The sequence below is a fragment of the Eutrema salsugineum genome, unplaced genomic scaffold (genome assembly GCF_000478725.1).
Source record: "Eutrema salsugineum unplaced genomic scaffold, Eutsalg1_0 scaffold_9, whole genome shotgun sequence".
Classification (NCBI taxonomy): Eukaryota; Viridiplantae; Streptophyta; class Magnoliopsida; order Brassicales; family Brassicaceae; genus Eutrema; species Eutrema salsugineum.
The window spans coordinates 6,739,320-6,809,216 of NW_006256342.1; the positions used below are offsets into that span (position 1 = coordinate 6,739,320).

Below are 69,897 nucleotides of genomic sequence, written 5' to 3' on the forward strand. Positions count from 1 at the left end.
ATAAACAGTATGCTTGTGTGCATTAAAAAGTTTACACTTTAGGAGAATATTTAAGAAATTGTAGTCGTAAGAGGTTAAATTGACTACCTAGCTAGCTGTCATTGTAAAAATTTGGCATTGTTCTTGTAGTCCATGACATCATGGTTGAATTAACTTGATATTCCAAAATTTAACCGAAATGTACTCAATGACTAAGCCGTAATAAATCTCTCTCTAGATCTTAGTTAGCATTAAAACCAAAAAAAAGTTTACCTCAACATACTATGACTTAACCACTGAAATTTCAAAAAAAAAAAAACAAATTCCAAAACCCCCAAAAACCAAAGCAACTTGTATACAGGTTTTATATGGATTTAGTTTTCATATATGACGAAACATTGTAAATTAAAGAAACCAAACCATACCAAACCGAATTACTGTTTATATGGTGTAAGCTAATATAAAACAGAAAATAAATAAAAAACAAAAAAAAATCGAACCAAAACCAAACATAAACCAAATGTCTAGAAAAACAAGAATATCTACACTATTAAAATAGAAACACTTTTTTGTGTCCAGATATTTAATATTTAAAATAATTCTTCAATTATCTTTTCTATTAAACTTGTTAACAAATATGTCAAAAATCACTGAAAATATAAAATCTCTTCTACAAAAATGTATAATGATAAAAACTTAATTGTTTTTTATCTTTATATATAAAGAAAGCTTTTCACTTTTTTGGTGCTTCCACGGCAGCTGCCACATGATAGATTTTTACTGACAGAACTAGAAAAGAGAAAAAAATTTCTTTATATTTAAAAAGCAACAAAATATTATCTTAAAATTGAATTTTAATTAAATCTTATAACCTTCTGATAATGAGAGGTAGCAACCAAAAAAGAGAAAAATGTTCATAAAATTAATATTTATTTCATTAAATTTTGCCTACACAAATTATATTCAAATTTTTAACTACGACTTCAATAATAACAAAATGTTAAAAAATAAACAAAAATTGATTTCATTACAAATTCAAAATTTGTTTTACAACATAATAAAATCAGTAACTCATAATTTTCATAGCAAAAATAACATAAAATTAATTAAATAAAAAATAACCAATATTACAATAAACTAAACAAAAAACAAATAATAAAAAACATATAAAACAAATAATTTACATACAATTAAATTTTATAAATATAATCCACGCGTAGCGTCAGTCAAATTCTAGTTATGTTATAAAAATTCACCTGCCCTCAAAAAAATTTGTATGCTATAAAAATACATTAAGTTTTTTTTTAAATTTAGTTATCATATTGTACACATTCTAAGAGCACGTCCAGTGGTGACTCCCAGAGAGGAGTTTATCCGATTAAAAAACCATTTTTTTGGGTTTGTATAGTGTGGGAAGAACCTCGTATAAAATTCGGGTTCCAGTAGTGAACCCCAAAATAGGGTTCATCCCGATTAAAATAATAATTTTTTTTAATTAAAAAAAAACATTTATTATAATAGAAAAAACAATTTATTACGCATAATCTTAAAACATACAATAATTTATTACACCTAATCTTAAAAACATACAATATTTGAAATATTAAAAAACTTAACCAAATTTATTCCAGATATTTTCGATTAAATCCTCTTTCAAGCGTTCATGTATTTCTTGGTCACGGACTTCGTTTTGTTTTGCCATCATCAAATTTAAGACATTTGTAGGCATACGTGTAGAATACGCTCTATCGACATGGGAATTTCTGCTTCCTTCTTCTTGTTTGAATTCTTCTAAATTGTATCGAATGTAGTCATGTCGTTCGTTTTCTACTATCATATTGTGTAATATGATAGAGGCTCGCATAATCTTGCCAATTTTTTCTTTATCCCAAAAAAGAGCTGGATTTTTTATTATTGCGAATCTAGATTGCAGAACGCCAAAAGCCCGCTCTACATCTTTTCGGACGGATTCTTGAGTTTTTGCAAATAACCTATGTTTCTCTCCTTGAGGAAGAGGAATTGATTGTATAAATGTAGCCCATTTCGGATAGATACCGTCAGTGAGATAATATGACAAACGGTACTTGTTACCGTTTACCCAATATCTTACTTTTGGAGCTTTTCCTTGCAAGATGTCATCAAAAACTGGTGAACAATCAAGAACGTTAATATCATTTAATGTACCTGGTGGACCAAAAAATGTGTGTCATATCCAAAGATCTTGCGATGCTACCGCCTCTAAAATGATTGTCGGTTTTCCTGACCTCCGTGTATATTTTCCTCTCCATGCGGTCGGACAATTCTTCCACTCCCAATGCATACAATCAATACTTCCTATCATCCCGTGAAAGCCCCGATCCTCTCCAATGTTTAGTAGCCGTTGAAGGTCATCAGCTGTGGGTCTTCTCAGATACTCATCTCCGAACAAGGATATTATGCCCTCAGTGAAATTCTCTAAGCATAATAATGTTGTACTAGCCCCGAGCCGGAGATATTCGTCAACTGCATCAGCTGCCGTACCATACGCCATTATACGAGTAGCTGCCGTACATTTTTGTAGAGCGGATAGACCTAATCTTCCGATAGCATTTCTTCTTTGTTGAAAGTACGGAACTTCATTGGAGAGGCGGTCAACAATACGCAGGAACAAGTCCTTGTTCATTCTAAAACGGCGTCGGAATATTTGTGACGGATAAATTGCATCATCGCTAAAATAATCGTTCCATAACTGCTTGTGACCTTCTTCTCGCTCTCTTTCAATAAATAGTTTCTTTTTTTTTTCAGCTTGCTGCTTAACCATAGAGTTGAACATGGCTTCAAACTTCTGATCGAACATCTCATCGAATTGATCATCAATTGCATCATCAAATGCATCATCTTGTGAATCATCTAATGAATCATCATATCCATTGCTTGAAGATGCTGCCATTTTTTGGTGTTTTTAAAAAAGTTTTTTTGGTGTTTTTAAAAAAGTTTTTTTGGTGTTTTTAAAAAAGTGGTAAGGAATGAAGAGATTGGAGACAAACACGTTGCCGGTATGAAAGTGAGAAAGAAGAAACGCTTTGATAGCAAGATGAGAAAGAACAAAGTCTGGAAATCTGAATGAACATATAATTGAGAACATATGTCATATAAATACACGGCAGAAAGTTAAAATATGTGGCTAAAATGATAATTGAGAACATATGGTCTACATTACAACATAAAATAAGCGGTTACAATAGAATGCAGACAAAAGCTTCATGGCCCCTCTAAAATTGGTGAATGTGGTCACGGATCAAAATCCAAGTTGTACTGGCCAAGTTGCAGTGACAGTACCTGACAAGAAAAACGTCGAGAGAATTAGACATATGTGGCTGTGATAAAACAACAAAGCAACACATAGTCGACACTTTGATATATCAAAGATGACAAGAGTTTAAATACACAACTTCGTTATCTAAAAATCATACAACCCAAACCAGTAAATGCAACAAGTCTAAGACCCATAGCAAATCAAAATTTATTATCTAAATAGCATACAAACCTGATGAAGCAATAACATAGAAACTAGATCTAAAACAAAGTGAATAACATAGTTCATACCCTAAAGATCATACATAACACAAATTAGCAAATGTATTTCAGTGTAGTAAACCGCAAATGAAACCCAAAAATAAAGGCACACAAAATTTTCCCCAAATTTCAGAAAACCCTAATTTCATCGCATACAAATCCATCACATATATCATCAAGCATGCAATCCAATCCGAAATAGAGCTAAACCGAAACAAAAACCATGTTTTCTACCCAAACTGCAACCCCGAAAGAAAAGCCCCAAATTTTTTCCTAATCTCAAAAAACCCTAATTTCGTCGATTTGAATTTCACGTAAATCAGTCAAATACCATACGGAAAATCGATTACGGATATCAAATAAGAGGCAACCATCCGTAATCCACCCAAAATCCCCAAAAAAAAACACCGATTTTGGATTTCCAGTTTTTCCCCAAAAATACGAAATCCTAATCCTACGAATTCGTTAAAAATAGATTGAGAACTGAAGACCAAAGGATTACCTTGACGATGAGACGGAAGCGCGATGCTACGATTACCAATCCACCGGAAAAATTTGCCGGTTTGAACGGAATCGACGGAATCTCGAAAAATCGCCGGAGAAGGGAACGAGAGAAAGAAAAAAATATCGGAGAAAGAGAAATGAATATTGGGCCGATAACTTTTTTTTCCTCCCCTAAAATTACCCCGATTTTCTTCCAATTCCCTCAAGACACGTGGATAAAAGACGGGTTCATCAGGTTCAACCGGATGAACTGATCCGTCGAATATGGGCTTTTCCTTTTTTTAATTGCGTTTTATATATGATTTCGAGCCCAAATAAGGGGATGAACCCCCACTGGACATGCTCTAAGAAATCAAGTGTATATAAGTTCTTCACAAACATTTTAGCTGATGACCTTTGGAGCTAAAACGACATAGTCAAAGTCGGATGATTTTTGAAAAGAAATTTTTTTTTTTTCAAATTACAGGAAATGTGAAGGAACGTTGGTTCAGAGAACTTCCAAGAATGGTGGAACCTACGTAATAATGATAGCTAGAGCCTAGAGGGCTGTGTTTCACATATTTTCCAAGACAAGTTATTTCCAATAAGATTAATTTCTCTCTTTCTAAGTCAATGGAGTCGACGTTTTCAGTCTAGATAAACAAAGCCTCTGCGTAAATCCTTTACTCTATCTCTCTTAAAAGCTCTTGTGATCTTAAAACCTTGTCTCTAAGATCGTACTAGCTAGTGATGGATTTCAAACTTTTCCTTGTGAATGTTGCTGCTGCAATCTTCACGCTTTTGGGTACTAAAATGTTTTATATGGTTTATGGGAAGTTCAAAGTGCAAAAAAACAAAAGAATTGCTTATGCTTTTTCATCTCTTCCATCTCCCCATATTGAGAACTCTGGTTCTACAGATCAACCAGACATTGGGCCAGCGACAAATGATGAGGCCCAGACTTTGCCTCGTAATTATTTACACGATGTCTTCCCAAGCTTTCACGGAGCAGATGTGCGTAGATCCTTTCTCAGTCACATTATGAAGGAGTTCAGAAGCAAAGGAATCAGCCCATTCGTTGATAACGAGATCAAGAGAGGAGAATTTATCGGCCCTGAGCTCAAAACAGCTATTCAAGGATCGAGGATTGCGCTTGTCTTGCTCTCGAAAAACTACGCTTCTTCCTCGTGGTGTCTTGATGAGTTGGTAGAGATTATGAAATGTAAGGAAGATTTGGGTCAAACAGTAAAACCCATTTTCTATGAAGTGGATCCAACTGATATAAAGAAGCAGACTCGTGATTTTGGGAAAGTCTTCAACAAAACTTGTGAAGGTAAAACAAATGAGGTCATTGGGAAATGGAGTCAAGCTTTGGAAATAGTGGCAACAATCGCCGGTTACCATTCAAACAAGTGGTTCGTCTCTTGATATCCACATGCCCTTAATCTTTCTGAACATACTATATTATAAAATTTAATTATCGAACAAAAACAAAAGTTTTAAACTGTAATTATTTTTTTGTAGAATCTAAATAATATATAGCCAAGAGAAAGTCAAATCATTTAAAATGTGTATGTGTGTTTTAATTTATTATTTATATACCAGATGTATAAATATATCTCCCTCTTTTTTTCAGGCGTGATGAAGCAACCATGATCGAAGACATAGCCACTGATATTTCGAACCTGTTGAATATTGTTATACCATCAAGTCATTTTAAAGGTTTGATTGGGATGGAAGATCATATGAGAAAGATGGAACCGTTGTTACGCCTAGATTTGGAGGAAGTGAGGATGATTGGGATTTGGGGTCCTCCTGGGATTGGTAAAAGCACCATCGCAAGATGCCTATTTAACCAATACTCTGAAGAATTCCAATCGAGAGCACTCATGGTGAATATTAAAGGAGATTATCCAAGACCTTGTCTTGATGAAGGCAGTGCACAACTACAACTACAGAGCCAAATGTTGTCTAAGATGCTCAACCACAAAGATATCATCGTTATTTCACATTTAGGAGTCGCACAAGAAAGGTTGAAATACAAGAAAGTACTTCTTGTTCTTGATGATGTGGATCGGTTAGCACAACTAGATGCCTTGGCGGAAAAAACTAGTTGGTTTGGTCGTGGAAGTCGGATTATCATCACAACAGAAGATCTAAGAGTTTTGAAGCAACATAGGATCAAAGATATCTACAAAGTGGATTATCCAACAGATGATCAGGCGTTTCAAATGTTCTGCATGTATGCTTTTGGTCAGAAGTACCCTGAAGAAGGTTTCGAGGATCTTGCTCGGCAAGTTACATACCTGGCCGGTAATCTTCCTCTAGGGCTTCAGGTTATGGGCTCCCACTTTCGAAATATGTACAAGGAGGAGTGGGAAAGGGAAATACAAAAATTATGGAGAAGCCTTGACGGAAAAATTGAAAGCATTTTACAGTTCAGTTATGATGCCTTATGGGACGAGGATCAATACCTATTTCTTCATATAGCCTGCTTTTTCAAAGGTTATCTGATTAAGGAAGTGGTAGAGCATCTTAAAAAGACATTTCCGGATGTGAAGCAAAGGCTTGACGTCTTAATTGAGAAATCTCTCATATATATGTTTTATAGTAATATAGAAATGAATAGCCTGCTAGAAAAAATGGGTAGAGATATTGTTCGTAAACAGTCTCATGATCCTGGGCAGCGCCAGTTTTTGGTCAATGATGGAGAGATTTGTGACGTATTGATGGGCGATGAAACAGTAAGTTTTGCCATTAGTACTGTTTATTGCATTGCTCATTACAAATTTAGTCTATTTGATAACTAATCATCTCTATCTATTTTTCTTGGCTGTATTATTTTTCCAGGGTAGTAGAAGTGTTATTGGCATAAACTTTATATGTTATGAAGACGAACAAATTATAAGTGAGAGAGCTTTTGAAAAAATGTCTAATCTCCAATTCTTAAACTTAAGAAGAGGTTGTTGTCAAAAAGGTAACGAGACGACAACATGGCATCTACCACATGGTCTAAGCTATCTCTCTCCACAACTTCGATTACTAGATTGGTGGTATTTTCCGATGACATGTTTTCCTGCCAATGTCAACCTGAAATTCCTCGTGGAATTAAACATGCGTTACAGCAAGCTTGAGAAGCTGTGGGATGGAATCAAAGTAAGTTATATATACTATATTCAATGTCGTTTTTCAATTTTATTTAAGTGATATTTTATTTAATATCGATTTCAATTTTGTTTCGAATCTATGATATGTTTTCTTTTGTAGAGTTATCATTATTATTATCGGTCAGATTTGTATAGTTATTCTACTTGAAAGAAAAATAGTCTGATCTTGCCACACTGTTTCTTTTATTTGATTAAATACTAATAGCTTGTTGTTCAAAAAAAAAAAAAGTACTAATAGCCGGGGCATGTCATCTTGCCACTCCCTAATTTTTTTAATGTGTTATATTGCTAAGTGTATAAATGTGTTTTTGTTATTTGTCTGTACAGCTGCTTAGAAATCTCAAGTGGATGGATTTGTGTTGTTCGAAAAACTTGAAGGAGCTTCCTAATCTCTCAACTGCCACTAATCTCTAAGACATATATCTCAATTATTGCTCAAGTCTGGTGAAGCTTCCTTCCTCTATTGGGAATGCAACTAATCTCCAAACTTTGAATCTTAGAGAATGTTCAAGTCTGGTGGAGCTTCCTTCCTCTATAGGAAACCTTCACAAAGTAAGCTACTTGAATCTGAATGAATGCCCCGAACTGAAGGTTCTTCCCGTCAACGTAAACTTGAAATCGCTTGATAGACTTGATCTTAGGAACTGCTCGTCGTTAAAAAGTTTTCCTGAGATCTCCACAAACGTCAGCTTTCTCGATCTCCGTGGAACTGCAATAGAAGGAGTGCCTGAATCGGTCAAGGGATGGTCTCGTCTACTTCATCTTATATTGAGGGGATGCAAAGAGCTCTTGTCGCTCCCACAGCTTCCGGATTCCTTAACACGGCTAGACGCAAAAGGTTGTGAGTCTCTAGAGAAACTAGATCTCTCCTTTCGTTATTTACGTGCTCGTCTAAAGTTTGGTAACTGCTTCAAGCTGAATAAAGAAGCGAGAGATCTCCTCCTCCAGAGATCGACTAGAAAAATTACGGTCTTACCAGGTAAAGAAATCCCAACCTGCTTCACTCATCGAGCTAACGGAGGTTCCCTAAAAGTGGAGTTGAGCGAGAGGCATTTCCCTTCGTCTTTGATATTTAAAGCTTGCATTTTGCTGGTTGAGAGGGAGGAGTATTATGAAACCCGTAGTACACCAACTGGGTTGTATTATAAAGTCTATAGTGATGAGGGGACAGTTATGCGGGATTTCCACAAGTTATTCTGCACTATAACAGAGCATTTGTACATCTTTGAATTTCAAATAGAAGATGTGACTTCGAACAAGCTTTTCTTTGAATTTGTGATCGAAAATTTTTTAAGGAAGTGGGTGATAAAAGAATGTGGGGTGCATATCGTTAACATGCACCAGAAAAAAGAATGCAAAGCAGAAGAAGAATGAAAGGTGACAGTGTAGACGAAGAAGAGGAAAATGAAGGTGAGAGAGTGTAGACGAAGAAGAGGAAAATGGTGAGGCATTTCCCTCTACACTTGAATTCCTATTTAACTATATGTTTAACAATAATAATGTGTGATTCAATGATTTTTCAGGAATCAGGACCAAGACCAAATGCAGATACTGTACATCGGTGATTATTCATACTATCTCCAAGTACACAGTTGAGTTGCTAATATTCTGATCTCGTATGTTGTTTTGCAGTTTTCACGCTTCTGTCATGATGGTCATCGACCTAGCAAACCATCACAAAGAGACCTCAATGACCATAGACAAACCAGACGGCCCATCTGAAGCCGAGAGATACCTTATAGAAGCTGAACCGGAGAAAACAATGGAGCATAAAGGCGAGCCGAACAGAAGCAGGGATGAAAACTTGGAGTTTCACCAACCAAATGCCATCAATGAAGGATATATGATCGAGCCAAAACACTTTTGGGTCGACCCATAAATGAAGATTCTCAAGAATCAACTCAAACTCTTGGCCAAAGCATGTTCAAGCCACCCAAGAAGACCCATGCACCTTATTCAGCACTGATGAAGTCCGAGATCAAGTGGTCCAGCTCGGCCAACACTTGTATTACATTTCTATCTCACCCAGTGAACGCCTCGAAGTTGAATCAGTCCGATTGGAGTTCAGACATAAGAGTAATTCAATTTACAAATCGGGTGATCTCCAACATACCCGATTTAGACATATGCGCATTAATCAAAGGATTCCGGAAAAACCAGGACGAATCAAGCTATGAACCGGCTTGTTATGGATTCCTTATTCATCACAGAATCCAAGAGAATTGGAATCAGACCGAGATCGATTTTGGTTTAGGAGATATCCAATTTCTAAATCGATGGATCCTCCACTTGCCTAATTTGCAACTTACGGGTTTATGAGACTTCAAACATATCAGTGGCACCCAGGAGACTCTGAGTTACTTCTAGAAGCTTTCCAAAAAAATCATAAGGTGCACCAACACGCATTGGATCAGGCGGATCCAACTGAATTCTCAATTAAGCCAATCGCAGCTGTTTATGGAAAGTATGACAACCGACCGGTTCAATCTCTTACAAACCCGAGTTTGGCGACCAGGGGAGTTCCTTAGACATTTGGAGGAGTCTAAAAACTTCTTACCATGCTCTAGAAACCACAGGATCAGGCGGATCCTCATGTTTGTGCACTTTCCTTTTCCGGATGCATTCACACTTGGAGGAATAACTCTCCAACGGCTCCTTCTTCTAAGATGCTGCGTTTTGGAGCTTCATTCACTGAATCTGGACGTCCCAAGACACAACTCCTACGCACCCAAGTTGTCAAGACTCAAGCACAGCTCCACTTACCTTACTTGGCCGAGATTTAGTCATAACGGCTAGTTTTTCATTTAGTTTTTGATTTCTTTCTTGCTTTAGCTTTTAGAACGTTGGTTAAGACTTGTGTAGAACATTATATAAGCTCATTCTGTCTTCATTGAAAAGGGCCCCTTCAATCAAATTAATATAGAAGTTTCTTATTTTCTTTCAAAGTGTGTTCTTTGGATAATTGTCTTTTCTTTTGAATAAAAGTGTGAGATTCACTTCTATTCTCTAGAAGCCACAAATTTAGTTGTTTGTGTGACTTAAATAACTTGTTTGTTCATCGATTGAGAGAGTCAATCATCCCATAATCACTCCATCTCTACCATCTATTCCACTTTCCGCCAACAAAGCTTGTTGTCTTTGACAACCTTGTGAATTATAAAACCTGGTGTGACTCCAATCTTATATCATGTCATCACAGTTTCTGATATTTTTTTATCTTTTATTTCTCTTTCCTCTTATACGTTTTTGTATAGAGTAACTCTGAAGCTGGGTTTTCCAATTCCAAGGCTATTGATCATTTCCTTGAGATGGGGTTTGATAAAGAAAATGTTATCAAAGTCATATATGAATATGGTAATTGCGAATCTCTCTGAAAAGTAGTAAAGCTTTATCAACTTTCTGTCATTTTATTTTACCAAAAAAAAAAAAAAACTTTCTGTCATTTTTTTTTTAATTTGTTTTGCTTTATAACTTGCAGGAGAAGGAAATATGGAACAAAAAATATATAGCAAATGCACTCCTCTCTGCTGACATAAGTGAGATCAGAATCAATGGAGATAGTGAAGCAGAGAAGAAAGAAATGGAGATGACAGTGCATAGACAAAGCAGAGGAAAAAACCAAGTCCCTTCATGTACATGGACCCGAAAGAACTTCATAGGTTGGGAACAATGGAGACTGTAGCCGAAGAAGAAGTAAATGGAGATGATAGTGCAGAGACAAAAACTACAGAGTATCTTTTGAACCATGGATATTGTTGCTTTGTAATTGGTTTGACAAAATCGAACTCATTGAAAAAATACATGTTTAGGGAACAATGGTAGAAAACCAATTTAGTGGATTCATTAGAAATTTGCTACCTTATCAATGAGTATCAATAAAATTAAGAAAACAAAGTAGATAAATGAAAGGAATTGGATAAATCTAGGTTTTGATATATTTGTGGACTTTTAGTCTTTATAGACTATAAATGAGTGTAACTCTGAGTTGGATATAAATCATTAGTTTCCAACTGGATTGGCCAATATATTAAGCAAACTCTGACATAGCTACCGATTAGCTACTACTAAAATATTTTAAAATGGTGATGAAATACATGAAAATGTGAGAAGTGCAGATAGAAAAACACCAAAAACAATGGCTTAGAACCACTTAAATCCACACTTATCAACTCCTCGGGAAACATGAAGTTGGCGGCTCTAGCTCTACTTCCCACATTCCCGACCAATCATTCCAAGGTGAAACATCCTTACCATTGTACATGCCGCTTTTAATTTTCCTTTGCATGTTTACTACCTCTCTCTTGGATTTACTTCACACCGAGACGGTTTGATTCATACTTTAGAAAGTAATCTTGATTTCTCTCTCTTATTTTCTCTTACATTGAACTCTGATGTAAGAATTTCAAATCTAAAGTAATTTAAAATCCCTAAATTAACCAAGTGAAATTGAAATTTGTTGTAGCAGTTTAGGTGTCAATCCTCAAGAAATTAATAACTCACTAAGAATGCAAGAATTAAAAAACGTGCTCGTGTTTGACTTTTAGTCTTACTTTTTCCTTCTAGTTCTTTTGTTTGGGTTAATTGCTTGCTTGCTCTTTGCTTTGTTTATACTTTAATCTCTTCTGCACCTTTTAGTTTTTTGTTTCCTTTATTTTCTTTCAGTTCTTGCACTTAGGATTCATTTAAAAAAACCATAACACTTGCTTGATCTAGCTTTTAATTCATTTCTTGCATCCCTAGTGAATTAGACTATAGTTCCTTGAGGATTCGCCATCTAGATTACTGTAACACACACTTGCACTTGGGCGATTTAGAAATACAAAATTTTAAACTTGTGTTCTGAATTGAATCAATTGCTTTGCCTCTCCCATTGTCTAGAATAGCAAGATAGAGGATAAAACTGAACAAGTTGATTCTAGAGCATGGTATTTTGTCAAGTGTAATGCTGTTCCATGAAATGTGTAGGATATTCTAATTGAGCTAAACTAATCATCACCGATTTATCCTCGAGTCAGGGAGTTTAGTAGAAGTCGGAGCATGATTCTTAATGATCTTTGATGTTAGTATATAACGGGAATACTTGCATTTTGATTCTCGTTCATCTACACCATTTTATTCAAAATCATAAATACCAAAACACTGAACTAGATGTCCCGTTTCAAGAACGGGTTATTCTCTAATATTTTAAAAAAAAAAAACAAAAAAGGAGAAAATAAAAGTCTTTGTTAGAAGAAGTAAGTAGAAAGAAAGCTAGTGTAGGCAATAACATCGGACCATCCAGGGAAAAGCCTTTTCAAATGTAAAGTTTCTTCATCAAGACGTTGATCAAGAACAGCTACATCTACTCTAATTTCCTTTTCGCTACTTGCCTGCCATAATCAACTTGGAATTAGTCAGTTTCGACAAAGAAAAAAACTAGTTAAAGGGCATGTTAAAACATATCAAAAGCCTTGGTGTTACCTCTAACCAGAAGATCCACTTCTCGCTGCTGTTGCCACTTAGTCTCAATATGTAAGATGGAGGACCACCCCGTGGGAGTTCAGGCGCTGCAACAATAAGCCATTTTCGTTTTAAAAGTTTTAGTAAATGTCTCAAAGAGAAGGGAAACGAAGTGCTAGTTTTGTGTGACCTGGAGGTTTGCCATCTGCGAAAGACCATCCTGATAATGGCCCGGTTATGTTCAGAACCGTGACCCAGATCTCCTCCAACGAGCTGCAAATGGAATATAGCAATAGTTAACAGCCAACTTACAGGGAATTTAATAGCAAAACAAAAGCGAATAGAAGAAATTTTTCTTGGAGTCTTTACAGGGAATTTAATCCAACTTACCCTAGAGAGAGTTCTAGATGAACTCTGCGAGTTCCATTTTCAAAAGTTGTTGTCGGTTTATGAGTTTTCAAGTGTGGGAATTGGCTATATCGTTCCAAAATCTTGTTGGCTTTAGCAGGGAACCTCCCGTTTGTTGTTACTACACAGGAAATAGGGAAAAGTGCCTACAGAAAACCACAAAACTCTTTATTCCAAAAAACTGATAACACTTACTATCTTGTCAGCAGCATGCAAAGAGGAGCGAATCTAAGTAACGTACGTACCAACCAAGCTTCTTGAGGAGACATTTCAGCGTTTCCCAATGAAAAAGAAGGGCCAGCATGAAGTTCCTCTGCCACCTCCGGAGCATGCTTAAAAATGAACTCCATAGAATTTGAATCAATGACAGCTAAATCGTAACTAGAGCCTGCGATTTCATTTCCACCTGCAGAGGCAAATTTGAATATTTAAGTCATTTCAGCAAAAGAAGGTTACTCTGAAAAAGCAAAAAAAAAAAAAAAAACAATAACAGTTCAAATATCGGGTGACCAAAGGCTACCCGTAGTGATGAATGTGTGTTGGAGTACAACTCTCTTTGGTGCATCTTTGCTATAAGGAAAGAACTGAGATGATACGGCCAACATAACCACACTGAAATGCAGCAAGAATTTCAAGATCGAAGATTTGGCTAGCCAACGATCACAAATTGGTATTATTGGACCCACACACAGGCCGGTGACAATTCCAATGACTGCAGCTACAGCTACATCTGCGAGGTAAAATCCTGCAAAGAAAAATCTTGTACAATAAATATCTTACGCAATGACTCACAATCGCAACAAGCATTTTAATGTTTAATGGTAAAATTCTTAAATGCCGTGAATCGGTTAGCTGAACCAGAGAAAACTAACCATAAGGTGGTGGAACTGCTCCCATCATTCCTGTCTTCTCAATCAAAAGTAGGGTAAGAATACCACTAAAATAGACAGAATACAGAAGGCATGGAACAAGAGGTATCACATAAAACATGGGCGACCTGGATGAGATGAACTTTTATCACACAACTGATTAAAAAATTGTCATAAAAAACATAAAACTAGAAGAACTATAAGAGGTGGAAATCTAAACTACTGTCTAAAGCAAGCATCTAAATCAAATTTATGAACAGGGATCTTTATTGGCTAAAGATTTGTTGTCGTATGTCCAAGAAGAATTTGAAATTAAATTAATCCTCAAAGTCACAAAAGCATTGATAGTTCAGTGAAAGACTAGAAGCCTTACTTGATCGAATCATAGCCATAGGACTTGACAGATAAACAGAAAGAAATCCACCCCAATATCATAGAAATGCAGATGACAAATGTCAAGAATCCTCCATTTAATCCAGCGAAAAAATATGCCTGAAAACGTTTCTCAAGTTAGTCATAGATCAGCCAAACAAATAACAAAATTTGAGGTTAAGGTTTTAACTAAACTGATTAAACAAAAGTGCATACCGAAGTTACAAAAGCATAGAACCCAAATGCTCCCCAAAACCTTGCTTCATCGGATGTTTCCTACAAGATCATTGTTAAAAGACAGGTTCTAGTAATAGACAGGGATGCAACTGAGGCAAGTGGAAGAATAAGGACTTTACAACTTTCATAATCTTCTTAGATGAAACACCTTGACAATGTGACACACGATCAGAGATGGTTCTTGGAAGTAAAAGACCAAAAAATGAGCAGGGGATGAACATCAAGAAAGCTAAGTATGAGTGAGCAAACCTGCATTTCCACAATAATTCTCGTGAGTCTCCCCCCACCAAAAAAAATCTCAATAGTTTCAACAGCTTTATTTAGCATTAAATTTTAAATAAAATGTGGAACAACGTAACGGGGTATATAAAACCAACCAGCTCATGGGATAAGCAAAGTACAATCCGATGACTGAAAAGAGAACAGGGAATATGACACCAAGTAAAATCCCAGCGGTATGGTGTATAACTCCTAATCAGCCAACGATTTAAGAAGTTAAATCTCCGAAACATCGTTTAAGGAGGAAAAGAGTACAAAATAACAAAAAAGATTGCATATTTTTACCGTTCAAGAAAGCCCAGAAGATTGACAACCAAGGGTGCATCCCAGGGTCCCGCATATACAAAAAGAAAGGAGCAAAAAGGAACAAAGCAGCTGGAATGTTGTGAAGTACCATGGCCACTCTTCTTGGATAGAACACCTGATAGATTTCATGATTTCAGCTTGCCAAGAGAGTGCAAATAAGCTACGAAAAAAGATGATGATAGAGTCAAAAGTACCCACCATGAATAGGGTTAAGTAATCAAAGAAAACAGCTCTTTCAACCATGTCACTGTTAGTATCCATGTCAAGCGAGTTTCTCTCACTAGCAGCCTTTAGCTTAGAAGAACTTGTGAAGGCTTTAAGTACGCTGATTAAGTTTTCTCCACGTGCTTGCATGCTTCCAGGTCTGGTTAAAATATATTCTGTGAAACGAGGGTTGTGCTAAATAATGAAAAATAGCAAGGAAAAGTTTAACCATAATCTATACCAAAATGATGCATACAATATTTTGTCAACTGTGTCAAAGGAAGTATGGTAGTAGTAACCACCCAGAAGAAAGATAATGTCTAGCCCGGGAATGTCGCCATAATCTTCTGCAAACATTCTGTAATCGGTGTCTCCAGGAATTACAGGGAAAACATCCTGGGGAATATCACAGGACAACTTATAGTCAGTGACATGGCAAAAACAGAGAAGACGTGTGTGGATGTGTGAATGACCATCTCTTATAGAGCAAACGAGCAGGAGAGATGGAGAGAGAGAGACCTGTGCAGAACTCTGCGCCATTGGATACACTGCAGCTTGAGAGTAGACAGTGGACGGCCAAGAGCCAGGCCCTGATTGGCAGACCAGATCTGCCAGCCATTAACATCAAGTCAAATCAATACTCATTTACAAGCAAAGACTTAATACTGTCGCCTAATACACATTCTGCGGTAGTGCCTAAACGATACTGTATGTGTATGCATGGATTTCTAGAGACAGGATGTAGCAAGAGAAGTTCTTTAGATGACTACAGGCAATGGTCTAGACAGATCTTTAAAGATAAGCTTTTTTGTTTCAATCATCATAATAGATAAGAGAAGATCCAAGATCAAAGTTAAGAACATCATTGTCACTTAGAGGAAAAAATTGGCGGGGAAAGGACCTAGTCATAAGTAAAAAGGGTTTATTCATTATTATTTTCACCCCAGTAGAACGTTTATTAGGGAATACAAGAATAAAACATAGGTCAAATCTTACCAACACCGCCAGTCCCAGAAGCTTCTACGTTTATAAAAGCTCCAATGGTGTCTTTCAACTTATGCTGCGTCATGAAGCCGTGTGAGCCCTGAAACACATGACAAATAATGTAGGAGCTTATTTTCATCACCTTAACTATAATATAAACCTCATCCTAGTTACCAATCACAAAATATAGTAAGAGCAAGAAGATAGATTTCATGAAACAATATTCCATGCGAAAGAGGACTAAGCACCGTTAATGTGTTACCAGCATAAAAAGCTCTTCGGCACCATTGAAGAGAAAAATTATAGGCCGAGGCGGGGTCCAGCCAGAATCCACTACCAGTCTTGCTAATTCAAGCAGTGATGCTGCAAACGGAGATACAAAAGGCCATGATTTTATGATTTCGAAGGAGAATCTAAAGAGAAGTACCAAATTACGCACCTACACATGACCCACAGTCACCAGCTCCAGGGGAGTTGACAGGACTGTCATAATGTGCATTCATCAATACTGATGCATCGGTGTCAAGAGATTGCATTGACGAGATACTGCCAAAATGTCAAACCTTTAGCATTAATAACTGGGGACACTATGAGTCAATGTTACAGACTATTGATGACAGAATAATAACACAAACAAGGTAAAACTGAAAAAGGATGGTCAATCCAAAAAAGAATGACAAACACAAACTGCAAAGTCTCCTAGAATAACAAATTCATACCAGATATCTTTAACACAAAAGACCTAAGATTTTCACGTTCTAATCCAAACTATCTCCAGTGACCACACAAAAAAGAATTCAATGTAAAGAAGAATACTGTTAATTAAGCAAACATTACCGCATAAGTATATTGGTATGGTTTCTGTATCCCAGTGAGATGCTGTGGCCAAGAAACATCATGCTAAAGGAGCCATCCACCTGAGTCTCCTCCACCTCAACTCTATACAATCAAGCAATCATTTTTTCAGCTCAGAGTTAAAGAAGGTGGAACATACTTGTGAAAGCTTGGTGGAATCAATTTATATATTTACTGAGTGCATAAATGTGGTTGGAGTGATGAATCTCAGCATTTATTAATACCACTTTCCTTTGATTTGGTCAAAAAGTTTATATATTCAAATGTCCGTATCACAAATCCAAAAAGCGAAACCTTAAATTAGGTCCTGCTCTCTCCTTCACCATCTCCAACTGAGTTTTAATGTATGTTGCAGCTTCTCTAAGCCCAGTTCGTCCCTCCTACAAAACCATAGGATCAGAGAAAAGCAATGAGAGAGAGGGAGACGAAAAACGACGCCGAATTACCTGACGACCATCGATCTCCTCCGCCAAGACGCGGATGTGCTCGACGGCTCTGGCTTCGGAGAACCGATCCAGGGGCGCGTCGGCGGGAAGCGGCGAGATAAATTTCATGTGGAGGATGCAGTAAGCAATCGCTAACATTAAAGCGTAGAGGAAGGCGATTGAGAAGAGGAATTTGAAACCAGTGGCTTCTCCAGAGCTCAACCTCCAAAACGCCATTATTGATTCAAAATCGAGGAAATCTCGTACTTGAAGAAGACAACGATGGATCAAAGTTTTGTATATATATTTTCGGTGAAACGGAACGGGAACGTGAAGGCCGTCGTTGAGTGTCAGAGAGAAAGTGAGAAAGAGACTGTTTTGGTGAAAGTGGGTCCAAAAGTTGCTAATAAGTCCTCACGATTCTGATCATTTTCGAAAAATGTCCGTTTCTCTAATCTTTTTTATTTGTAGATAACTAGATATGTCAGTACTAAAAATTGTTATTCAATTCGTAGAGATTCAGATTTGGTGTCATTTATTTGAAATCATTGAATTTGGATATCTTTGGACTATTAAGATTTAAGAAGATGAGATCGTAAATTGAAGGATTGCATGTGTAATCGACAGATGTCAAATCAAAATGACATTGTTGTGTTTTTCTGACTTTGAATATACAATGCAGCCAAAAAGCAGATTGTATCAATCCTTAGAGCAGGTTCAAGAGGGGGGGGGGCGGCGCATGAGGAGGGGTTTCTACTTAGTGTTTTAAATTAAAAAAAAAAATGTATAATCAGTTTTTAGCTGTCTCTAAATTTAGTGCATTTAAAGACTCATTAGATCTCCCACATAATAATTGGTGTAGTGTTCTTATTTATTTTTAATTCAAACCTTTCTGTGTTGGACAGGGTTTTCTCATAAAAGGTTTTTTTTTACTCAGCATCCCTGTTCGATTTCTCCGAAATTTGACTTGGTGAAATCTCTCTCTCGAAGAGAGGTAATTATTCTCCGATAAAAACTCCGGCGGCAAGTCCTATTTGGTCATTCATACATTCATAGCCCTCGTCATCTCATCCTCTCCAATTTTCCCCTACTGCGGCGTCTCTTCTACAAATCGGTGGCATCTCTTCTACAAAGCAGCGGCATCTCTTCTAAAAAAAATCAGCTTTGAAATCTATGGAAAATAACATCGACCATATATGGCTGATGGATTTGGTCAATGTAAAGAACCATTTAACTATCGACCATATACTGGCATTCTTTGGCCAAAAATTAAAAACTCGGCCAAACATCAATTTCTTATGATCATAAGCAAACATTCAAGCATTTGAAACACCAACACATATAAAACATGAACTGATTCAAGCAAGAGAAACAAGAGAAAGCAAGAACTTTTACAAAACTCAATCAAGAACTTGAACTGGTTTTTGTTATCTTGTATATCAGTTATAGTTTTTGAATATTGCTTTTGATATTGGTTATGATTATCAAAATGTGTTTTATGATGTATTGCATTGTGCTTTTCCAATGATTAGAATTCAAGTGGTTTTTTTTTTTTAAAAAAAACGGCTTTGAAATCTATGAAGAATAACATCGACCATATATGGCTGATGGATTTGGTCAATGTAAAGAACCATTTAAACATCGACCATACACTAGCATTCTTCGGCCAAAAATTAAAAACTCGGCCAAACATCAATTTCTTATGATCATAAGCAAAAAAATTAGAGCCTCTCTTAAAAGACTACCATTGGACACTAAACCAATGAAAAAAATTATAAAGAAGTTCTAGTGCATTAAAACGAATAAAAAATTATTAAACTTAAGATTAGAACTCCTTAAATACTATGGTTGGAGGTGGTCTTAGCTGCTAGCCTGCTACTTCCTATTTTTGTATTTCTGGTAGAAATTTACCAAAGTTAATTGGTTCAATAGAATGTATTTGAGTAATTATTAGGAAACTGATACAATGTATGTTATTTTTTTTAGATAGGTGGAAAATATTTGAAATGTTGACAAAATGCTTTTTCTGTTTTTGTTATGTGGTCTGGTTTGACACACTATCTATTTGTGTCAAAGCATTTTTATAGATTTTATCTTTGTTACATCAAAATTAAATTTTTTAGATTTCGTATACAATTTTATTGATTAATAAGTTCAGAATTATTTGTTTTTTAGGAGGTTTTTTGTTCTAAAATAATTGATGTTTTCACTTTTCAATATAAAATTTAATTAATTTTTCTTATTTTTACCTTTTATATTCTGCAGATTATCTTCTTATTGGCTGAATTATATTTAAAATAAATTATAAATTATATTTTTAGTGTAGAAAAAATAAAAAAAAAATAAATTCTTAATCTGTGTGCAAAAATTTTAAACATCAAATAATTCTGAATAGAAAGAATATTAACTAATTATAAACATCATGATTCATTAATATAAATTATTATTGATTCTCACTTATAGAAAAGTGTATAATATGAGAAAACTATACATTTTTAACTAAACTTTAGAAAATCTTTCAAACAAAAAACAGAGGGAGTTTTATTTTTCTTTTCGACTACCTGTAATAATGCATCAATTTTTTTTTTGGTAGAAATATTAAAATTTTATTACCAATTTTTGATTTTTGACAAAATTACAGAAATTACAAAGAAACAGATTAATGGGATAAAAACAGCAGACATGGCGAAGATAAGCGATTTGCACGACCAAAACAAAACCAAACGAAAAAGCAGTAATCGTACGCCGAAAGACAAACCACGCCGTTATTACCGCAGGTCCAAAAAACTAGAGTTTTCATTCTTGTTGCCACAAACTTCAACCTGAGACCAGCCTTCAAACTTCAAGAGAAAAACGCTTACAGCTTCTCAAAGAACAAATGGAATCTCTGAAATTCTTTACAGACTAACTGCAACTGTTGACACGGACTATCGGAGAATCACCTTTGACTGCCATTCTCGAGAAAATGAATATCTTCAAGAACCAGCTCCCACAGCTACAAGCTATCCGCAACAACAAACTGATACCTCAACAATCACGTCCGGTTATATTCCACCATCTACACTGGACCACATCCGGAGGACCGGAGCCACCGCAAACCAACATCTAAAACGCAAACGCGAAGTTACCACAAATTATTGGAAACACACACCTGTGGGAAACTCAGGTCACATCGATGATGAAGACGACGGTGGAGCAAATACACCGAGAACAATTCAGCAAAGCAATCAGCGAGCCACCTGTCCTGCACCACCGTTGAGTGACACCGCCGATGGAGCTGCACCTGCGGAAGAAGATACGAGAGCCACCACTCCTGAGATTTGGCATGATACAAGAGCTGCCGTTGACACCCTTAAACTGGAGCAAGGACCTGTCCATCCAAAAACTCCACCGCCAGGATCGAGTTTACCCAAATTTACCCAATTCTACAATTCTTCAGTCATAACGCAGAAAAACAAATTTATCCAGTTCCACAATTCCTCAGTCATATTGCAGAAAAACAAATTTACCCAATTCCACAATTTCTCAGTCATAACGCAGAAAAACAAATTTACCTAATTACACCCAATATATTATCCAAATCGAAATAGTATATCACCATCTCATAAATCGTCATTGAAAATAATCTACAAAATTGACATGAAATGAAACCCATAATTTGTAAACTGTAAACATGTCTTTGATGTGCAGAAACCTACGTACCGTAACCACATTGTATCGAAAAACAAAAAAAATTGCGAGATTTGTAAATTTAAAATTTTCGATCTTTTTGGTTACAATATGTACACTGCCATTGCCTGGATTGAAAGAGGGGGGAGTGTTTTTTGTTTTATGACTCAACACGTTTCGTCAAAACTCGTTGCGAGCAAGCAGCAAACAGAAATAGAGAGAGACCGTTGGATCCAAATCTCACCACTTTTTCTCTCTCTCTGTCTCTCTCGCAGAAAACGAAGAAAGAAATGTACGTCAAAACCATATGCATCATCGTCTTCTTCGTCTTCCTCATTGCTTCCTACTCAATCTACATGGGAACCGTCGATCCGAGACCTTACTTCTCTCAGCTTCAGTCGCAACCCCGTCGTGCCTCTCCCTGTAGCATCACCGGACGGCCTCTCCGTGTCTTCATGTACGATCTCCCTCGGAAGTTTAACGTGGCGATGATGGATCCTCAGAGCTCAGATGTTGAGCCTCTCACTGGCAAGAATCTCCCGTCGTGGCCTCAGACTTCCGGGATCAAGCGACAGCACAGCGTTGAGTATTGGCTCATGGCCTCGCTCCTTCACGGCGGCGGCGGCGGCGAGGAAGAGAAAGAGGCGTTTAGGGTTTTTGATCCGGAATTGGCGGACGCCTTCTACGTTCCTTTCTTTTCTTCGCTGAGCTTCAATACCCACGGGAAGAACATGACGGATCCAGATACGGAATTCGACCGGCAATTACAGGTGAAATTCGATCGGAATTTGAAATTCTGATGTCAAATTCGTTGACAATTTTCAGAATTTTGGGAATTAGAATTAGAAACTAAGAATCCATTATTGTGCTTCGCGATTTGCAGAATTCAGTTCTTGCTTTGAATGTAGAGAGATTAGCGATTTGCACAATTTGGTTAGTATTGAATCTACTGGTCAGGGAATTGGAAAATACTCAAGAATTGGATTCGAAAGCTCTTTGATTTTGGTCCAATTGATTAAAGGTATTTCCTTTTGTTGTGTGTGTCAGGTTGAGTTAATGGAATATCTTGAGAATTCAAAGTATTGGCAACGTTCAGGAGGTAGAGACCATGTGATTCCGATGACGCATCCTAATGCTTTCAGGTTCCTCAGGCAACAAGTCAACGCATCGATCCTCGTTGTTGTGGACTTTGGGCGTTACCCCAGAGAGATGGCACGTCTAGGTAAAGACGTGGTTTCACCATATGTACATGTTGTTGAGTCCTTCACAGAGGATGGTGGTGTTGATACTCCGGATCCATTTGAGGCTCGCACTACACTTCTTTACTTCCGTGGGAATACAGTCAGGAAAGCTGAAGGTAAAATCCGTCTCCGGTTGGAGAAGTTACTTGCTGGTAACTCTGATGTTCACTATGAGAAAAGTGTGGCAACGACACAAAACATCAAAGTGGTAAGCTCTCTTCTGTAGTAACTATGCCTCTCTATATCAGAATGTTACACTAGGGCAAGGTTTCATGTAGATTAATGCCTGATAGAGAGAAAGAGTCTACGTGAGTATAGATAGGATCCTGATTCATGTGTTAGGTGTTCGAGTGTTTTGGGGAGCTATTTGGCTTGTGAGGATTTCTGAGTTCTCTTTAACAACACTTGAGGTTTCCATCTTTGGTTCTTGTATCGGTTAGTTCTTGCACTTCATTTTGTAACCTGATTTAGAGGAATAGAGGAAGATATTTGATGTTGAACTTGTAACAATGATAGTGATTCTTCTCATTGTGTTCTATTGCTTGTTACCAGTCTACGGAAGGAATGAGATCATCAAAATTCTGTTTGCATCCAGCTGGAGACACTCCATCTTCATGCCGCCTATTTGATGCCATTGTCAGTCACTGCATTCCCGTCATCATAAGCGACAGAATCGAGCTGCCCTTTGAAGATGAAATAGACTACTCAGAATTCTCAGTTTTTTTCTCTATTAAAGAGGCGCTTGAACCAGGATACATCCTCAACAACCTCCGCCAGTTTCCCAAGGAGAAATGGCTGCAAATGTGGGAAAACTTGAAGAATGTATCTCATCACTTCGAGTTTCAGTACCCTCCTAAGAGAGAGGATGCAGTAAACATGTTGTGGAGACAGGTGAAACACAAGATCCCAAGTGTTAAGCTCGCTGTACATAGAAATCGGAGGTTGAAAGTCCCTGATTGGTGGCTCTGAAGAAGATTGAAGAATGACAAAAAAAATTTCAAGGTTAAGTCTTTTTCATTTTTTCCTCCTTCCAATACTGTACATTAGTTGATTCTTTCGTTACATTTGAGTCTCATGATCCGTTTATAGGCAAATATATACTCTAAAACACCAATTTTTTTATATATAAACTGTGATAGTCGCGTAAAGTTTTCTTGGTGCATCCAAAGTTTCGGCCTTTTCTGTTATGATTTCTCTGAGATTCAGATCCTTATGTCTCTTTAGGTTTTAGATGAGTACAATTGTTGTAAACTTGTAATGGAAACGAGGGATCGCGCTGCTTCTCCTTTCTTCTTTTGTGTTCCGGCTTCCATTTGCTATATTATTTCGTTTTTCTTTTGCTACAGAGATTAATGTCTTTATATCATGGGATTTTCTTGTTTCAAAATGTTGTCAGATTATTTATGGTAAGTCTATGCTAAGAAAGTAAGAATATATGAAGACAGGACACTAGCTTGTTAATCATGATGATCATGATTCGAGGAGACTCGTACACCACGAGATCTCTCAGTTCTGAGCGTCTTTTTAAAATCTGTGTCGTTCGTCAAGCATTCCATTTTTGGAAACATGAACCATCTTACAAGTGGCAAAATTTTCAGGAGAAGTTTATCGCAAATTTCTCAAGTCTTTTTTCATGGATTCTACGGATATCAATTTATCTCTGAATGTATTGTAACTAACTAACTATTGCTCTAACACACACTATAGATCTGACACCATTATCTTGGAACCGAAAAATTCCTACCCTTTGGTCCATAATCTCGTTGGGACAGAGATTAAAAAGGTAGAGAGCTTAATCACATCACACCACACCCAAAAGTGGTTAAATAGTAATGGATCAGAAAAGAAAAACGTGTCTGTATGGCACATTAAGTTTTTGGAAGTGTCACATAATTGTCTCTTCAAGTACTTTAGAGTATATAGAGTTTGCTGATAAAGGGGTATATGCGTCATTTTGCTAACTACTAAACGCAATCTCTCTATATATATATGGCTCTGTCGCCGAAGCTGACGAGCAAGAGAGTAGTAACAGGCACGTCCTCCCCGTCAAAACTAGCCGGAATCTGGAAAGAATATCTTTAACAAAAAAAAAAGATGCGAGTTGTCAGAATTTCTTGCGTCGGGACACGTCATCTTTCACCTCCCTCCTCCGCCGGCGTTTGCGCCGCCCACTCCGATGTCTCAGCCTCCTCCTCCTCCTCTGCCGGTACGTTATCTCTTTCTATTACTAATATCCCAAAATCTACCTGGAATCGTAAATCATCGGAGTTTCCGTATTTGTTTTTAAAAAATTATTTTCCTTATTTTGATCAATCCAATGCGATGAACTAATTTTACATTTTCAAGAAACGGAAACTAAAACTGAAAATTTTGTCATTCTCATCACTATTTCTCTTCACCGTTTAATAGCTCTTTCTTCTTCCTATCTTATGATAAATTTCCAAATTAAAAATCTCCAATTTCTTTTTCATCTTCCAAATTAGTTTAGTTTGTGAATGTCTAGCATGTTGCACACAGCTCCAATTGATCCAAGTTTGTGTTTGTCTCTTAAAAACAAAAAAAAAACAAAATGTGTAAATTAACTGTCATTTTCAGTGATGCGTTTTTATTCACTCAAAGCTGGTAAGTGGTAACTGTAGCAGAGTAAGGCTAACTACAGTATGTTTGACTAGCTACTTCTCTAATAACGTGTGTGATGAGTAATAACCAAAAGAAACCTATCTACAACGAAATTAGTATTTTATAATTTTATAATTGTTATATGGTAGTATCAAATAGTATTATGATTTTTTAAAATGTGATATTTTTGGGACTGTTCTTGGCATAATTATTAGGTGTCTGGATTAGAAGGAGCATCGGCTTCATTTCGTGTCTGAATCATAATCTAAGATTGGGGCCCTATTTGTGGGTCCCTATGTGAATAATTCATATCGGTGGTGCATAGGATTGTACCGGTTTAGTTTAATCGGGCGGGTTTGGGAGATCCGTGAATGATTCAATCGGTCTGCCACGTGAGTCAAACTTCAGTAGATCTATGTTAGTAGGTCAAACCAATCACACACTCTTGGATTAATTCAAGAACCTTTTTTATTATTATCTTTAAAAACGATAAACAAATATTCACTGTTTTGGGTTTGGTCCCCTTATATCTAAATCAGCCTCCAGAGCATATGTTGACAAGTTTTAAAACTGGAGTAGAGTGGTACTCAATTTTAAAGGGTAATCATAATGTTTCTGTATGGCAATGGGGTTAGTGTTATATCTATATTTATCTATTGTTAGGTGACTTGTCAGTTGTCACCATAACGAGATACTATATGAGAGTGCAATCTAGTTTAACCAATCTAAACCGAACCAGAACCGTAAAATCGAACCGGAAACAAATTAAACCCGGAGGCCCCTTCATATAACCAAAATGAATAAAACATAGACCGGTTCAATCTCTATTTCCGTTGAAGGACTTCTATGCATTTTTCTCAAAAACCGAATCCAAACCGAACAAACTAGCATATTCTTAAACCGAAAAATCCAAATTTGGATTATCCAGTTCGGAACCGAACCAAAAACTTAATTTCAACGAGATGTATGGGCCATTGGGCCTAGCAAGTATCAGCCAAGTTCTTCTTTAAGTCCTGACCAAGTGTGTTTTGAAGCTTTAGTTCTAACTTCCAATGCAAGCTACATTAATTCTAAAGTTAGTACTTAGTATGAGATTTCTTCATGTAATTGTCGAACGTAATTTGTTCTATAAAAGCTTACTATAGAAAACGGAGCAGTTAATGGAACCTTCCTTAGGTGCTGATTTTGTGTTCTTGTTGTGCTGATCAATGCGGATACAGATGAGGCGAGCTGTGGTGGCACGCCTAGTTGGAGAATCAAGAAGAGGCTAACATGTGTGTGCTTTATCCGTAAGAGACCTTATGAACTAATCTGTTCTAACTTGACACCATTGCAGGTATAACACAAATAGAAAACAACAGCTCCCAAAAATAATGGCTTTTAATGAAAGCATTTCTTTTCAGAATCAGACTGTTTTTTTTTTGTTTTCAGGAAGAAAGACTGAAGAGGCTTAGAAAGAGAATGAAGAATTGCTTTGATGCGTCCCGGCCTGACCATCAAGATGCACTTAGAGCATTGTGGTCCGCAACGTATCCCGGTGAAAAGCTTCAAGATTTGATCTCAAATCAATGGAAAGATATGGGATGGCAAGGAAAAGATCCATCCACTGATTTCAGGTTAAACCCTTTTATCTCTCTCTAGCGTAATAGAACATGCGAAATAGTAGTGCTTAATTTGGTTTATGTGAATGTTGTTATTAGAGGAGCTGGATTCATATCACTGGAGAATCTTCTCTTCTTTGCCAAGACATTCTCGGTAAAGATAACTAACTCTCATTACTTTTCTAGTCTCAGAACATTTAGTAACATTCTTATGTGAAATTCTCGGTGTAGACTTCGTTTCAGCGTCTATTAAAGAAACAAGGAGGCAAAAGAGCAGATTGGGAATATCCATTCGCTGTAGCTGGCGTCAACATCACCTTCATGATCATGCAAATGCTCGATCTTGAAGCCTGTGAGTGTCCCTTACTCACTCACTCACTAACTTTCCATTAATGATCTTGCATTAGTTTGGTGAAGCAAAAACTGGTTTTTTCTTTTCTACAATGTGCAGCAAAACCTAGGACTTTTGTACGGTCGATTTTCTTACAAATGCTTTCAGGTAAAATATAGTGAAACCTGTTTGTTATATATAGTTTGATTGATGGCTCTATGATTTACTTGATTTTTGACTAAATGTTTTGGAAAATACAGAAAATGAATGGGCATTTGATTTGCTTTACTGTGTGGCCTTTGCCGTAATGGACAAGCAATGGCTTGACAAGAACGCAACATACATGGAATTCAACGTGAGTCGATCATGTTTTTTTCTTATGATTTATATACAATATGTATGATATGTTTGTATGGTGATGGTGATGATCATGATGATGGTTAATGGATGTTGTAGGATGTGCTAAGATGTACGAGAGGGCAGCTAGAGAGAGAGCTGATGATGGATGATGTTTTCAGGATCGAGGATATGCCTTCTTTCTCTCTTCTCTCTTAATTAGTATTGTTTACCAATCAATTTCTTGTTGTCACTTTAGATTTAGACAATTTCAAGGGAGAAAAATACACAATAGGTCGATTTTTGTTTTTCAGGAATATCCGACCCCGTGAGATGAGTGAACAATTTGTATGTAGATAAACTGATATAATCCGAATATATTGTCATTGAATTTTCAACCCCTAGGGCTTTCGGCAAATAAATAGAATTTTCAACCCCTAGACTATAAATATATGATAATATGAATCTAGGTACTTGCTAAACTTTCGATGCATATTGATAACTTTTAATGTTTGTAAACGAATTATCAGATTCAAACAAAAACATTTTACTATTCACATGGCAGCTTCACTGCATCACATATCAAGATTTAAGTTTTTTTTTGTTTCTCAGTTCTCACGCTAGACTATTTTTATTTACAGTAATAATACAGATAAATGTTACACGAATGTAAGGGTTCTTTTTTGATTTTCTTGTAACTCCCCAAAAAAAAAATTTATAAAAAAAGGCATAGGCCGACAAAAAAAGCATTAAAAAATTCGAAATCTAAAGTAGGGTCCACTCAGCGCAACGAACTTGAGCAGCGCTTGTTCGTAATGCTTGCCTATAGGCCGTTAGTAGTAATTGGTCGAAAATACCCCTACTATTTTCACCAAATACCAACGTTACCCCTAAATATCTTTCTCCGTTCTATACTCTCTCCCATACTCTCTCTATAAACTTTCAAACTCGCTCCCACAGAGACTCTCACACTACCATTTTCCATTTCTTTTTCTTTTTTGAAATTTTCTCTTCTCTCTTTCTCTCTTTTTCTCTCTGCGAATACTGCAAAAACGAATCACGTTCATCGTTTTCCTACCTCTGCAAAAATGGTGAGCAAAAAGACGCCGATCATCAATTTCTCCTCTCCGTCTTCTTCTCTTAGCCTGGCGAGTTTTTGCTCCGTTCCAGTTCTCGCAATCTGATTTCGTGTTCGCTTTTTTTTCTCTTCTCCTTTAGGTAGTCGCTCAGAAGCTGAAGGAAGCTGAGATTACCGAGCAGGACTCGCTTCTTCTGGTAAACAAAACGCCTTCATCGAGCTTTCGTTTATGTATCTTATGGCGAAGTGGAATTTCTCGTTCCTTCCTGGTTGTTTTTTTTAGATATAGATCTGGGTTTATTTTACGTTATCATCTAGAGATGGATTTCGTCTCTCGATTCTGATTTCCGTCACTTGTTGCTTAATTTTGAAGAATCGTGAACACTTCGTTAATCCGTCTTAAACAGCTGAAGTTTGTGGTCCTTTGTCACTCGACGTCTTTGTTTTTGGTCTTCGTTTTGTTGAAATAGACTAGGAATTTGCTCCGTATTGCTATCTTCAACATCAGTTACATCAGGGGGCTCTTCCCGGAGAAGTATTTCAACGACAAATCGGTTCCTGCTTTGGGTAAGACGCTTAATCTGGAAGTTTCTAGATCTCTGGCTCAATTTGTATAACTACAGGAAATAATTATTGACGGATGCTTATGAAACAGATATGAAGATTAAGAAGCTAATGCCTATGGACGCTGAATCACGGCGATTAATTGACTGGATGGAGAAAGGTTTTCTACATTAACGAATTTGACATTCCACGATTGATTTAACTGTATCCTCATTCATCTTTGATGACTGTTTTCCTCGTGATGGAATCTAGGTGTCTACGATGCGCTGCAGAGGAAATACTTGAAGACGCTCATGTTCTGCATATGTGAGACAGTAGATGGTCCGATGATTGAAGAATATGCTTGTAAGATTCTTGCGAGATGATTGATTAGCTTGATTAAAGTGTGGTTTTCTGGTGGATTGTCTGATTAATTAATACCTCACATCTTCCAGTTTATATATGTGGAAATGAAACATCCATTATCGGTTTTGATAAAGAGCTTGTGTTACTGCAGTTTCTTTCAGCTATTCGGATACTGACAGCCAAGAAGTGATGATGAACATCAATCGTACTGGAAATAAGAAACATGGAGGAACTTTTAACTCGACTGCTGACATTACCCCAAATCAGATGAGGTGCACTGTTGAGATATTTCTTTTTGCTACTTTAAGGTGTATTTGGTTGTATCTTCTGTAACATGCTTTATAATTTTTCATGAAATCAGGAGTTCAGCTTGCAAAATGGTTCGTACACTAGTTCAGTTGATGAGGACTCTCGACAAAATGCCAGATGAGGTAATGAATATTGTAACTACTCTTCAGGGGTATATTCCAGTTACATCAGTTTCCAAACTTTCTGATTACAGTGTTTACTCTTTTTGCTTCTGATCCAGCGCACCATAGTGATGAAGCTTCTGTACTACGATGATGTGACGGTATGGTTATAGCCTTCCTAGATTCTATGAACCTTGGTGATATTATTATTATGATAATGCAGCTTCAGTAGAGCTTCTTTCATATTATATTCCTGACTTGCAGATATACATATTCTGTTTATAAGCATTCAAATTTTGTGCTTGTGAATTTCCTAGTTTACTGATTAGTTCTACACACTTGTGAAACATACAAGTAGCTTTGAATTTGTTGCGTTCTCATTCTAGCTTTTTTGGCTTTCGTTTGGAATAATGTCATTGCTGTTCATCTTATTTTAGAATAATGTCATTGCTGTTCATCTTATCTCGCTTTGCTCCACTCTGCCAAAATTGGATGTCCAGAAGAAAGACTGATAACTGTTATTTGAACCTTTTTGCAGCCACCAGATTACGAGCCACCTTTCTTCAGAGGCTGTACAGAAGAAGAAGCTCAGTATGTATGGACTAAGAACCCACTGAGAATGGAAGTTGGGAATGTTAATAGCAAGCATCTCGTGTTAACTTTAAAGGTAACGTGATTGAAGAAAATACAACCCACTAGACATATTGCTCGTCTTGTGCTGTCAATTCATTGTGGATGATCTGTGCAGGTAAAGAGCGTGCTTGATCCTTGTGAGGATGAAAATGATGACATGCAAGATGATGGGAAGAGTACAGGACCTGATTCTGTACAGGATGACCAGCCTTCTGATTCAGATAGCGAGGTTAACAAATTCTTTATATGCCTATTTGCTTTTTACTCGGTCATTACATCCTACTTGCATTACACTCTGATGTTCCTAAACCGTAATGTTCATTGTTGTTTCCAGATCAGTCAAACACAAGAAAACCAATTCATTGTAGCGGCAGTAGGTAATGATGATTTACAAATCTTAGTTTGCTATGCCTTTCTAGTAAAGCTTTCACTAAAATGAGTAAATTTGATAATCTAACAGAGAAACAAGATGATGATGATGGGGAGGTCGATGAAGGTGACCGATTTTACAAATATTAGCGCAAATTTTGATTCCACAGAATAAGAAAGCTTCTTCTAACTTCACCTATCTATGGAATGCTTCAAGATGACACACAGGATCCGGCTGAAAATGAACAGCAGTTAGCAAGGGTGAAGGACTGGATCAACTCCCGTCACCTTGATACTTTGGAGCTCACTGATGTTCTTTCAAACTTCCCAGATATCTCAGTAGTAAGGAGTTTTTCCTCTTGCATATTTAGTTTCCTGCCGTTTCTAAAATCTAACCACTCGTGTTTATTATTTCAGGTTCTATCTGAAGGTAAATCAAAGCTTGATGAAATTCACTACGAAAACTCACCATGGAAGCATCATACAATGATGAAATCTTCAGTTTGTTGAAGTTCTATATACTGTTAACTTCATAGTCTATCTTCCACTAAATGATCACATCCTCTTTCAGAAATCATGGATCAGCTCGAGAAAGAAGGTGTTCTTTTGAAGACGGGGAAGGACACGTACATTAAAAACAGAGATAAGGTATATAATTCATCCAATCCTACTGATTTGATTTCCTTTTTTTTTATAATCTATTTTAGCTATCAACTAAATTTAACTATCACCAGACACCTGGGAGCGAATTCACCTTTGTGAAAGATGAAGCTGATGGTCAAACTGCTCCAAAGGATGGGAAACCTATACCTCCTGAAGACTACATGTACATGAAAGTGAGAGACTCTGACTTCAGACTCTCTTTATAATACAGGAAAAACAGATATGGATAAATGAAGATTGTCCTGAGATTCATCATTGGCTCATGAATTTTTTGTTAGGCTCTGTACCATTCTCTTCCGATGAAATATGTGACCATTCCAAAGCTCCACAACATGCTGGACGGTGAAGCAAACCAGGCCGCTGTTCGTAAATTATTAGACAGGATGACCCAAGACGGCTACGTGGAAGCTTCTAGCAACCGCAGGCTAGGTTTGCTGTCTCAGTTTTTCAGACCCTTTTATAGTAAATTTTGTTTGTCATGATAAGCTTGTGTCATTGAGCAATGTGTATATACAGGGAAGCGTGTAATTCATTCTAGTCTAACCGAGAAGAAGCTAAATGAAGTCAGAAAGGTTCTTGCCATAGACGATATGGTAATCTTACTTAGAAACTAGAAAGATAAACAATCCCTTGGAACAGCTTTTCTAATGTTGAATCCTTTGACAGGATGTTGATGTTAACGAATCTCTAAACAAGACCAACAACCTACAGGCCATTGTAACTGCAGGTACAAACTCCTTCTTTCACCCAATTTTTGAGCTGTGTTAATCGATCTAATTTTTCACACAAAAACCTATTTTTGACACAAACAGATGTATCTACGTGTGGAGGCATCCACTCCATAGGATCAGACTTCACACGTACTAAAGGAAGATCAGGGTTTCAGCACAACAGCTCTGTTATAAGCGAACAGACCATCTCCAAAGCTAATAACACTCCAACTAGCATTAAGGCACAGGTTGATGAGAAATCACCATCAGTGAATGACATATCCTATATTGTGACTTTTTATTAAGTGTGTCCTAATTTGGTAATTGTGTCGCTCAGCCTGTGGCTTCGAGGGAGAGCTTTGCGGTGAACGGAGTGGCTGGTAACAAATGCAAAGACGCCGACACAAACTGTAGCCAAGCCTCACAGGATCGACGTTGCAGGAAAACCAGCATGGTCTCTTAATACTATAAACCAAATACTCTTTCATGTTTTTCAACTTGAGTTATATAAATGTTGAAACTGACAAGCTTTTTTTGGTTCTTGTGATTGTTTTGTTTACCAGGTGAGAGAGCCTATTCTGCAGTACTCGAAGCGCCTGAAATCTCAGGTTAATTGAAGATTCCTCTATCAAGACACCACAAGCCCAACCACTTCCTCGGTGGTTATGATATTATCTAACAACTCAATAATCTTTATACTCTCCTGATACATTACTTATTTCCGCTTCAAACTGTAGTTTGATATTTTCATGCTTAAGTATTATATCTTTGTGGCTTTGGGGATGTGAATTATTGCGTTTCTTAGTGGTTATGATATTATCTAGCTACTCTATTATGCATATCGAACACGGTCACTTGCTTTGTTGCTTATTTCCCACATTTGCATTCCGTTTATCTCGCAAAGACTTTTTTCATGCTTGTTTTCTTTTTTTAAACTGTTACTATCTTGATTATGACTTTTGGGAAGAGAATAAGAATATTTTGCATTCAACGTTGGAAAAGTAATTATACTGTTTAAACGCTTATAGTGGATTAGTTACACAAGTTTACAAACAACCTAGTAAAATAAATCCTTTTGTCGTTTTCCCGTCATTGTTTCTCTAATGCTCGGTTCCTTCACATATAGAATGAACAACTATATAGCTACTAATCCAAAACCTTAAAGAGTATACTAGATTCTCATGGAATCGGAAGTATCCACGTGTTCGTCCCAGAATCTCCTAGAACGTTGACGTCACGCGGAGCCCACAGCTAAACCATCTCAGAAACATCCACACACGACACGCCTTTCAAGAAAACGATTCTCTTTTCGAGGCCCCACCCCTCCAGATCTATTCTCGACCGTTAGATCACGTGGACGAGTCCATCCCTTTCGTGTTTTTAACCACTCCTCAACGTGATGCGAAGATACTTTGCTGTTTTAACACAACATACAGAGCACCAGTGACAGGCAAGAAGCGAAGAACTCAATACAAAGAAGAAAAAAAATTAGGTCAAGAAGATTATCTTCACTTTTTGTTCTTCCTTCTTCTTCTGTGAGGAATCTCAGAGTAATCTCATATTTTTTATTTGTTGTAGAGATGGAGACGGAGACGAGTAGCAAGGAGCTAGGGCTTAAACACCTAGGTTTCGTGAGAATCGCAGCGATCCACGTTCTCGTTAGCTTCACGAGTCTCTACGATTACGCTAAGCAAAACTCCGGTCCTCTTAAATCCGCCGTCGGTAAAGTAGAAGGAGCCGTCACCGCCGTCGTTACCCCTGTCTACAACAAATTCAAGGATGTTCCAGATACTCTCCTCGTCTTTCTCGATCACAAGGTAACCCTAATTTCACTTCTCTCTTCCATGTTCTTGATCGTTTCAACCAAATTGAGAAATAGTCTAATCGAATTTAAGATTTTTTTTTTTCTCTGGGGTAGATCTGATTTTTGTTCTTACTTTATTTACTCTAAAAGGTCGGTGAAGTTTCGGTCAAGTTTGATAAGCATGCTCCTCCAATGGCTAAGCAAGTGGTAACTCAAGCGAGTGTGTTGATGAGCAAGGCAACAGAGAAGGCTCAAGGGTTTGTGAAAGAGGCTCGTACCGGTGGTCCTAAAGCTGCCTTTAACTATGCTGCAACCGAGTACAAGTGTTTCCTTGTGACCAACTCAGTCAAAGCCTGGGCTAAACTCAACCAGTACAAACCAATCCATGCAGTGGGAGGCAAAGCTTTGCCCGTGGCTGCTCACTTCTCCGGAATGTATAACGATTTGGTGACGGATATGACCCAGATGGGTTACCCTGTGGTTGGTTATTTTCCTTTGGTTCCTGTTGATGACATTGTTAAGGCTTATGAAAAGGAAGACGCTGCAGGAAAGAAAGAAGATGCTACTACTACTACCACTGATGGGAATAAATCATCGTCTGATTCGGATTCAGATTAAAACGTTTGTTTGCGTTTGGATTGTTGGGGTTTGGTAAATGATCTTAGGCCCTCTTTTTTATTTTCTTGTACCGTTCTTAGTACGTGGACCATAAGTGTTTTCGTTTCTTGGTTGTGTGAAAATGTGATGTTGTGTGTTTTCTATCTTTTTCAACCAGGAGAGATATATTGAGTAACAAAAACCTCTAGGAAACACTTGAGTAACAAAAACCTCTAGGAAACACGAAAAATTTATCACATTTCATCAAGTGTATCCATATGATGGAAAAACAAAACAACTTTACTAAGAACCAATGAGTATTTCTCTCATTCGATATTATTTGAGTTTGTTCAAGCAAGCTTCCATAAACCTGAATTACAAATAGAAACAAAGGGAATACAATTCCGGGAAAATAGCTTGAGTGCAGACATATGCATCCATCCAGACAGCATCACTCCACATCTTCGTTCTACAACAAGACAAAGAAAGACGATTCAGAAATTGAGTTTACTTTTGCTAACAGGCAGCTATGCTTTAAGAAAAGAATTATGAAGCTGAAACTGTAAACAAGTAGGAAGAAAAACTGCAGAATATATTGATCAGGAGAAGAGATGTAGAAAACTCCTCAGATGAACAATACACTTCGCTCTACACCACTATGTGAGTGAACCAAGAATATGCTAAAAAAGAAAATATTTACAAATATCAGAGCTAACCACAACAAATCAACATAGCTTAGAACTCAAGTGCAAACACTAATGGTTCACATAATTTCTTCCAACCCAAAAAGTTAAAGCACATATAGTTGCTTAACTTGAATACTAACAGTTCATATAGCACACCACTATGTAAGTGAACCAAGAATATTCTACCGAACAGAAAATCTTAACAATGGCAGAGCCAGCCACCACAAATCAACATAGGTTAGACCATAAATTTGAACTCAAAGTGCAAACACTAATAGTTCAACACCATTTCATCAAACCCAAAAAGTTAAAGCACATATAGTTTCTTAACTTGAACACTAAAAACTCCACATATAGCACACCACTATGTGAGTGAACCAAGAATATCTTAACAATGGCAGAGTCAGCCACCACAAATCAACATAGGTTAGACCATAAATTTAAACTCAAAGTGCAAACACTAATTAGTTCAACACCATTTCATCAAACCCAAAAAGTTAAACCATGTAATCGACCAACGCAAATTCAACTACTGAATTAGACAAATGCATCTACGGATTCATAACCAAAAGGGAAACTCACCACTGTTTTGATTATTTTGAAGATGAAGAGTGGTCCTCAAGGAGATCATCATAAGGATCTCTCCGACCAGCCACCTGACTAATCTGAGGATCCCAACGAAGCTGAGCGTTGTGTCGCTCAAATGTCCAGAAACCATAAGGACGAATAGGTAATGCCCACATCTCCTTGATCTTCTTGCACCTCTCGTGCATCTCGTATATGTGCTCCCTCGCTTTCCTGTCTCTCACCTCTGGATCCTCCATTAACCTTAGCACCAAATTCTCCGCGAATTCCATTATGAAACCCATCTCCGTTCCCCCCAAATTCACTGCAACTGAAAACAAAAACACACACTTCTCAAAGAATTGATTTCAAAATTAGGGTTTTTTATCAAAATTTGATCCATCGATTCCATAGATTGGATTCTGTGACCTAAACCATCGCAGTCAAATCCGGTTCTCAATCTAGATCTAGGTTAAGTATCAACAACAATTAGGGTGCATCAATCTCTTTAATTGATTCCTCCTAAAATGATACACATAACGATCGACACAAAACCCTTTGAAATAAAAGGAATACTTACGTTTAGATACGAAACCAGGAAGATTGCTTTGGGATGGTTGGAGAGTTTTTGAATGAACGAAGGCCTTGTGCAAGTGATGAAGAAGAAAACAAAAAATCTAATAGAAACAGAAACTGCGTGTTGTTTTGATACTTAGAAATGAGGAAACGAGAATGTTTTTATTTCCTAGAAACGCCACACGGTGCGTATTTCTCTTTACGAAACGCTGTGAGCAAAACGAAGCAATACTAAAGAAAACTATATTAAAAATGTTGGAGAAGAAGAACTGAAGCAATACTTAAGAAGAACTGAAGCAATACTTAAGCAATGTGCAGACCAGAAAAGAGATGTGTATTGGGTGATAGCCCTTGTTCGAAAACTTGAATGTTAGCTCAAACTGGCTGGAAAATTGACGTATAACAAAGTTTTCTCCATCCAAAAGGTTTTGAAAAAAATAAATTGAAATTTTCTAGGCAAAATTTATGCAATAAATCATCTTATCGACACTAAAAAAGTCTTGGTTAAGCGCAATACCGTGTTGAAAACTGTCTGGCCAGTCACATATAATATTGAAACGAGATGCATAAAATGATATGTTCAGAAAGAAAGTGAAGAAGAACCTAAGAGATACAGGATCGAGAACCTGATTATCCATGAAGTTGAGGATGATGTTGGATTTGTAAACCGTTTTGAAAGGGAAATGGACTGTTACCTGCGAAAACATCTCGTTGCAGCATCGATTGAACTGTCTGACAGTTATCAATACTTATAAGAGAAGCAAATTTTTTAGCCTACTGCTGATAATCTCGCTGCAATTGATGCATTGGACCCCAAAAATCGTGCTTATCACACGATGCTTCTTGTTGCATCTGGAAGAATCGAAGTTACGGGTCAGCTATATTGGGAGTTTCAAGAATCTGGTGGAGAAGGCATTGGCGAAGGTGGCTATGTAAGAGTGGCTCGTGGCCTAAGCTTGATTCTGGAATTTGCAAAAATAATTCTCGAATATTGAGGTGTTTTTTTCAAATGGGCTTGAACATTTCCGTTTTGGTATTGAAGCATACATCAAAGTCCAACACAAACCCAACCTTAAGACCCAATGGACATTCTCAAACTCATGTAAATAGGGTTAACAAACTAGTTTGATTCATATATATATATATATATATATTGGATATATGTTTTTATGAATAAGTTGGGTCAACAACTCTCTTCCTTTTCATTTCAATTTGAGTTTTTGGTGACAACTTTAAAGCTTCTTCATTTCATTTACTTTCTTGCATTTAATAAAGCTCTATGAGCTACTTCTATTTTACATCTCAATCTCTTTCAATAAAGCTCATTTGAGCAAAATCTATCTTTGTTTTGAAATTGCTATCATGGTATCAGAGCTTCAATCTATTTATGGGATTCTCGTTTCTAGCCTCAAGTCAAGAAGACATGTTTCTCAACCTTCTTCCTTTTATATTACGGTAACAAGCCCTTTTTTATTTGAGACAGAACAAAATGGAATAGATGGTTGATAAATCATTTGCTGATTTTGCTAGCTAGTTCAAGATGATATAATGGAATAACTAGGTTTGGGTTTGCTACAGATAGCTTTGTGGATGCAAGTTTCTGGTTTTGCTTAGTGCACACAAAGTGCTTTTGGAAATGCCACAGAAAAAGGCATATTGTTATTGGCAAATGAATGGGAAGTAGAGTGTTATAGAGTTTTTTATTGGTTATGGGTGAAGTCTTTTGTTTGTTATGTGATGGATACAGAAAACCCAAAATTTGTGAGAAAGAATGGTCAAAATATACTTCTAAGGGACTATACTAAACTATCCAAGTACAAAGATACCTCTGAGTGAGTCATGACAGATCTCCAAGTATAGGCCACATGTCTCATTAGGTTATGAAGTCAATTGTTTTACATCTCCATGGCAAATTGAGAAGTTTGTTTACATCTTCATGTGATCCTTCATCAACTCATGCTTCTACTAAGTCAGCTCATCTCAATATCAGGTTCCAAACTTAGCTTCGTATCCTACGCTAATTTTGCGGGGAAGTATTGAAGCATACACCAAAGTTCAACACAAATCCAATCTTAAGATCCAATAGACATTCTCAAACTCATGTAACTAGAATTAGCAAACTAGTTTCGATTGATCATATATATATATATATATATATATATATATATATATATATATATATATATATATTGTTATGAACATCTTTATAACAACTTTTGAGAGTTGGGTCATCAACTCTCCTCTTTTTTCATTTCAATATATCGATCAAATGTTATTGAATTCTTGGTGACAACTTTAAAGCTTCTTCATTTCATTTACTTTCTTGCATTTAATAAAGTTCTATGAGCTACTTCTATTTTACATTTTTCAATTTCTTTCAATAAAGCTCTCTTTTGAGCAAAATCTATCTTTGTTTTGAAATTTCTATCATCACTTTCAAAAGACAAAACAGAGGAAATATGTAAACACCTTTGATCAAAAACTCATTTCCATAAAACTTAGTTCTCAAGATTACAACTAGGGTTTTATTTATACAACCATTAGAAGACTCTAGACTTTGGACATGTGGCCTTTTAAAGCTCATAATTGATATCCTCGAGCGTCTCAAATCTATTTCCAGCCTGCTTCTTTTCTGTACCCGACCTCTTTTCCATTTTGTCTTTCACCGTTATTGCTGTTGCATGTCTTGTCTTCTTCTCATTCCAAATGGGCTTCATTTGTGTCGCAGGCTCATCTGTTTCAAGTGGACTTAAATATTTCCATTTTGGGTGTTAGTGCTAATACTAATATCATTTTGATAACCCATAAAAAAAAGGGAAAATTAGAAATTTAAGACAGAAAATTGAGGTACTTGTCCCTTTAATACTTATGTTAATTGTAATTCTCTTTTAGCCCTAAAAAACGAATTTTCTCATATTAATATTTAAAAAAAAAAATTAAAAAAAATTTAAAAAATTAAAATAAACAAATATTCTAAAAAAAATAGACGATGTAAGCGAACAATTAAACGCCAAAGTGCATTGATCCCTCTAGTCAGACCTGGTAAAAGCACTGCTCTCTTCATCAAAACCATAAGATCCTCCTTGCTTTCTCTTTCTCCCTCAATTCCTTCAATATATTCCATTTTGGTTATCATCAATCTACTACTGAAATTCCCTGGCTCTGATGGCAATTTCAGGTCCTTGGTGGAATATCGTTTCTTAGTTCTGCATTTCTGGTCGTTCTAGCTGCTGGTCCAGCTGTGGTCGAACAGATCACCCACTTGACAGCATTCAGAGGATTTGCAGGCACTTCTGTTCTGATCCTTGTCGGTGTGCGACAAATATTGCAAGAAAAGTCCAAGCGGAGATAATCTCGCAGAAGTACAAGAACTTTGAGTTTTACGAGCTTGACAAGTATGATCCATGAACTAGTACGTTTTGTTTCAGATATGATACCATCGAATCAAGTTACTGTGTTCTCTTGTCATAAAATGAAACTATGTAACAAAGGTCGTGACTTTGATCAGAATATATTGTGTGACTTTTGCCATGAATTTGCCAAAAATTATACTAATTTTAAGATATGCACCATAATTGAATAACCAGAACAGAAAATCAAAGTAGAACTTCCAAGAAAATCGTTAAATTGTCGTCAAAGAGAAGAAGAAACAAAAAAAAAACTTCACAAATATGTTAAAAACGTGAAACAAAAAAAAAGGAAAATGAAATATTTCAAATTTATTTTTTGTTGGATAAAATCTGATCCTAGATTTTCTCTGATTTTGTTAATCGTTTGTTAGAATACGGATTCTATATTCACTAGAATGAAGACAAACCAGTCGAAGTTAAATTATAGAAAATGTAGAATATATAACGAATTATAGAATACATATTCTAGAATATGTAGAATATAGTACAAGTTCTAGATAACGTATTCTATAAAGAGATCTAGAAAACAAAACAAATGATAGAACATCAATTCTAGACTCGATTGATCTTATACAAAATAGTAGAAAACAAATTCTAGACTCGGTTGATCTTATACCAAATAGTAAAAAACGAATTCTATAAAACACTAGATTGTAGAACACGTTTTCTAGAACATATTTATAAATAAATTTTAAATATATGTATTTCCTAAAATGATATTTTAAAATAATATTCTTTCCTTTTTTGGAATTTTCGGAATTAATAACTATATATAAATATTTATTTTGAAATTAAAAGTATTTAAAAAGGTTATTTTTGTCCAAAATTGCCAAAACTTAAAAAAATACTAAGGGGACAATGCTCTTCAATTTTTGTCCTATACTAGATTTTGCGTCTACGCTATGCGTAGGTATTTTGTTGATAAAAATTATATGCAATCAATTATATTTATTAAGATATAATTTTATATATTATTGATTTAATAGTATATTAAAAATATTATGATGTTAATTATTATGTAAATTTAGAGGTTTTAACGATTTTGTTTTAAATCTATATACAGTATGTCATATTTCAAAAATGTATTAATTGGTCGAACATTTATAAGTTAATATACTCAAATCAACTAAAAAATTTACAAATTAATCAATGATACTTTTTAAACATAGTATTGACATGATGATAAAATATTATACATTCACTTCTTTAAATCATGAAGATAATTTTTTTCATCATTTTCACTTTTCTTCCAATTATATATGTGTTCTTTAAAAACAATAAAAAATAATAAAATTTAAAATTTAATCTTTTTTCTTCTCTTGTTTAACTGATACAATTTTTTTATTTTGTTATATTAATTTAAACAACAAACTAATAAATAAAATATTTGCTTTGAGATTAATAACAATTTTAAATTTGAAACCAAAATAATAGTTGAATATAAAATAAATAAAATCAAACAAAATTTGTGAATTAAATTTATTATTGTCAATTTGTTATGTAAACGTTTGAAAATTGTTTCAATGATTATACGTCATCTCTTCTATTAAGAATAATTTTTTTTCATTATGTTCATTTTTATTCTTGTTATATCTGTTTTTTCAACAAATATATCATATTTATTTATTTTAATTCTTTTTGTATGATTATATTCAGTTTCATCATATTCATTCTTATTTCTATTATATTCAGTTTCATCATATTCATTCTTATTTCTTGTAATTATAATTAAGTAGGCAAAGCTGGTACAATTTAATACATAGAGACCTAGAAAAATGAAATAACAAATTGAACAACTCAAAACTTCTACATTAATCATTGCAATTCCAAGTCGAATATACAAGATGTATTTTTTTCGAGCATTTTCGCATAATATATTACATGAGATTATGTGGAAATATGTTTTGCATATGTAAAAAAAATTTAATTAATATAAATTATAATTATTAGTTATTTAAATTTCTACGTGAAAACCTTAAAATCAAGTAATCTAAACTTGTATAAGTAGCATATATTTTTATAGATAATAATATAAATTTATAACTTAAACATTAATAATGAAGATTTTAATATCATGTTATTTTTTTAATTAATAGAGATTTCTTTATTCTTTAATTTTTTTCTTAATAGATTTAGAATTTTTTTTAAAAAAATTAAAGTTTTGATATACACAAATAAAATTTAATTTTTAAATACTGATATGAATGCCTTGAAAACAATATAGCTTTAACTATTATTAATAATAGAATAATTTTAATTAACAATTTTTCCTATATTGTTTTGTATTAACAATGTAATTTAATAATTTAGAACTTTTTAATTTTAGTTATTGATGTACACTAATAAAATTAACCATTTAAATCTTATGTGGATGTTCTTAGAGGTATATAGCTACGATTTTATTTTTCTATAAATATATTTTTTGTTAACCATATAAATTTTAAATTTTGGAAAATTTTTTAATTTTAAATATTGATGTGGACCAATAAAATTGAATTTTTAAATCATATTTGGACATTCTTATAAGCATATAGCTTTTACTTTTTTAATAATAGATGTAGAAATCAAAGCTGGAAGATCCCACAAGAAGCAAAGTGATTGTGGTCTCTCTTTGTTTTGAGGCTTACCGAATGTATTCGGATGCTGCTTGGTCTGCTAATTATTATATTTTTGGTTAATGTTAGGTTGTTAAAACCCCATCAGATGCCATGTTATTTCAAAAAACTTCTTCGGATACCTCAATCTTCGTCTTAATGACAGAACTTCTTTCTCTATTTTCAGTGCTTCGTTTTTCAAAAGTGTCATGATTTTGGTCTCGCCTTCTTGTTTTGAGGCTTACCGAATGTATTCGGATGCTGATTGGTCAGCTAATTATTACCTTTGTGGTTAATGTTAGGTTACTAAAACTCCATCATATGCCATCTTATTTCAAAAATCTTCTTCAGATACCTCAAACTTCTTTGTCTTAATGACGAAAACTCTTTCTCTATTTTCAATGCTTCATTTTTCAAAAGTTTTGAGTATCAATAACTTAACATGTTTCTCGGATTGCTTGAAATTTATCATTCTTCTCAAATTCGGTGGCCAATCTTTGTAGATTTTTTGGTCTCTTTTTCGATATTAAAGCGGCTTGTAATAGCTTTGTTTATATCTCTTTTCATTATAGTTAAACATATAATTTAGTCAAGTTGGTTCTTTTACGTTGTAATGACTTATTTTTTATTGAAACTTAACTGTATTTTTTTGTTTTGTGTATTTGAAATGGTTGCACACACAGAAAAAAAATTAAAACATATTATAGTTATGTGACAAAAAATTGAATGTTAATGTAAGAGTCTCTAAATATGTGTTTATACCTCTAATTTAAATATTAAATTTCCTATTTTAATATTATGTATTTTAGTTGTTATTATTAATATAAATTTTATATATAATTTCTTTTTCTTCAATAATTTTTAAAAACAATAGTATAATTTGAAATTTTTTTAATTTTCAATGTTGAGGTGGACAAATAAAAAAAATTATAAAAAAATATTTATTCAGTAAGAATATTAGAATTTGTAAATTTTCTTAATTTCTTTATTCAGCAATAATATTAGAATTTGTAAACTTTCTTTAATTTTGAATATTGATGTGGACCAATAAAATTATATTTTTTAATCCTATGTGGACACCCTTTAATACATAATTTTTTTACTCTTTTATATATATTTTATTAACAATAATATTAGAATTTATAAATTTTCCTTAATTTTGAATGCTGATGTGGACCAATAAAATTAACCTTTTAAATCCTATGTGGATACCCTTAGAAGCATTTAGTTTCAATTTTCCCTAAAAAAAAGCCAATGGATAATCGAAAAATGACTATTTTTTATCCAACAAAACATTGCAAAAGTGACCAAAGACAAACGTTGAGTGTGGTGATAAAGAGTTTGAAGAAGCTTCCAACAACTGTTTTGATATTCATTTGAATGTATCAACCACCAAATTCACTGGATCTAAATATTTTAGTTAAAATTAGTTATTATAACCTACATAAAAAAACTTTTTATTTATAATTTTATCTATATATTTTCTGAAAAACATGAAGTTCGGTTGTTTTCACCTTCTTTTTACATGAACTATTAATAAAGATAACGTATAGCCTGATATTTCTTTTTTTTTTAACTTCTTTTATTAATTATAAGAAGCTACAGTAATCAGAGTGTAATACATTTGTAATAGCAGACGGAACGAAAAAATGGAAAATATAAGAACGATGAACTGGAAGAAAGGATTTTCCTAGTAGATCTGCAGCTTTGTTGTTCTCTCTGTTCGTCCATAAAAATTCAACATTCTCAAACTTCTTGTTCCATTCTCAAATCTCACGAATCCAATTATGACTGCCAAAGTTAAGCGATTCCTTGTTAATGAGACTTGTCAAATTCTTGCAATCTCCTTCAAAAATGACTTGTTTATAACCCTTTGACCAACAATTTTGCATAGCCATTAAAAGAGCTTGAGCTTCGCTCTCTAAAGGAGATTGTGCTGCTTTACTTTCCGCTTGTCCTGCTCCCAAGAATTTACCTTCACCATTACGTAAAATCCAGCCCGCTTTTGCATATCTGTTTTCTTTGATGTAGGAACCATCATAGTTGCATTTTATCCAATCTCTTCGTGGTCGACGCCATGAATCTGTTCGCATTTGTTGTTGAGAGTTGTTGATGGAGACATTTTGCTGATTGTATCTGTCCACTAAATGATGGATGTCTAACCATTCCTTAGCATCAGTTTCTGCGAGCTGCAATGTTTTTCTCCATGGAATAAGCTTCCTTTGAAAAACCATTGTATTGCGACTCTTCCAAATCCTCCATAATAACCAAATGGCATAATGATGAACTTTATGGGGCATTAGATCACCCTTTTTGAGAATGGCTTCAATTCTTGTTTCAAAAGGTATTCCCCCAGCGATGACATGTCTGTTAGGAAAACCAGATGCTCTCCAAATCTGTTGAGCATAAGAGCATTCAAAGAACAAATGATTAGCTGATTCTTCTGCAATTAGACATCTTGGGCAGATTGATTGTCGAATAATGTGGCGTCTCTTCAAGTTGTCCCCGATTGGTATAGCACTTGACATCATTTTCCAAAGAAAATGCTTGATCTTTGGAGCAGTATTGATATTTCTACTTCTCAGTCTTTCCTGCTGTTTCATCACCTTCATGTTGATGGACATCATTACTATTATACCATAGTACATGGAAGATGACAATTAGCCAATATACATAATCTATCAAAGCTAACACAAAACAAAACAAAAATTAGAAATGTAAACAAACCAATCAATTGCATTAAATATATTGGACTCCACACAGATATGAGTGAATATTTGTTAGCTCATTATTTCTATGTTATGAGTCTTTACTTATAAACTAACTATTTAGCCATAACAAAACAACGCAATTACGACTGGAAACTATAAAAAAAAAAAAAAAAATTGACTCACAACAAGATGCTACCAAAAAATTTGTATATATAAAAATGAAAACTCTCTAGCTCTACCGTAATTAGAATGAAGAACATAAAAATCTCTTTACTGAATCAATATAAATCGTCGTGTCTTACAAACTAGGAGATCGACCTTGATTTCTAGAGATGATATTAAACTCTAGCATAATGGATATCTACTTCTAATTTGATTAGAAAAAACTTTAAAACCAGAATTATCCAAGAAAAGAAAAATAAACCAAAAACCGAAGCACTTTAGGAAATACAATCATGCATTCGAATCATTTCCTGTCTAAAGATGTTTGAATGGTGTTCAAAAAAATGTCTAAAGATGTTTGAACCAAAAAAAAATATTCAGATTTCTGAGGACGACGATATAAAAACCAAGGTTTGGTAACCAATAATTTACTTTCTGGCCATGCAACATGTAAGATCTACCTAAAAATCTAAGCAAATTCACATAGGTTGGACTAAAGTGGGCAACTCTAACCAATTCAATAAATGGGCTGGGTCTCTTGGACCACCCCCACCCTCAACTTTATTTTGATTTAAATCATTCAAATTTCAATTAAACTGCTACATTTATTACCTGACCCCCGCAAAATAAAAAGAAGGTAAATGAACAGAAATGGTCCACAAGTAGTTTTAATTGATTGCAATAGAATCTACTTATTATTAAATGAGTCAACGTTGGCAGGTGATTCAAAAGAAGTTCTACCAAGTAAATTGAAAGCTTTTTGGTCCAAAACATCATATTTGTCTACATACATACGTCTTCAAGAACATAGGTCTTTTTTGGTCATACACAAGAACATAGGTTTTAAGAAAAGGAAAGAGTGCATATGTACTACTGCGTTGGGGTTTTAGGTATGAACCGCATTTCATTTAGAGATGGGTTGCAAGATAAACCGGCCCTACTCAGCCCGACCATTAGACCACCTCCAATGGGAGGTTGTTAGAGAGTTCTAAACCCATTTTAAGATTAAAAATAAAGATTAAAGGTAATAAAGCTCAATAACCGCTCCTTGGTGAAGAGATTTAAAGACCCATGAACAACTCCATACGTGTCATAATCTGTTTGGTGGAAGCAATAAGAATTATTTTTTATTTTTATTTTTCACTCAGAAAATCAGTTTCTCTCAAACTCTACCCGATACAAAATTTTGCACTTCTTCGAAGAAATCGAAACCACTTTTACCTGGGTGCGTTTCAAGCGGCGATCAACAACAGCGAGATCCCTAATCTTTCGCAGGAGGATCAACAACGGCGATTGCCTTGTCCACCGCTCTTACATCGCTCTCGGTAGCTACTAGGTTCGCCTCTGTGATGTCTTCTTCTTCCGATTCGATTCCTCTTTGTTTCGATCCTGAGTTGTAATATTTTTCAAATTTTGTTTTGGTAGCTTGTCATCAATGAGATCGACGAAGCGTCCGCTACTCCTCTGCAGGCAGTCAAGCTCCTTGCTATGTATCTATCGAGTCCTGAAAATAAGGTATTTCCAGAGAATTTGAGATGTTTCAGTTTTCTAATTTTCCTTTTCCAATTCGGAGATGATCAATAATGCAAATCGCATCGATTCGTGCTCAGTAACGTTAGCTTAGCGGAATTTCCGAGAACTTTGCTTAGGAATCAGAAATTCAATTTATCATCGTCGTATGTTTGTGATATGCATTGTTGAATACATATTTGTATCTGTGATTTTGGTCAGGAATCAACCATTTCAAGCTTGAAGGAATGGTTGGCAGATCCAACCGTAGGAAACAATGCTACTATTCGTTTGATTGCTGGTACTATATTAATTGAAACTTTTCCTTTTGATATCAACTGTATAAAACTTTTGTTATCTCACGCCACACTTCTTTATGAAACGCAGGACAAGAACTCTGCTATTGCTGGAAGTAGAAAGATCGTACATACCAATGTTTCTTCAGGTAAATAACTTCTTTTATGAATCCTGTTTTTTTTTCTTTTGTAATTTACGGTTGCATAGATATGGATTGGTTTATGATGATAGATATTGATTCATGTTATTGCTGATATTGGTGTATGATTGATGGTTTAGAGCTTGTTGAACAGATATGGTTTCAATGCTTTGTACTGTTAGGTTATAGATAGAAAGTGAAAAAATGGTTACTGCTGTGTGATTAATGCTGCTAGATTATGTATGTACTGTATGTTTGTAATTTAAATTAATGAAATAATTTTTAATTATAACATTTTAACATTTTAGATTATTACAATTTTTTTTTAACAACTCCTAAAGAAGAATCTCCCATTGGAGGCTTAAAAACAGAAAATCTCTTCCATATATATATAGGTGTATGTAACTCAAACAAATAATTAAAAAAAATCAAGAACTCCAATGGGTCTCAACCATTGGAGATGCTCTTAAGAACTTGACTAATGGTTCGTGCTTCAAGAACGATTCAGCCAATATAAATGAAGGCAGGAGTACTCAAAGCAAAAATACCGAAGCCATCCTCGTGTTATGTTCGGTTGACTCGGTTGCGCATTAACCAACCATACTTGATTTTATAGTTGTTCTTCTAGTTCTCAATCTTCTGTTGATAGTTATCCGTTTCGCTGTGACAATTGGAAAATATATTGGTTACGTTAAAAAAATTTCTTTCCGGTTAGTAGCATTGCTTCAATTTTTGTTTCTTAGTTTTCAGTTTTACACTTTATTTTATTTGGTAAAGACTTTTAGACTAGAATGCTTTGTGTGTGGGTGGGTATAAAGCTTTTAGAAGCCCACTCCCCACAAATTTTCTCTTCTCTCCTACTAACACACTCCTCTATGTTCCTCCTTAATTTGGTTTTTTCTCTAATGTTATTCGACAATAAAATCATTGGAGGATACGTCATCATAAAAGTTCTTATAAATGTATATTGTTATGTTCATTTGGTTTTAATTAATCTACGAATTTCGTCTAAAATACATACTGGGAGATTTAGTTATGTATACGAAAGGAACATTTTAAAGTCTATTAACAGATTTTGTTTAGTAGTAAAAGAATATATGCAATAATGATTTTGAACGCAAACTGTAAAGTGTAAACTAATGATGATGGGCCAATAAAATCAAAGACTTGTTTATGCTAATATCGTGGTTGTGGAGACAATAACGTATCAAAGAGGGTCCACATTTATTCAAATCATACGTTGTGCTTCGGCTAATCGCATCTTTTGTTTTGCTGTGTGAGTGTTTCCCGGTCTCCCTAATTTAATTGGTAAAATAAAAAGAGGCACAAATACTATTTGAAGAAAAGAGAGCTATAGATCGCATTACCCATGATGGTTTGTCACCCATTAACTAATCTTAAAGAGTTAAAGTTATAATTTAGTCACTACTTACTATTATTAACTTGCTGCCTGCTGGTATGAGTATCTACAATATTAAATTTTAAGATACAACTTTACCTTAAAAGCTAAATCTCAATTATCAAAGACACGTTCATGTGTCTATATATAATTATTGTCGTGCGGATCTAGTACCCCTTGAATTAGGTGTGCTCAAAAATTAAATATCCCTAGTTAATTAGTAGTTAGTGATCAAAATGCCAACCATCTAGAGATTATGGTTAGTGATCAGTATCTACGCAAGTTCATTTTTTTTTAAAAAAAGAAAGAAATAAAAAGTGTTCTAAATATTCACCCTATTCCAATTTATACATTTTTTGCATATTTAAAGCATAAACATAAATATTCATCCTTTCTCAGAATATTAAAACTTAAAAAACCTTGATAAAAAAAAAATCAAATTATTTATGTTTCCAGCAAAGAGCAGGTAGACAAACTGTAAAAACATACTATCTAAAAAGCAACTGATTCTATACCGAATAATATAATGTATATATGATATATGGGTGTTTATGGACTATGCATACTATGATTGAAACAATATATTTAAGAAACCATACACTAACTTTTGTCTTAAGATACCTAAGCTATTACAAACAATATCATTGTGATACTTCCCAGAAAATCATTAGAAACCTATAATGAAACTTCCTTTGACCCATAATTGTTTTAGATTTTGAAGACAGATTTTAATAATTATTTTTGACGATCCATAAAACAACAAAAAAATATTCGACGAGGGGTTTACTATTGCCACATAACAGTTGTACCAATCACCAGAACCTCTGGGTAAAATAAAATGTAAGTGTTTGTACAGTTTATATATATTCTGACGTGAAAAAATCTCTTTGGGACGTGACAAGTTAAAACTATATTCACAAATTTCTCAAAAGAAATTTATAACCTAATGTAATATATTGACTCAGGCAATCTCAAAACAATAGTGTTATGTCTATAATTATAAAAAGACCACGCGATCTAATCAAAAGTCAGAAAATATGTGGTTTCTTCTACGCAGACTCTGAAACAGTGATCTTGCCCGGAGACAGAATATCATCAATTGAATCACGGCTTGTTTCTCATTTCTCACTGTACTTCCTCTTTTCTATTTTATCGCTTTAGATAGGTATTCTTTTCTTTAAAAAAAAATTAATTCATACTTCAGCATGTTTCTAAGATGAGTAAGTAGCTACGAACTTGTTTAACCATATTTCCTAGATCGATAGTCAGCTACAATGTTATCGGAATATGATTCTTCAACGGGTAAGCAGCTACGATACTATTGGAGTCTACTTCCTCGATGGATAAGCAGCTATGATATTATTGGAGTGATATGCTTCCTCGATGGAAAAAAAGCAAGTTACAATATTATGAACATGCTTTGTTTCTTGGCTTTCTCTCTTTTTATCTCTAAGAGCCATAGCCAATACTTTCCTTGGTATAACATGAGAGACAGTTGACAAAAAAAAAAATAACATGAGAGACATTTGCCATTTTTAGTCTAATAAGGTGCTTAACATATGGTAATTTCCTTAGACCATTGTTTCTAGACACTTATCCACTAATAACTACCAAAAACACACATGCAAACTGTTCGTACCTTGGTAGTTTTATAGACCATTGTGTAAGAATCTCTAAAACGACGACACTAAAAAACGGAGGGAGTATGATATATCATATACTCGATTTTGGATCTTTTATGAGATTTTGCCCAATAATTAAATTATATCCTACATTACTTCCCTATATCTTATTCTTTTATTAACTTTTGTGGCATAGATTCGGAAACCTCTTAATGACCAAACAAATCGCAATTTGTTCCAAACAATTATATAATTTGAGAATAAGATTGAACGTGAGATAGAATTTCATTCCAATTCCTATCCTACAAACGGGCCAACAAGGAGAAGATGATCGAAGAAGAAATCTGAGAAAAATAAGCTCTCCAACGATGTTTTTTTTTTCCTTTTTGTAACAGTTTTTTTGTTCCATCAGCTCTCCAATGAAGTTATTGAAGAAACGAAATACTAAAATTATAGTCTCAACGAGAAAAAAAAAAGATTATAGCCGTTCATTGATACTCTTCTTTACAATCGATTAGAATACAAAATTTACCCTGAACGCCATCTAACCGTTGGTAATATTTAATCCTAATCCTTCATCTAATTAAAAAAAACAAAAACGAAACTAAATAAGCTTCGTTTTATATCCTCACCTCGCGTTTCTAAATTAAAAGCAGCCGTTACATTGTTCGCCGTTAACTCATTGGCACTAATCCGTTATCACCGTTACCATTTCCGTCAATCTGAACGTTATTACCTTCTCCGTCACCGGCTACATCTTGTTCCACCGGAGCACAATCCATCTTATGCCGGAGTTTCCAATCAAGAGCTTGACAAGCTCGCGAACAATAATTCACAACACCACAAACCGAACACCTCCGAAACTCATGTTTCCTCGTCTCCGGCCGTCCACATCCGCCGTGAGAACACAGCCTCAACCCATCTCCGGGACAATCTCCGCCGCGTACGGCGAACCAATCCGCTAAAAACCGATTCGCAGGATGTGTTTCCGGCGCCGGGACATTACATCCGAAATCGCTAAGCAAGGGACAGCCATGGATTTGGATTTGGTTATTAGAATCAGAGATTTGTGGAGGCTGAGACAGAGTTAGCCACGACCTAGCTTCGATACCGGAAGATATAACGGCGGCGAGCTCACGAGCGTTGGCTTGGACGAGGAATCTCCGGCCTTCGGTGACGTTTTGAGGAACTCCGTAACCGTCTTGGAGACAGTGACCAAGCTCACGGAGAGCGTCCACGTGTCCTAGAAACGCGGCACGCGCGCATAGAGCCACACCGGCTCGGAGATCTTTATCGTTCTTGGAACCGCCGCTTCCGTTGAACTGAATCACCGCTAGTGAATATAAAGCCGGCGCGTGAGAGCTAATCGCGGCTTTAGCCATTAGCGACGCGCCGTTTCCTCTGTTTTGCAGACAGTAAAACCGAATCTGAAAATGGGAAAATAAAGAAACAAAAAACGTCAAAAAAAAAGAAGAAGAAATTTAACAAAAGAAGAAAAAGAGGAATTTTTTTTTTTTTAATTCAACGAACCATTCCGAGAGTGTAGCAAGCTTCGAGACTTCCGGCGTCGACGCAGCGTTTGAGAAACCGGTGAGCTGATTCCGACCAATTTTGAGCTTTTACGGCAATAGCTTTTCGAGACAATCTCGACAAAACCAGAGGATTCGTAGCTAAACTGTTTAATCTCTTACATCTGTTACAATTAAAATCAATTTTTTTCAGACAAGAGAGCTCTGTAAACGAGGAAGAGAGATTTTTTTTAACCGGAGAAAAAAGCTTACGTCATCAAAACGTTGATGAAATCAGCAGGACATCGAGATGTAGAGGCAAGTTTACAAAGAATAGAAACAACAAGATCCTCCGGGATTGAATCTAGCAAATCTGGACCGGTTTTAGTTTCCGGCGCCTGAGAAATGGAAGAAACGCATCGTCGTCGTTTCTTTCCCGGCGTAAAGTCGCCGTCTCCGGCTACTCCGGCGGAGTAGAAAACTCTCTTTGTTTTTCTTACGGGAAACATAATCTTTCTTTCTTGGTTCTTTTGAGGATTACACAGCTTCTCTTTTGGTCCCCTTATCTCTCTGACTCTCTCTCTCTCTATCTTTTATCTCTTCGGCTTATAAATATACAAAGTGGTTGAGTTGTATCTCTCTTTCTCCCTGCGTACATACGTATGCGAACGAGTTCATGAAATGACTCTTTTACCCTTGTGCTTTTGTCGTATTTTCCGGTCAAAACGTCGTTGACCCAATGTCCTGCTCTTTTCGCGTAGCTTCACGTATTTATATCAATGGAGGTACAAAAGAAAGAAGAATGGATCTTTAATTACAAAAGGTTAAAAAAATTAGAGAAACTAACTCCGGAAAAAGAAGAAAAAACAAAACTAATTCCGATTTCTTGTGTTTTTTTTTTTGACCGTGGGAAAATGCTACACTCGCTTTGGAATCAGCGCGTGTGACGCACGGAGTTGTACGAGAATGAAGAGAGTGGGGACACGCGAGGGGTGTGAGAGTGGTGATATGGGTAACAACAGTCGAAGAGGAGAGAGAGGTCAAACGTAAAGAATCAGCCAATGATGTTTTACAACGGTTACTTCTTTTTATCTCTTCTTTTGACGTTACTTTTTTTTTTAACTTGCTATTATTTGGTTATTAATATTAAAAATTTCTAGAAACAAAAAAATGTAAAAGGGACAAAAAGAAAAGGTTGCATTTTGTCTCCCAAGAAAAAAAAAGTAATGTTTTCATTTTTTGTTTATAGAAATAATATTGAATAGCATTCAGAATAAAAGTAAATTAATAGACCGATTAGATTGAGAGTAAACGAATGTTTTTAACTTTTCCATGAACCAATTTTCCGATCGATTAGCCCAAATACACATATCTAGACGGACTCTTAAGCGCTTAAAAAAAAATTTGCTATTGAATTGCGAATGAAAGTGTTACAAGAAAAAAAAAAAAAAAAGAAAGTGTTACAAGAATGATGAATGATGAAAAGACAAATATAGTAGAAACAATTTTAATGACTACAAAATCACAAAATATTGAAGAATGAAAGATAAAAGGATACTGAAGACCCATCACAATACATCTCCGACCCCAAGAAAACCCTCTCGAAACTATATTATAGAGCATCTTCAACCCAAACGTTAAATTTAGTGTAAAAATAATACCAAATTTAGTGTTTTAGTGTTCTACTTTCGTTTTCATCTCCAACCATAACACTATATTTTACACTAAAATTGATATTCTCTATTATTATATTATTATATTTAAAAAAAAATTTTAGAAGTATTGATCAATACTATTTAAAAAGATTTATAAGATTTCTTATAAGGGTTTATAACATTATTTATAAAAGGTTATAAAATTTCTTATAAGAGTTTATATTAAAACATGTTTTATCAAAGTTCTTCTTTAAAACTATTAAAACATTTAATACAATATATCCATAAAGCCAAAAATCATAACTAATAAGCAAATATTTAAATTATGTAATTAAAATTATAATTTTAAAAAAAATTAAAGTTAAGACAAAGAGATAGTGTGGTATATTAAAATTGTTCAATAAAACCATTAAAACATTTAGTAGAACATATCCATAAAGCCTAAAATTAAAACTAACAAGTAAATATCTGTGTATAATTTATAAATTTAGAAATATTGAGTGTTTTTTGTAATTAATAATAAAAAAATATATATTTAAAATATTCTTATTTGAGGGAAAATGAATATTATGTTATAATTAAATTTTTGTATCACTAAAATGATTTATACAAAAATATTAATGTTATATTTATTTTTGGTTACAAATTTAATCAATGATTAAACAATAAACTAATTATATTATTTTATAGAACAACTAAAAATAATAATATTTTAATATTTAGTGTGATGAACAGCATTACAACAAATATGGTGTGGTACTGTTCATAAAACGGCAAAAACAAAAATATATCGTCTCATATACCGTTCGGTTGGAGCAATTCACATACCAAATATAGTGTTTACCATCTAGTTATACGTGCTCATAAAATTAAAGCTTACAATTCCTCAGCCAAACTAGGAACAAGCCCTCAAACACATCCTTAAGTACCAAAAACCATATCAAAGCAAACATCAACTTTGCTAGCTGACGAAAACAACGATGACAAGGCTAGAAAGAAACTGGCAAACCAAGAGGCAGTAACCAATCGATTTTTGGAACAGCTGTTTTATCTAAGGTTTAAAATTCAACCAATATTCTATTCTAGTAACGTAAATAAATCTTATAAAGGTACATACCTTATATCACAAAGAAACATAATACACTCATTTTAATATTTACTTTAACAACGATGTTTTGTACTTTTATAGAAATGAAAAAACAAACACAAGAAGATCTAAAAAAATATCAGACCAGAAATGAAACAAATATCTCTGATAATTTTTCTATCGGTAGTTGTTGGAAGTTAGATAGTTATTAATAACAGTTTTTTTTTTTAAACTAGAAGAATTAACAGTAACAAAAGCGAAATTACTAGATATATACTAGTTGGTAAGTGGTAACTCTTTACCACAGTTTTTTAAAATCAAATATTTGATGGTTACTAGTCACAAAAACAAGAAAAAATTAGCGATATTGAAAGAATATCACCGTAAGTTAAAAGAAAAATTGAAAGAGTATCATCGTTTACTTTTTACTGTTATTTATATATTTTTCTATTTTAAAATATAGATCATTTTAAGATTTATTTATTTTTAGAAAAATATAAGTCGTTCCTTGATAATTTTTTTTTGTTTTTATCTTTATTCACTTAGCTTACTAATGAATATGAACATGTTATATAATACATTAACTAGATTTTTACTCCGTGCATCCGCACAAGAATTATTTTTAATCAAAATTTATAATGTAATATATGTTTTCTTTATAGATATAATTTTTCTGTTAAATGACACAGATTTATTTTTGTATTTAGACATAATTTGTTTTTTTTTTTAAATTTAATATTATTTTGATCACAATCATAAAAACATAATTCTAATCCGGTCATTTTATTAATAAAAAAATGACTGTTTTTATAAAAAAAAAATCTAACTTGTTCATTATATTAATCCAAAAAGAACCGTAGTTATAAAACCATAATTCTAACCTCTACGGTCATATCATTATATAATATAAATATTTATTAATTTTGAAAATAATTTTTATCTCAACCCGCATAAGATCACAATTATAAAAAAATCTAACTCGTTCCATCAAATCATTATATAATATTTATATTTATCAGTTTTCAATATGTAAAATTTTAGTGTAATTGAATATGCTTAAAAAATATAATAAAGTATTCATTAATCATATGTGTTATTCTGAAAATATTATTTAAACTTCAAAAATTAAATTAAATCTAACATATATTTAAGGAAGTTTAAAGTAATTTAAAGTAATATCTATTTTTCAGAATTAAATTTAACTACAAAAAATAGTTTGAATTAATAACCTATATTTAAGGAATCTTTAATTATCTAAATTAATATCTAATTTTCGGAAATCAGTTTACATATAAAAGAAAATATGGTTTTAAAATAATATTACAATAAATTAAGATAATTTTAAATTTTTTCTAAATATTTTTTTAAAAAAAAAGTTTTAGGACTGTTTGGAAGCAAGTACTAAAAGTGTTTTTGTTTTAATATAATAGATGAAGGATAAAATAGAAAATTAAACTGTTTTTTTTTAATTTATGTGCAACAACTTAAAATGACCTATATTATACTTTTTCCATTTTAAAATATAAATCGTTTCAAAATTAATTTTTTAATTTAAAATATAAGTTTTTTTTAGTTTTCAATGCAAATGTTTGATATCTTTTTATAATCTCTATTCTCTTAGCTTATTAATTAGTATAAACATATTATATGGTACATTATTGAAGGGTAAAACAAAAAAAAATTGAATTACTTTCTTAATATATGTAAAAAATTTAGATTTATCTATATTTTGAAACAGATAGAGTATTTTCTAATGGTTATGATATGACTTTATTGTTATAAGTTTGTTAATGTTTCATCTTAATATTACCAATCGTATATCATCAATTATATAAATTTATTATATAAATTTATTTTACTTCCTTTTATTGTCTCTTATCGCTAAAATTTTTTTACGGATTTGTTGTGAACGATAAAATTCATTAACATAATTATTGTTTCTGTAATATGTAAATGGGACCCCTATGTAAATCTAAGAAAATCGTGAACTCTGAAACGGCATCGTAGGTTAACGTTAACGAAACCCAACAATCGATGCAAACATCAAAACAACGACATTTTTCTTCCCAACGTAAAAATATCGGCGGCTGTGATTTTACAAGTTTCTTATTTTAATGTAGTTTAACTTCATCCCCTATCTCTCGACTAGAAACCAGAGAAAAAATAAAAATAAAAAAAGCTTATGTTTTTTAACCCACCTATTAACCTGTCTTTGCTTTTTCGGAATAGTCATCCCACGCCTTTTTAACCCTTTTTTTTTCATCACCTCTATTTTCCCATTTTATATAATTGAATGCTTTTAGTGCGTTTTAATGCCCCTTAGTCTAATCCTCTTCTTTATATTGAAAGTGCATTATTTTTATATATACTAGATGAATATCCGCACATAACATGCAGATTTTTCTTTTTAACTAATCAAATTTTATATAAAATCAAATATAATCATTATTTGTTGTTGTGTATTAATATGTTATTATAAAAAATCTTAGAAATTTTATATAAAAAATTAATTTTAAAAATTAATTTAAAATACAATATCATAAATATAAAAACAAATATAATTATTATTTGTTATGTGTGTTAATATGTTATTATAAATAATTTTAGAACTTTTATCCAAAAAGAAAATAATTTTAGAAATCAATTTAAAATGCAATATAATAAAAAAATAAAAAAATTATTATTTGTTATGTGTGTTAGTATGTTATTATAAATAATTTCAAAAATTTTATCCAAAAAATAATTTTAGAAATCAATTTAAAATACAATATCATTAAATAAATGATAATTATATAAAAATAAAATAAGTATCAATCAATATCAATCAATTAATGAAAAAACTGTTCATTTTCTTTGAGTGGTTTAAACTTTGATATTAAAAGTTAGTAATTTATTATTTTTTTTTAAATTGTAACGTTAAATTATAAAAAGTGACACATGTTATCCTCATATTAATTCTCAAATGTTGATGTGTCACTCAGCTGGAAAAAGTTGGTCCTCTTTTATATATAAGATGATATTTTGATCAGGAAAAATGCCAAAAAACATTTTAATTATTTATTTTGAAAAAATACATATAAAATTTTTGCGTTACCACAAATCAACATAAACTATTTTTTCGATTCATAAAAATACTTAAATTTTTTAAAGTTCAATTTTCTCCTTCTGATTTCACGGTCGTTAATGAATATAACGAAATCAATAAACAACGTTAATTTTTTTTTTACGATAAAATGCTAAAATATACCTCAACTATTTAATTTTGTTAGAAACTCACACAAAATTTTTTGTTGGCAGAAATCCACACAAACTATTTTTTGATTCCTAAAAATACACAAACTTTTAAAATTTTCATTTTTCCTCTTTAGGTTTCACAGTCGTTACGTTAGTTTTTCGTAACACATGCTAATTGATGTAGGATTGATACCATTGTTACCCTTAGAAAATTTTCAAATCGATTTGGGAAAAAAAATCTAAAACCCTAATTTTTTTCTCTCTCTCTTTAAAAAAATGAGTAAAATTGGTTAAAAAATATGGTTAGTAGTCTAAATTGAGTCGGGAATAATGTGTGTTGTGATATATAAGACTACTAAGAGCAATTTAAAGAGATGAAAATGAGTAAAATTGGTTAAAAAATATGGTTGGTAGTCTAAATTGAGTCAGGAATAATGTGTGTTGTGATATATAAAACTAATAAGAGCAATTTAAAGAGATGATGTATGTGTTTTAAAAATGATTTATTGCTCTATTAACCACATTTACAACCTTTCACTCAATTCTTAAAGAGTGAGATAAAAAATTAGAGTTTAGGTTTTTCTTCTCCAAATCAAATTTAGAGATTTTCTAAGAGTAACAATGGTATTAATTCGACAGCAATTAGCACGTGTTACGAAAAACTAACACAGTTTTTTTATTTCGTTATGTCTATTAATGACCGTGAAATTTGAGGAGGGAAAATAGAACTTTTAAAAATTTGGTATTTTTAAAGATCAAAAAAATTATTTGTGTGAATTTTTGGCAACAAAAAAAAGTTTGTGTGGGTTTCCGATAAAATTAAATAGTTGAGATATTCTTTTAGCATTTTTCTTAACAAATTAACGTTGTTTATTGATTCCGTTATGTCCGTAACGGTCATAAAATCATAATGGGAAAATGAAACTCTAAAAAGTTTGGATATTTTTATGGATCGAAAAAATAGTTTGTATAAGTTTCTAGCGACGCAAAAAATTGTGTGGATTTCTTCCAAAAATTAAATAATTGAAATATTTTTTTGACATTTTTCTCTATTTTTATCATTTGTCATATTTTAATCTATAAATCTTTTTAAAAATTACACCTCTAAAATTATAACTTCTAAAACTTTAAGCAGTTTGTTTCCAATGCAATCTAATTTCCTTAAATCTAGATGTATAAAATGTAAAATATACTATTTATATGACATAAAGAGAAGTCAGAGAATTGAAAAGACATGTGATTTATAAGGTAATTTACTAATATAAGTAATTAAGACATGAATAATGTGATTATCAAAAAGAAGATTAAATATTGGGTTAAAGCCAAACGATTCATCCCGCGTTAGCTTGAAGGCCTGGTTAAGCTAGTTGATTGACGTGAATCTCCACGACCCACTAGGACCAGTCATCTTCTTATGCCTCTCTTAAGTGGGATCCACATGTCTCTCCTTCGGCCTTTGATCTTCATAAATTTTAGTTTAACCGATTTCTATTTTTTGTAAAAGAAACAATTCAATATCTATATACGATAACTTTTTTTGTTAAAGAATCAAAATACGATGACAATAACTAAGTATACATATGTATCAGTTTCTTCACAGTGTGATATGAATCTTGTAGGTGTTGTGAATATGATTTGTCATTTATGGGTCAGTTTCTGTTTTTTCCCAACTCGATCCGCGATCAACGGGAGAATTATGTAGTAGGATAATAAAAAGTTTATAGTGAGAGACAGAAAGTGTTCAAATTCCAAACAGATTCATGTTGGAACACTACCGTTGTTATTGATAATTTCTTATTGTAAAGGGAAAGTATGCATTGTTCATTTACTTACGTATCATATATATAAACAGTAAAAAAACAAAAATGATGTTACCAATCTCCTTTATCCATTTTAATTATGTCGCTATTGTTTTAACTTTTTATTGTTAACAAATCAGCTATTATGTTTTTTTCGAAATAAGTTTTCATCAAAAATCAAGCCGACGAGAGAATTAATATGCATAGTAGAGAGTCTAATTTATATAGAAACAGACAGGATTTGACATTAGTTTGTGCACAAATAGGATACGTCTCAAATAATATAAATTTTCTTTACGGATCAGTTGACCTTGAGACTTCCTCGTTACTAGATATATCCTTTATCAAAATCTTGTCTATCCAATAGATTCATCACCAATCTACACATATCTAAAGCTTTAGTTGTTAGTTACTTCTCTTAAAAGAAAGGGAAATCTTATAGTTTAATATTCTTTCCTCCTTTAATCGTTATAAGATATAATCATGTAAGAAGACAGTATATAACAAATGAACTTATGAACATGGAAAGACAACAAATCCTAATTATAACAAACCCAAAAACGAAGAAGAGTGTTCTATATATACGAATTGAAAGTCATGTTTTAGCTCTATATTATACGAGTTGTGGACTTGTATATACTTTACTTTTACTAATGATTTATCTTTCATAGTTGTAGACTACTTGTGTATATCGGTATAGAAAACAATAAAGTTTAGCTTAAATGTAAAATTTCATATACATAGTACGGTAAAAACTCTATAAATTAATAATGTTAAAATTATTAATTTTTATTAATTTATAAAGTTATTAACTTATATAAAAACTAATTGGGTTAAAATTTAAATTTGAAAAATTTATTAATTAATCGAGTTTAATTTATCAAAAATTAATTTATAAAGTTTTTACTGTATTTAAAAAAAATGTTACATTCAGAAATAAAGCTATGAAGATGATTTTTGGTTAATTTTTTTTATTTTGTTATTTCTAAGAGAATAATGATCGGTGGAAGTTGACAAAAATTTAAACAGATAAAAGACCAGTGAAAAAGAGAGGAGGCCAAAAAAAGGTTAGGTTGAAGAACTGATTAGCTTTCATACCATATAGAGAATTAATATTCATATTATTGCTAGAATTGGATCTTCATGTTATATACTACTAATGATTGGGTAAAAATTAATAGTAGTACAAGGTAACTACTCCATATATTCGCATTTTTTTGTAACAATATACTTAATATACGCTAAAACAATATATATCCATATATATAGTCTAAGTAGCTAGTGTAAAAAAGGGTACGACTCCATATTTTTTGACCTTTTTAACGTATAAAAGAGCTTATAGGTTTGATTCGATCCATCTCTCCTTTTTTTTTTATCAAATATCCATCTCATCTTTTGTTTATAGTTTTAGACAGTTATGTAAAAGACAGTTTTTAAAAAAATGGAAAAGACAAATTGTACTCACTTGTTCTTGATTTAGCCGTTTCCCGACCCGATCGAGTTGCTTTCCGATTTCCATTCTTACTCAGTTATTTGTATCTGGTTTCTTTTGGAGGAGATTTCCAGATATAATATAATTTTCTCTCCATTTCATAAAACTTGTTCTTCTTAATTATTTTATTTTACTTATTAGACTTTGTTTCTTTGGTTTATATAATTGATTAACAAACATAAAACTTGATAAAAGCAAAAGAACAGTGTAAAAACGAAAAGTCAATAGACAAATAAGACCCAAGCGATATCAATAATCAAATTCTAAACTTCTCAACTAGCGATTATAAAAAATTGTGTGCTCTGTAAGATTCAAATTTGGTATCTAGTACTATTGAATTTGATATGTGATCCAACATATGAGAGACATGTATCCATGATATTTATCTATTGTTACCACTCTGGCATCTGTAATTTATTATAATAATAATAATATTTGTTGAAATCTGGCATCGATAACATTACCACCAACTCTTAAATTTTAAAAATTAACTTTGATCATTTTCAAACATAGTTTATTATTTTTTGTAGTATTCATCTGATCTGAGCTTTTTACAAATGTTATTCTCCGTATTTTCGTTTTCAAAATTATTTCGTTCTAAAAATATTTTATCGATTTTTAAATACATAATTTTATAACATCAACATATTTTTATATCAAAATTACTCATACTCAAAATTATTATAAAATATGAAACTGAGCAAAAGTTTAAAATTTAGTGGCACAAGAATAAATCTAATTAAGTTGTTTAAAGTTTGGGTAGAATATGTTAAAACGATACATATATTAAAAAGAAAGAACGCAATTTTTTTTTGTTTTGTCGACGAATGAACTTAATTCATATGAATTGAGTGAAATTTACCATATTGTTAGTTCTTTTTGATAATATAAATAAAGCTAGTCATATGTACATATGTCACTCGTGCAAAAGTTTGTTGGAGCTTAAGATAAAATTGGGGATATTAATCTAGCTAGTCACCATAAAGTTGGAAAAAAAAAGAATCTAGTCACCTTAAAATAGTAAGATACTTAAATTAGTGGGTAATGAATAAGCTACATATGTTTGTCCTAACCCACACGCAAACCCAATATTTCTGCTTCTACATGCATGCGTGGTCTAATGCAGAAAATGCATGGCTTCGTATCGTAGCTAGTCATAGGCCTAATCATGCTGCTATTTTAGAATTTATTGAGAGTTTCTTCCACTGACATCTTTTGCAGAACTGTGCGATTTTGATTGATCCATCATCCATGTCATTACTAAATTAGTCAATGAACATATTTTTAGATAGGTCTTTAATTTTTAAAAATAAAGTAGAGAGGGTCAAAACGTGGCGACAATAGAGAAGAGAAGGCGTCCCGTGCTCCATTACCACTCTCGCCGCCGTATCACGTGCCTTTGCTTCACCTCTGCCACCTCAACTCTCACGGTTATGTCACTTTGATTGTTGGTGAGGCCACCACGTGATTCCAACAACTTCAAGCTGCTCATATTTATTCTACATTTTCTACTCATAATACATATTACAAAGAAACTAATTGATCGAGCAGACTCGTTATTACTTATTAGTAATTTAATTTATTGTTTTCTCAAAAAGATGGAGAGTATTAAAAACAGATACGAATTACATCTGATTTTTATTATACTATCATATAATTTTAAAATAACTTAGAACTGGTGCATGTATATTTCTAAATTTACGCGACTTACACTTTATTTTTACAATGTAATACTCGTTTGTCATGTATATTATTAAGTATAGATTTATTATTGAATTAAAATTTAAAATCAATTAGTAATAATTAATTGAATTGCCCATATATTTTTTATATTATTTAGATTTTATCCAATATGTAAAATATTCTAATACAAAATATTTAGTCATCAGTAAAAGAGAAAGGCCACGTCAGCAAAAAAAAAGCGATTTTGGAAGCGATCAGCATACCTAGGGTTTCTCGAAATTTTCAACCCACGCAAGGGCATGGCGGCGCCAGAACTGGAGGTTCCACCGCCGGAGGGAGGAGAGAAGACGGCGGCAAGGAGTTTTGAAAGAAGGAGAGAGGAGGGTTTTCTGCAAAAAAACCCTTCACCTTAATTTTTTTTGCATAATAACCCATGACCTCAAAAAAATGCAAGTCAATCCCAGACCTACGAAGTCACCCGCTAAACGGCCCATCCGTTAAATCATCGTTATATCGCTTACGGGAATCAAAACGAACCGTTCTGAATTACGGAAAATCATGTTGTTTTTACGACCAACATTATAGACACGTGCTTTAAATGAAAGGGTTTAGGTTAAAAGGCATTATGTCTCATATGTGGGAGCATTCGATTTGGGGAAAAAATCGAAATTAGGGTTCTAGTTCTTTGCGGCGGTATAAGCGAAGTGGAAGTTTCAAAGAAGAAGATCGAAACTTTTTCCTGAACTAGCAGATACGGTGAGCTTGTGCATTATTCTATACTCATCGCTGGTTTCTGGGTTGGTTATTTAGAGTATTAGTTTGAGAATCTGGTTTTAAAAATTCTGGATTTCTGAGTTTTTCTGAAAATTTTGAAGTCAACTCATTTGTTAACAGGGAAGATGACACTCAGTTATAGCAGCGATTCATCCAGGTCCAGCATTAGCTCAAGGGGTCGTCGCCATGGTCTTCACGGCATCCCACAAAGTGCTTTTGCGGTGGTTCTACAGTTCTTGTTACTTCTCACACAATCACAAATCCGGGGAGGCGCTTCTATACATGTTCTAACAACTCTGTGAGTTCCTTTATTCACGAGCAAGAAGTGAGTGGTGAAAATTTATTTCCAGAATTATTTTTGCTAATTGAGTGATGAAGTTTGGATGTTAGTATACTCTGATGAAAATCGAAATCTTGTTAGGGTGTTGTGATGAAAATCGAATGCTTGTTAGGATGATGTGATGAAAATTCAATTCCAAATGATTTGAAAAGTGAGTGATGAAGTTAGTATGTTGACTCAGCGATTTTTTTTTGAAGGATGGAGGAGTTCATGTGTGGAAGTGGTGGGATGAAGCACTCACTGAGGAGCTGATGGAACTGAAGGAAGATTTGAAGACTCTTGAGGCTAGGATTCGCTATGGACATTACCACTCTGAGTGTTCTAAACTTGGAGAAGATGAATTGAAGATGGTGAAGGAGTTGCTTGATGTGAAGAAAAAGGAAGCAAAAGAGGTGAAGATGGTTGTGGCCGTCATTGTTACCATCGTTGTTGTTGGTGTGCTTGTTAGCTTGGTGAAGTAAGCTTGGTGAAGTAAGCTTGTGTTCTTTGTTGTTGCATTATCGGTTGAACCCTTCATTTCCATAAAACATTAAAGGGTATTATGTAAGAATATCTAGTTATGTATTGTAAGCTAATTTCAATTGATGTAAGACAATCTACTTTTATGTTGTTATGTAAGACTATCTAATCCTTTGTTAAGACTATCTACTTTTGTGTTTTATATTTCAGAATCTGTCTTTTATTGTATTTGGTAAGGTGTATCTTATGTGTTGTTATGTAAGATTCACACAACAAAAGAGCATAAAGATTCATACAACAAAATACCATAAATTAGGTTCATACGATTCATACACCAAAAGATAGACAATACCATAAGACAGCCTAAAACACACACTACTTATTACTTCTTCCCACGACCACGACCAACAGCCATCTTCTGTTTTTCTCTTGCTCGATAAAGACTTGTGGGTAAGATGGTGTTGTCACGTGTATCAGTCACACGTGAGCCAACAGAAATGTAGTCATCTCCTGTTGTCAGACTTGTGAAAACTCCATAACCTTCCTGTTGCAACCATTGACAAACACAAATAAATCACCAACACCAACACATAATGTCATTAGTCATCATAGAATTTTTAAAAACTTACTCTTGGTATTTGTATTGGTCCTGGATCGTAGACTGGCTCTTCACGGGGAGGATGTGTAGGAACTTGTTGAGAAGATCCATCATCATGATACTGATTTTTATGTGGTCTTCCAGGCTTAGCTCTTGGGAATGCTGAGGACAGGCTCGTTGGACCTTCAGTTACAGCGGGTTGAGACAGGGTTTTTCGAGGTCTTCCACGCTTCACTCTTGGCACTGTAACACCTTCAGAAGAAGTAGGCTGAGATAGACTGCGTGGTGCACCTGTTTGAGCTCTTATAAGAGCTCTCGCACTAGTTAGTATCGGCTGCGAAGATGTGGTGTCATGGATTGTCTGCTGCGAAGAAGTGCCTGTCTCAGTTGGATTCTTTCTTGGTCTCCCTGGTGGTTTCTTTTGCCGGATGACAGTTGGATTGTTGCATTTATTTTTTTTGTGTCCTTCTTGTCCACAATTCCTACAATGCTATAACCGGATAACATGTTAGTTAACGACATATATTTGTAGCAATATTTACGACAGATATAGTCAGATACATACCATTTTCATTCCAACTTTGCTCATTTTCCCTTTCTCTCTCGGTTCACCCTTCTCTCTCTTTCTTTTCTTACTACCTGGTGGTCTGCCTGGTGGCCGTTTATATGCAGGTGGCATCACTCTCTCAGTTGACACTATCTCCCAAAGATTCATGCCATTAACCGGCTCCATTGGGTTCTCATAACATGCCCTCAACTTCTCCATTGTAAACCAATCAGATATCAACTTCTTCGGGTCTTGATCAACATTTTTTTCAAAACAAAGTGCAGAAACTATATGACAGCAAGGTATACCACTAACAATGTACATCCTGCATTCACAGTTCACCTCACCTCTTAAATGGACCACAAACCTATCGTTGAAGTATCCTACCTCGTATTTACCTAGTCCACAATGCAAAGGTGTGCAGTTCTTGGCAAGCTCTATTTGTTGATCAAGCAGTGCCTTCGCTCTAGGAGTGTAAATACCCCTACCATTAAATGCTTCCTTCCTTTTCTGCTCATTGGATACCATCACTCTTCTTCTTATCTCCTCAAGCATTTCAACAACAGGTTTTGTCCTTGCAATACGAATAGCTGCATTAAATGACTCTCCCAAGTTGTTTTCCACTGCAGCTACTCTTGAATATTCGTCAAAAAAAGCCCTGCACAAACAAAAACAAACAGCAACAAACAATAAGATAATCAAGTTTTCCTATGCATCACCAGATATCATAAGGCCGTAATGAATGAGAAAAAGAATAACAGACCTGCTGAAGCCTTTTGCATTCACCTTCAAGGCTTCATATGCATCAACAGATAGCAATTTCACTGCTTCCATCTTCCTTTTAAAAGATGCCATGTAATAGGCATCTGCAGCACCCCAAAATAAATCCTCAAACTCAGCACCACTATAATTCTTCTTCCAATTGTGGTACACATGGCGTGCACATAGTCTGTGTACAGCATATGGAAGAACTTCTTTAACAGCACCTATCAGACCTTTGCATTGATCACTCATGAGTGTCAAACCGTTGCTGCTTTCAAGCTCTAAATCGTCTATCAAGTGCTGAAAGAACCACTTCGAGTTATCAGTAGTTTCAGCATCGACTATTCCCCAAGCAAAAGGAAACATTTGGTCATTAGGATCTCTTCCACATGCTACTAACAGTTGACCCGTCTGTCTCCATTTTAAGAATGTCCCATCTATATGTATCATTCTTCAACAAGCTTTCTTCCATCCATCTTTTAATGCCTTGAAGCATACATAAAATTTTTGGAAAACACCACCAGAAACCTCAACTTCGACTGTTGATCCAGGGCTTGTTCTCTTTATCTCACCAACATAGTCATGTAATCTAGCAAATGACTCAGCTTGTTCATCATCGAAAGTTTGCAAGCAGCGCAGCCTAGTCCTCTCGCATATAGTCCAAGGGACATTGATGTTTTTCTTTTGCAATTTGGCACATAACTGATTGGCTGAAAATGCAGGATTTACTCTAAACTCATCGATGAACAACTCAGCAATCCGTGCATTAGTCAGTATGGATACCTGTTCTTGCCATGTACAATCATGCTCTTCCTGCAAAGCTCTAATCATGGGCCTAACACTAGTACTATTAATGGAACAAGATATCCTCCAAGGACAAGCTCGATTTGAACACACAGCAACAACTCTCTGGCTATCAGACTTGAAGAACGAGATATCATACTTCTTCTTCACCGCATAGTTGAGAATAACACTCTTAAAAGACTGAAGCGATGCAAACTCCTGCCCAACCTCAAACTTCTTACACTTCGTTTCATCTCCTCTTTCAACTCTTGGTTGATTATCACTGCTAAAACGGTCCCATACTGGTACATCCCTGTCCTCATTCAAATCAACTTCATTCAACCCAACATAAGCATCATCTTCATTAACCCCAACATTACCCGAATTACCATTACCATTACCATCTTCAGCAACATTACCATCATCTTCTTCATCAGAGCTACTATCACTCTCATCAGAACTACTACCACTACCAGAGATATTATCATTATTATCCTCAACCTCATCATCACTAAAAATTCCTAGATCACGACCACCACGGCTAACCAAATCTGGATCATCTTCTCTAACTATAAACAAAGTTAACGCACCTGAAGCAATGGCATATGAAACAGCTCGTCGTAGCCCTTCATCATCGATGATATCTATCTTCTCTGCAGGAGCTTCGGGTGCAAACCATGCCATTTTCTTCATGTTGTCTTCGTATCCAAGCTCTTGTAGTAAGATTTTTACTGTCTGCATTGAGAATCCGAAAACCACTTCTCTACCCATTTGATGTGGCTCTCCACCCACATATCCATCTTCTTTCGACCAATATCCTCCGACGACAAGAAATAGATCAAAGCTTTCTGGTTGCTCACTGCAAAATAGAACGACAACTTATAAACCTATAATCTAAGATAATTACATAACGAAAACAACTCATTACATGAAGAGAACTCTAACCTCATCGTTGGAATCATCGACAGTCAAAAGGTGGGATCGCAAAGAAAGAAATAAAAACCAAAGAACCCGATTCGAACACACAATCGAACCCAGAATCGAACCCTGAATTGAACCTAAACAATATTCCCGAAAGCCCTCATCATTCCCCTATGAATTAAGAAGAAATCGAACCCAGAATTCCCAAATACAAAGAACCCTAATTTTAATTTTTCCCCAAATCGATTTTAGAGAAGTTCAATTTCGTATTTTTTTTGGAGTCTAAAACGGCAACTAAACTCTAAACTGCATACCGTTTTTACACAACAAAACGCAGTGTTTAGTTTCACGTCTGTTTTTTTGGATGCCGTCGTGTTTTGCCACATCATCGATATATAAGAGGATTGTTTTGCGGTTTGACCCTAATGTGATGGATTAACTTGCATTTTTTTGAGGTCATGGGTTATTATGCAAAAAAATTTAAGGTGAAGGTTTTTTTTGCAGAAAACCCTATTATTAAGTATAGATTTATTATTGAATTAAAATTTAAAATCAATTAGTAATAATTAATTGAATTGCCCATATATTTTCTATATTATTTAGATTTTATCCAATATGTAAAATATTCTAATACAAAATATTTAGTCATCAGTAAAGGAGAAAGGTCACGTCAGCAAAGAGAAAAGCGATTTTGGAGGCGATCAGCAAACCTAGGGTTACTCGAAATTTTCAGCCCACGCAAGGGCATGGCGGCGCCAGAACTGGAGGTTCCACCGCCGGAGGGAGGAGAGAAGACGGCGGCAAGGAGTTCTGAAAGAGGGAGAGAGGAGGGATCTATTCTTCCTCACTCAGCTGATGGGTCGATAAAAATTATCATGGAGAAATGATCGGATGTGGAGATAAGATCGAGGAAGGAGGTGGAGACGCCCGTGGAGGGTTCCGTTGGTGGTGTTAAAGGATGCGTTGTTGTAGGTAAATCGTGGTCTTCTGTTGCGGCTGAAAAGTCGAGGCTTCAGAGGTACGAAGTTGTGGTGGAGGAGGTTGATGGTGTGGAAACGATTCGTGTTCCGGATTGCGTTTTCGAGAATGCCCCTCCTCTTTGGGAGGATTGTATCGTCGGAAAGTTCGTTTCGGCGGCACCTCATGTTGACTTTATTCATATGACTGTGAATAAAATCTGGACCTTGGGAGACAAGTCAAAAAAGGTGGACGTGTTTGTAGTTGATGAAACTACGGTAAAGTTTAAGATCCCTGATGCTTCCATTAGATCAAAGGTTTTACGGCGAGGTATGTGGAGCATTAAAAACGTTCCGATGATGGTTTCAAAATAGAGTCCCGTGGTGGAGGAATCACAGCCGGAAGTAACGGTGCTTCCCATGTGGGTGGTATTGCGAAACGTCTCACGTTCTATGTTCACTTGGAAAGGGTTAAGCTTCTTATCAAGCCCTTTGAGGGAGCCAAAGAAGCTGCACCCAGATACCTTGTGGGCTAAAAATTTCGAGGAGGCCAGGGTTTTTGTGGAGGTGAATCTCAAGCAGAAACTTCCAGAATGTTTCAGCTTTAAATCGAGCGCTGGAATGGATACAGTAGTGAATTATGAATTTCCGTGGCTGCCTCCTAGGTGCACTTTATGTGCCAAGTGGGGACATGTTTCGGCGGATTGTAAGGCTCAGCCTGGGGATATATTGATATTACAACGTACACCGGCTACGGCTAAGGATGTTTCTGGTGAAGTCTTGAGAGGAGATCAAATTGTGCATGAGCAGACTCGCTCTGTTTCGACGCCACAACGACATGTCTCTCAAAAAAAATCGGTGACGCACAATGTGGAGAGTCCGTCAGGAAATAAAGAGTGTGATCTACCTGATAAGGGAGTCGAGAGTCTAAAGGACACTCCTACGACGAATTGGGAAAATGTCAAGTCTCCTGCTCGTGCTAGTAGGAGTTCAAAGCAAAGGATTGCGGATGAGGTTATTGTCTCAGCATCTCGGTTTGTGTCGCTCTCAGGGATGGTTTGGGTTTGGGAGATGATGGTGAGGATGGGAAGACTTCTA

At 34.5% G+C, this 69,897-nt stretch overlaps 8 protein-coding genes, 1 long non-coding RNA gene and 1 pseudogene across 10 annotated transcripts; 7 read left to right on the forward strand and 3 right to left on the reverse strand.

Annotated features, from left to right (window-relative positions):
• Nucleotides 1-4,654: 4,654 nt before the first annotated feature.
• LOC18009332 lies at nt 4,655-8,627 on the forward strand (annotated as a pseudogene).
• On the forward strand, nt 8,181-9,437 carry LOC112087100. The gene is made up of 3 exons (XM_024156962.1): nt 8,181-8,626; nt 8,708-8,737; nt 8,817-9,437. The coding sequence occupies exons 1-3, from the start codon at nt 8,589-8,591 to the stop codon at nt 9,061-9,063; spliced, it is 315 nt and encodes a 104-aa protein (XP_024012730.1). The 5' UTR covers nt 8,181-8,588; the 3' UTR covers nt 9,064-9,437.
• Nucleotides 9,438-12,252: 2,815 nt separating this feature from the next.
• Nucleotides 12,253-17,960, reverse strand: LOC18008457 (endoplasmic reticulum metallopeptidase 1). Its single transcript, XM_024155410.1, has 21 exons — nt 17,584-17,960; nt 17,432-17,517; nt 17,120-17,221; nt 16,722-16,828; nt 16,545-16,645; nt 16,295-16,382; nt 15,818-15,906; nt 15,555-15,694; nt 15,293-15,458; nt 15,074-15,209; nt 14,887-14,980; nt 14,629-14,758; nt 14,489-14,548; nt 14,274-14,392; nt 13,904-14,028; nt 13,552-13,776; nt 13,277-13,437; nt 13,014-13,177; nt 12,814-12,896; nt 12,645-12,730; nt 12,253-12,553 (listed from the first exon to the last, which is right to left on the reverse strand). The coding sequence occupies exons 1-21, from the start codon at nt 17,797-17,799 to the stop codon at nt 12,410-12,412; spliced, it is 2,622 nt and encodes an 873-aa protein (XP_024011178.1). The 5' UTR covers nt 17,800-17,960; the 3' UTR covers nt 12,253-12,409.
• A 3,435-nt stretch (nt 17,961-21,395) lies between these two features.
• Nucleotides 21,396-23,773, forward strand: LOC18008792 (probable arabinosyltransferase ARAD1). 2 transcript variants are annotated; one of them, XM_024152080.1, is made up of 3 exons: nt 21,396-22,001; nt 22,279-22,680; nt 23,068-23,574. In XM_024152080.1, the coding sequence occupies exons 1-3, from the start codon at nt 21,522-21,524 to the stop codon at nt 23,134-23,136; spliced, it is 951 nt and encodes a 316-aa protein (XP_024007848.1). In that variant the 5' UTR covers nt 21,396-21,521; the 3' UTR covers nt 23,137-23,574. The 2 variants fall into 2 exon arrangements, with proteins under 2 accessions (XP_024007848.1, XP_006391283.1); XM_006391221.2 differs by having other exon boundaries at nt 21,402-22,001; nt 23,025-23,773.
• A 721-nt stretch (nt 23,774-24,494) lies between these two features.
• On the forward strand, nt 24,495-27,755 carry LOC18008393 (ELMO domain-containing protein A). Its single transcript, XM_006391222.2, has 8 exons — nt 24,495-24,678; nt 26,312-26,427; nt 26,523-26,707; nt 26,792-26,846; nt 26,924-27,044; nt 27,144-27,191; nt 27,284-27,378; nt 27,480-27,755. The coding sequence occupies exons 1-8, from the start codon at nt 24,567-24,569 to the stop codon at nt 27,576-27,578; spliced, it is 831 nt and encodes a 276-aa protein (XP_006391284.1). The 5' UTR covers nt 24,495-24,566; the 3' UTR covers nt 27,579-27,755.
• Nucleotides 27,756-28,322: 567 nt separating this feature from the next.
• Nucleotides 28,323-32,913, forward strand: LOC18008586 (meiosis-specific protein ASY1). The gene is made up of 22 exons (XM_006391223.2): nt 28,323-28,450; nt 28,578-28,634; nt 28,908-29,004; nt 29,093-29,161; nt 29,254-29,346; nt 29,498-29,618; nt 29,708-29,777; nt 29,876-29,917; nt 30,295-30,423; nt 30,505-30,618; nt 30,724-30,766; nt 30,850-30,885; nt 30,976-31,100; nt 31,176-31,188; nt 31,330-31,406; nt 31,493-31,594; nt 31,700-31,850; nt 31,938-32,014; nt 32,088-32,148; nt 32,234-32,379; nt 32,469-32,585; nt 32,695-32,913. The coding sequence occupies exons 1-22, from the start codon at nt 28,448-28,450 to the stop codon at nt 32,746-32,748; spliced, it is 1,797 nt and encodes a 598-aa protein (XP_006391285.1). The 5' UTR covers nt 28,323-28,447; the 3' UTR covers nt 32,749-32,913.
• Nucleotides 32,914-33,527: 614 nt separating this feature from the next.
• LOC18008262 (REF/SRPP-like protein At1g67360) lies at nt 33,528-34,698 on the forward strand. Its single transcript, XM_006391226.2, has 3 exons — nt 33,528-33,623; nt 33,710-33,948; nt 34,086-34,698. The coding sequence occupies exons 2-3, from the start codon at nt 33,712-33,714 to the stop codon at nt 34,551-34,553; spliced, it is 705 nt and encodes a 234-aa protein (XP_006391288.1). The 5' UTR covers nt 33,528-33,623; nt 33,710-33,711; the 3' UTR covers nt 34,554-34,698.
• Nucleotides 34,699-34,766: 68 nt separating this feature from the next.
• Nucleotides 34,767-36,108, reverse strand: LOC18008269. Its single transcript, XM_024150962.1, has 2 exons — nt 35,801-36,108; nt 34,767-35,001 (listed from the first exon to the last, which is right to left on the reverse strand). Exon 1 carries the CDS (start codon nt 36,085-36,087, stop codon nt 35,812-35,814), a length of 276 nt encoding a protein of 91 aa, XP_024006730.1. The 5' UTR covers nt 36,088-36,108; the 3' UTR covers nt 34,767-35,001; nt 35,801-35,811.
• Nucleotides 36,109-46,325: 10,217 nt separating this feature from the next.
• LOC112086717 lies at nt 46,326-47,456 on the forward strand. The gene is made up of 4 exons (XR_002899585.1): nt 46,326-46,571; nt 46,661-46,750; nt 46,967-47,045; nt 47,132-47,456. It is a non-coding gene; the product is annotated as an uncharacterized LOC112086717 (long non-coding RNA).
• A 3,214-nt stretch (nt 47,457-50,670) lies between these two features.
• Nucleotides 50,671-52,300, reverse strand: LOC18008671 (F-box protein At1g67340). The gene is made up of 3 exons (XM_006391228.2): nt 51,983-52,300; nt 51,732-51,894; nt 50,671-51,628 (listed from the first exon to the last, which is right to left on the reverse strand). Exons 1-3 carry the CDS (start codon nt 52,216-52,218, stop codon nt 50,876-50,878), a joined length of 1,152 nt encoding a protein of 383 aa, XP_006391290.2. The 5' UTR covers nt 52,219-52,300; the 3' UTR covers nt 50,671-50,875.
• Between the last annotated feature and the right edge of the window lie 17,597 nt (nt 52,301-69,897).

Bases quoted from the DNA above. Each gene is read 5' to 3' on its own strand.
- LOC112087100 (XM_024156962.1), top strand. From the start codon at position 8,589: ATGAAGGTGAGAGAGTGTAGACGAAGAAGAGGAAAATG. The intron at 8,627-8,707 runs GTGAGGCATTTC...ATGATTTTTCAG, and splicing joins AGACGAAGAAGAGGAAAATG to GAATCAGGACCAAGACCAAA. The intron at 8,738-8,816 runs GTACATCGGTGA...GTTGTTTTGCAG, and splicing joins CAAGACCAAATGCAGATACT to TTTTCACGCTTCTGTCATGA.
- LOC18008457 (XM_024155410.1), bottom strand. From the start codon at position 17,799: ATGGCGTTTTGGAGGTTGAGCTCTGGAGAAGCCACTGGTTTCAAATTC. The intron at 17,518-17,583 runs GTAATTCGGCGT...ATGGTTTTGTAG, and splicing joins AGGAGATCGATGGTCGTCAG to GAGGGACGAACTGGGCTTAG. The intron at 16,383-16,544 runs GTAACACATTAA...CATGTGTTTCAG, and splicing joins CCGAAGAGCTTTTTATGCTG to GGCTCACACGGCTTCATGAC.
- LOC18008792 (XM_006391221.2), top strand. From the start codon at position 21,522: ATGTACGTCAAAACCATATGCATCATCGTCTTCTTCGTCTTCCTCATT. The intron at 22,002-22,278 runs GTGAAATTCGAT...TGTGTGTGTCAG, and splicing joins AATTCGACCGGCAATTACAG to GTTGAGTTAATGGAATATCT. The intron at 22,681-23,024 runs GTAAGCTCTCTT...GCTTGTTACCAG, and splicing joins CGACACAAAACATCAAAGTG to TCTACGGAAGGAATGAGATC.
- LOC18008393 (XM_006391222.2), top strand. From the start codon at position 24,567: ATGCGAGTTGTCAGAATTTCTTGCGTCGGGACACGTCATCTTTCACCT. The intron at 27,045-27,143 runs GTGAGTGTCCCT...TACAATGTGCAG, and splicing joins AATGCTCGATCTTGAAGCCT to CAAAACCTAGGACTTTTGTA. The intron at 27,379-27,479 runs GTGAGTCGATCA...TGGATGTTGTAG, and splicing joins CAACATACATGGAATTCAAC to GATGTGCTAAGATGTACGAG.
- LOC18008586 (XM_006391223.2), top strand. The intron at 31,595-31,699 runs GTGAGAGACTCT...ATTTTTTGTTAG, and splicing joins AAGACTACATGTACATGAAA to GCTCTGTACCATTCTCTTCC. The intron at 32,149-32,233 runs GTACAAACTCCT...TGACACAAACAG, and splicing joins ACAGGCCATTGTAACTGCAG to ATGTATCTACGTGTGGAGGC.
- LOC18008262 (XM_006391226.2), top strand. From the start codon at position 33,712: ATGGAGACGGAGACGAGTAGCAAGGAGCTAGGGCTTAAACACCTAGGT. The intron at 33,949-34,085 runs GTAACCCTAATT...TTACTCTAAAAG, and splicing joins TCGTCTTTCTCGATCACAAG to GTCGGTGAAGTTTCGGTCAA.
- LOC18008269 (XM_024150962.1), bottom strand. From the start codon at position 36,087: ATGGGTTTCATAATGGAATTCGCGGAGAATTTGGTGCTAAGGTTAATG.
- LOC18008671 (XM_006391228.2), bottom strand. From the start codon at position 52,218: ATGTTTCCCGTAAGAAAAACAAAGAGAGTTTTCTACTCCGCCGGAGTA. The intron at 51,895-51,982 runs GTAAGCTTTTTT...TAATTGTAACAG, and splicing joins TTCATCAACGTTTTGATGAC to ATGTAAGAGATTAAACAGTT. The intron at 51,629-51,731 runs GTTCGTTGAATT...TCCCATTTTCAG, and splicing joins CTTGCTACACTCTCGGAATG to ATTCGGTTTTACTGTCTGCA.